Genomic DNA, 67,107 nt, shown 5'->3' with positions numbered 1-67,107 from the left:
TTCATTATGTTTGACTTCCACCACAGCACCCCTGAAGCTACTCAATTTGCACTCTTGGGAAGTAAAAAATGAAGATCTGTGCCAGCAGTTAGAGATAAGGCGGGTGGACATAATAGTTGACACAGAAAAGATCCAAGGGAGATGGAAGGAATATATATAGAAGTGTATAGTAAAGAACTTAGACCAACAAAGTTAGACATAGAAAAGGAACATGACGTAGAGGATGACAGCTTAGGTCCAGGCATACTCGACGATGAGATAGAAAGGGCATTAAGGGAGATGAAACTAAATAAGCGGAAACGTGGACATTGAAGCAGGAGGATAGACGTACACTGGAGGCTTTGGAAATGTGGGTGTGAAGAAGAATGGAGAAGGTGAAATGGACAGAGAAGAAAATAAATGAGGAAGTACTTGGTATGGTGGGCAAAGAGAGGGGTTGGTTGGGAGAAATCCTATGGAGGCAGGAAAAGTGGATGAAGGGGGTATTGACCGGCAGTGGGATGTTGAAGACTGTAATAGGGGGGAGAATGTTAGGCAAACGAGGAAAGGGAAGGAACAGGATAGGGATGCTGGACGGGATGAAGAAAATACTCGGAGATGAAGAGGGACCTGATTTGGAGTAGGAGACTGGATTTTGTGCTTTTTTAGGAGTCCCAAAATATATATTTGTGTCCATCCAAAAACCTACCTTAACCGGTTTCAAATGCCTGGCTTCTATTGCTTTGTGGGGAAATACTGAAATGGTTAGGAAAATGTGGGAGGAAGAGGCAATAAGGGCTGATTTGTAGTATCTATGAGGAAGGAATGTGGCCGGAAGATTTTGTGAGATCAGTGTTCCTATTCCAAAAAATGTAAAGGCTACATCATGTGATGACTACAGAACAAGTTTGATATCCCATGTAGCTAAAGTTGTTCTCAGGATCATCAACAAAACGATAGAGAGTAGGGCAAATGATTACTTAGGGGATTATCAGTTTGGGTTAAGGAAGGGGAGAGGTACGCGTGATGCCATTGCAGTAATGAGATCACTAATCGAGAGGAGTATAGAATACAATCAGGACCTATTTGCATGTTTTTTAGATTTCGGAAAAGCATTTGATAGAGTGTATTGGGAAAAACTAATGAGTATATTGAAGAAAATAGGAATAGATTGGAGGGAAAGGAGGCTAATCCGCAACCTGTACATGTCTCAGACTGTTCAGGTGCTAGTGCGGAACGGGGAGTCCGGATGGGCAGTGTTAGGAAGAGATGTAAGGCAGCTTTGCCCATTATCACCGTTGCTGTTCAACCTGTATGCAGAGGAAATGATTAAAGAGGCATGGGAAGAACTGGAGGTAGGAATGAAGGTGGGCGGGGAATTCGTAAAATCTGTTAGGTTTGCTGATGACCAAGCTTTAGTTTGTCAGTCAGCCAAGGGGTTGCAAGCATTGCTAAGTGAATTGGAAATTAAGGGTGGCAGATATGGGATGAGAATCAATATTAATAAAACAAAGGTAATGCAATTTTCCAGAAAGAAAAAGGCTAAGCTAAACATTAAAATAGGAGGGCAAAAACTAGAGCAGGTAGAACAGTTTACGTATCTGGGAAGTGTTTTGGACCAACACGGTCAAAGTAGTAGGGACGTAAGGAGAAGAATTGCACTAGGCAAAGAGGCTTTCATAAGGAGAAGGGAGTTGACGACAGGGATGTTGAGTAAGGATATTCAGAAAAGACTTATAATAACTTTGATATGGAGCGTAGCTATGTACGGTGTGGGAACGTGTTCATTGAAGCAGGAGGATAGCCGTAAATTGGAGGCTTTTGAAATGTGGATGTGGAGAAGAATGTAGTAGGTGAAATGGACCGAAAGGAAAATGAATGAGGAAGTGCTTGGTATGGTGGGTGAGGAGAGGGGTTTTTTGGGAAAAATTCTATGGAGGCAGGAAAAATGGATGAAAAGCATATTGACTGGCAGTGGGATGCTGAAAACTGTAATAGAGGGAAGAATGTTAGGCAAACGAGGAAAGGGCATGAACAGGATAAGGATGTTGGACAGGATGAAGGAAGTACTCGGAGATGAAGAGGGACCTGATGAAGAGTAGGTTGCTGGATTTTGTGTATTATTAGGAGTCACAAAATATTTATTTGGTAGTTGTTCCCATCCAATACCTACCTTAACCAGTAGATTACCTTACGATAATTTGTTTAAGGAAAGTCTCACGAATGTGAATAATAACTTAAACTGAGAGTGTAATTAAAAAAATGTGAAATCAAATTCCGCATAATTTATGTGGCATATGATATAAGCATTTGTAATAGCTGGGTGGAATTGAGGTAGCAAACTAATAGGAAAGGAAATAAAAACTGAACTTTATTCCATATCCTACACTACCCATAGTGCTGATATATTTAATGGGCGATGTATGCCACATTCTTAAAAATAGAAGATGCTTTTTTGCCTCAACAATTTGGAGGAAATGTTTACCTAGAAGCAATTGAGAAATTAACGGAGCTAAAGAAAAACCAGAGAATCGAAATTTCTGTTCCATCATTGTGAAGCATTCTAAGGGTCATATTGCAATATGACCTATGCCTAACTAGAACCAGATGTAAGCTGGAAAGGTGAGGAGTATGATAGCATGTTCCTTTTCACTAGAAAATCCTTGTGGCCCATCCTAATTTTTGTTGTAGCCCTTGGCAGTTCAATACCAACTTGTATGCTGTCCATTCTTTTATTTTCTAGCAGGCTGGGTCATCTTCTTGCCATTTTTTAATTTTGCTAATTCATATGCTCTTGTTAGTTGAAGGGCTTTTCTGGACTATTCGGAACCTGTATGGGAACTTCTCTTTTCAATACATATTCCTTTCATTTCTCTTACCAGACAGAATGTCTTGATTGAGTATCAGCTGTCTGTTTTCCTCTGGTCATGGTGAACATTAAAATGATAGCATGCCAACAATGACCATTGAACAATTGTTGACGTTGTGGTTGACACCGAAGCAAATAGGTACTAGCATGAAATATTGACAGATAGTTGCATGTTGAAGGCCATGGTAGAAGGGAAAATGTTAGGCAAGCAAAGAAGGGAAAATGTTAGGCAAGCAAGCTAGAGAAGAAAAGACTATTTATAAAAATGGCACGAAAGGAGATGGAAGTCATGAGGATGAATAAGTAAATAATCTTTTCAAATAAGAGGAAGTTTATGCACCTTATAGAAGATAATTGCAGCTCCACCCAAGCTTTGTGATTTTTTGGGTACCAGGTTTTCCTGGGAAGCCATAACCGGCACAGGGAAAGGAACTGGCCCCCCTACTATGATGTGAGAATTCCACACGCCTTATAGGGCTTAGTACTGGGTGAACTCTACCATCACCTACCAAACCGACCTTCGTCGATCGATTACTGAGTTTATGAGTTTTTTTAATGGTCCTAAAGAACCAACCAAATCCTAGTTTTAATAAGTAGAATTTATCATTCTACAAATTACAGGGTTGAGGCGAATAAAATTAATTTTTTGTCTCAAAAAGTTGATCCTGGAAACGATAGATATTTTTCAGTGGTATCCAGATCCCTATTTGAGGTGCTTTGTGGAGAGCAGTCAGTGATTACGCTGTCTGTCGGATGGGACGTTAAGCTTGGACCGGAGCAGACCACATGGGTGCCATTAAGAGTAGGCTTATGCCGTGATTCTCTTCACCCTTCCTTCTTTCCAATCCATCGCCAATGACCTTAGCTCTCTCTCGCTTCCCCTAAAACTACTACTGGAGGTTTCACGTTAATTTCCGACATCTTGTGAAATAGAAAACCTAATTAATCAAATTTTTATAATCATATTAATATCACAAAGAGGCATTTGAGGGTAAAAACGGAAATATTTATCCAATGGTTTTAATTTATTTGCAAAAAAATATGACAATTCAATGCAAATAGTTCAAATATAGCATTAAAAATTAAACCAATGATCCAGGGTACGTACTCAAAGTCATGCGAGTATTAAATATCTGCATTATTTTTCATTAAGGGTACAGAAAAATGTTCTCATCAAGCTATGTACAATTTCTTTTGAGACATGCATAGCTTGTCGTTTTCTAGAGACATTTTAACCCCTATTGTGACACTTTATGAAACAGCTAAAATAATTATGAATTATTCCACTTCAATAAAATGTATCATATATATTCTTTAACTGGATCTTACTTACATAGCCAACGCAACTGTCGTTTAAATAGAAGTCTGTCCATTCAAATGTGATCCTAAGACAACGGTATTCAACTTGAAAAAGATGAAAAATGTTTTGCGCAGAGCTTCCGGCCACCAATTACAATTTTCCCGCCACTTTTTAGGTATCTTAACAGCCGTGGTTTGACCGTACTCCTGTGTAAGGTGCGACTCCTCTCATTATTCAACATGTTTGTGAAAGTCAGGTGGGTGGGTAGCAATTCGAAGGATTATTGCTTCGACATCTCCAAATTAACGACGGTCGAGTCGTTCAAAGTTATTATATATCACGAAACAGGAGTTGAGCCAGAAAGGCAGCGTCTTTTATATAAAGGCAAACAGGTATATATTTTTCTAATTAACTGTAATATATTTGTGTGTAACAAAATAAGCATTTTAGTAACTGGTTATTTATGTTGTCATTGAATTAATGTTTAAAGATTACCTTCGTGAACATTTACAACCGAAAATCATTTACTTATTCTAATCAATTCCATACATATTTTGTAAAAGCTCATTCCATAGTTAATACGGCAGATCATTGATTTGCTCCCGCAATAAAAATTTATGCTAAATCATGGGGTTCTCGCACGTTGAGGAATTCAGAATCAATTATGGCATGTCGGGCCAGCATGAATCTTTTGAAATAACACGTCTGGTCCGAAAGAAATTACGAAAAATTTAAGTGAAATCACTTCAGTTAACTGCTCATCCAAGTTCATGAAATATCATCTCTCTTATTACCCCGGCCACCCCCAAAATTGTCATTACTCTTATCCAGTTGACTGTCAGGAAGTCGAAAAAATTGAGAATTCCCTTACTACTACTTATTCTGGGAGCGTGGTGACATATTCAACTAAGCTGCGACTCATCACTTTGCCTCACCCGTGTCTAGTTTTATCAGTGCATCATTTGGCTAAGACCATTTTCCGTCGCGCCAATATTCGAAAAGGTTTAATCGCCAGGTAATTAATTTTCTGGACACCATGGCCAATGGAATAACTCCGCATGGTTTAGGATAACTCCACGTATACGGCGAATTCGCATTATTTAATAGTATATACCTCACCCCATCCAATCCAATTTGTTGGCGTATACCATGGATAAAATACGTGTCCGATGTAACTTGTTTAATTACATATGTCTGAGATCATACAGGGATAGCCATGTGAGCGTAGTAATTTAATTTCATTGCGGATACCACCAACCAATCAAGGGAGAAACCCACGTGTACGTCGTAATTTTAATTATTTCATTGCGTATGCCATCAACCATCCATGAATAAAACCACGGGTAATGCGTAACTTGCAATATTTAATCACTCGTGGCGGGCATCACCTAGGGGTAAAGCCAAATATACGGTGTGTTTTCAATTATTTAAAGGCATATAGCAGGTGCTTAATAAAACCCAGTTACGAATATATTTGGCGTTTCCTTCGCTTTTACCAAGGTCTTCGGCAGTGTTGACAATGATATTCTGATTCATAAACTGATGTACTTGGCTTTTCCTGGAAGCCCGTTAAAATGGTTTGCCCCGTTTTTATCAAAACATGAAGGAAATTAAGTTCACTGATAAATCCAAATGGCCTCGTCAACGTTAGGTCTGCTACCTGTGTGGTGAAATGTGATGTACCCCAAGGTTTTGTTCTAGGCGCTCGAATATGCATAACACAAATGCCTGGCTTCCCCCAATACTTACCTGGTAGCATAGTCAGACGATGATGAGCTGGTGATGTATCATATTTTGATGCCTTGCTAACCAATTGACGTATGCATTGAAATGATTGTTTGAAAAGGGCAATTCTTGTACAGTATACATCAGCAAGACGCCCTCTCTGTTTTTTCATTCAAAATGACCACAGCTATTATTTAGCTCACTGATAATGTTACATTGTAAGACTAAAGTGCGACATTGCCAAACCAAATTTCTAGTCCTGTATTAATGCGAGAACTTGAATGGCATAGATAACATTAATTGATGTATTGTAAAGTTGCTACTGGCATTTTAATATTGCATAGGTAATGTAAGAAGGTATCCACTGACACACCTATCTTTTGTGCCATAGGCCATTCTCACCAATTCTTTGCAGTTAAGTTATGGGCAAATAACAGTTATTCTGTAAATGTGTTTTTCTTCCAGAAATATTCCTTATAACTGATTTGCTGAGTTTCATATAACATGCCTGATAGACAATTTTTTAATCTTATGAGGGTATTTCTTTGCTTTGTGTTCATATTCTAAATTCATTATGCTTGTGTACAATACCCTCTTATTTCATTAATCAATTAAATATCCTCGATGACAACTTTGCTTTTCTCCTCTAGAATAGAAGAAAAAAATGTTCCCTTAAATGATAATAATTGTAACATCACACCCTGTATATTTTGTGTATGCTTAGTTATGATGAATAAGACTCCTTAATAATTCAACTAAGTCAAATCATACCATTACTCTCATTATCTTGAACTTTTTCAGTTGGAAGGTGAATACAACTTGTTTGATTATAATGTTGTGTTCAATGACATTATCCAACTCATGGAAAGACCGGAGGATCAATCTACAGGAGAGAAAGAAGACAAAGGGTCTGTTGAAAACGGAGATAAATCAAAGCAGTGCAAAAGGGTAAAATTTCCTTTGGGAAATAAGGTGCATTTCTACATTCAATTTTGAATCTGTTTTCAACAGATTTAAATTTAGTGCTCTCATGCTTTCAAAATCATCAGTAAGAACAACAATTATCTTCTGAAATCATTGATTCGTTTATTTTCTTGGAATTAATTTTCTCTAGGATGACAGCACAACTGGGCTGGGCAGCAGAAACAAAAAATGCTGCGGTTCACATATAAGATCAATACCATCCAGTTTATATTTCAAGGTAATTTGTCCTAAGTACATATGATTATGAGCTGGAAAACTATATGCAGACCATTCAGTATTGCTGGCTGAGAAGTTAGCAGATATTTGGAAGTATTGGACAACTTTTGGGACTTAATATTGGGGAGGAAATTGAGTATAAATGTGTCTTAACCAGAAGTAAAGTGTATTTGATAAATAAAGTGGTATTAATGATTAACTGGGGAGTGAAAACTTGAAAATTTGTCAAGTAGGTAGGTACTTAAGTAGTAGTAGTTTTGAGGGGAGGCGACCGACAGCTAAGGTCATTTGCGCCATAGGGGAAGGACAGGAAAGGATGAAGGGTGGAGAGAAACCCGGCGTCGGCATTAGCCTACTCTTTACGAAAGGCGCCAAGGGGTCCGCGGCTTAACGTCCCATCCGACGGACGGCGTACTCACTCAAAGTGCCCTCCACAAAGCACCTCAAGTAGGGATCGAGATACCTCTGAAAAATATTCAACACCGCCGGGATTTGAACCCGCGCCCTCAGGGTGGGAAGCCAGTACGTTAGCCCCCGCACCATCTCGATCCCCGGTAGGTACTTAAATGTGGCCACATACTCATGAATATGATATGATAGTTGAGGAGCCGGGAAGGAGTATAAATGCTGGTTGAAAGGTTGTTACTGGTTTGCGACATTCCTATGAATATGAATTTTTGTCTTGGACTGGGAATATGGCTTGTAGAATTATGTGACTCTTCACATTTGTGTGTGGAGGTGAAATGCCAGATCAAGCATAAATGTTGACCTCATGTAGTGGGGATGGGGCTCTTGGTGTTGTAATTTTCAGATAAAGCCGGGAATGCAGTGGCTCATTTGACTTAGAATTTATTTTGATTGTGGTCATGTATATATGTAATGTCATTTATGGCATGTTAACTGCCCAATAAATGACTTGCATTGTCGACCTGTAATAATTCTAAAATTTTAGAGTTATCACCTAATCATATCCCCAGTATATATCATTGAAATGATTTTTGGCACTACGTATGCAATGAAACATGTCAATGTGTGGGCAGTAATTTGAGCAGGTTATGAAATTATCAGACATGTTGCAAATTCCCTGGGGTTATCACAAGTAACAAAAATTACATATTTTTGTAATTCATTAGGCGATAGTTGTAATATGTTCTCTGATATTTGTCACAGCTTTCCATAAAATTCTGAAATGTGGTTATTTGGCTATAGTTTCTGGGCAGGTATGCCCTAAAGAAATGTACAGATTGTATCATAATTTCCGGTATAAAATATAAGCAGTTTTTACTTATCTATTTTAGTCTGGAGATCATGTTGATGTGAAAGTGGAGTCCTTGGGGGTGTGGTACGAAGGAAAAATAGTGGACATCTGTATGAATTTTGTCTGCGATTCCTGTATTTATAACGGTGTTGCTAATAATAATGCAGGAACTTTTGTTGGTGATGAACCGCAGTTGCAAGGAGATATTTTATATTTTGTCTCCCTTGACAGGTAAGTTTGTTAAACTATTGCAGAATTTCTATAGGTGAGAAACTACAAGATTCAGTGGACTGTATCTTGCGGTTAATGAAGCATTTCATATATGTTTGTGAAAATTTTGCTCATGTTTAATAATTGATGCATCATCCATCTTAAGGGTATGCCATTATTTTAGATTTACTGCTTGAAGTAGTGATATGAATCTCATTCTTTGAGTTCTTAAATTTTGCATGGATGTATTTATTGCTAATTGGTAAGAAGCATATCTTAATGTTCGAGGGTGTTTCAGTAAGAGTGACCATACATTTTTAATTCACATGCTTTAATATGAAAAAAATTGATTTTATGTTATAGTGATAATTTAATTCAAAAAAATGTAGTACAAGTTTTAATGGTTGACTCTCAAATTACACCTGAAGCAGCTGTAGTAAATTTCTGACATCTTCAGTGTGAGGACAGCAAATGTGGGTGTAACTTGCAGTGTTGTATGAAAAATTTGCTTTCACTTGAACCAATCGTCAGTTGAGGTTTGTGAAATACTAGGATTCCAGTCAGAGCTCTTATGTTGGTAAATGTTAACACCACTGCTACCATTGTGAGTAGATGGTCTAATGGCATTAAGAGTATCTGAAATGATAGAAATATATTTGGGTCCCGTCCATCATAAAAATGACGCACGAGATGTGTATAGGGTTTTCCGCCAACTCTTGTTTTATATTAATCAAAATGAAGTTCGTTCCTCATCCTTGCCCTAATTGTGACATAACCAATATGAATTGATGGATTCTCTGCCAGTTTGTAAAAGAAACTCCTTTGTGGAAAGCATTATCATCAGAAAAAGCAGATGTAGGTGAACTGGACGTTTCAATTTACAGCATCAAATGCCACTGTCAAAATAATTAGTCAAATCAATGAAACTTGTGCCACCTATGCATAGCACAAAGAGGTAACAATCAAACATTGAATTAAATTTTTCTCAAATCATTCAATTTAAAAGTGTATGATAACATTTTACTGAGCAACCCTTATCATGCTGACTCTGGCTCATATTACTGACAATATTTGTGGCCATATTTTTATCAGGAATCCCAAGGAAGTTTTGGAAACCAAATGGCAAATGATACGCCCCCGATCTAGAATTCTTTGTGATGTGACTCAGTTGAAAGCAGGAGATGTTGTGTTGGTGAACTACAACTTAGAAGTACCAAGTGGAAGGGGGTTGTGGTATGATTTCAGGGTAGATAGAGTAACAAAGACTGGAAAAAGTATTTTCGGTGACCTACTTTTAGCTGGCTCTAGTTCCTATGCACAAGATTTGAAGGTAAGAATTGTGAACGAAGTAATGAAGATTGAGGAAGTGATTGAAGTAAAAGAAAGGGATTTGGAGTATGAAGAAAAGATGAAGGATCCCTCAGCAGGTAATTTTCATGAATGAAATTTGTGATAAAATTTGTTTCCAATTTCAAGTGAAATGTAACAATTAGCCTGGCTTAGAGCCTGTTGTACATTTCTAGTTGAAATACATGATACCTTGTTGATTCAGTATTCCTTCAGAACTGAGAAATAAGAGTTACTAAAAAAATTCATGAAGGGTGAGAAAAAAATGTTACAGCAGTGTAAGCCGTTCATGAATTCCTTTTTCTCCATGATGTGCACCAAATTCAGTGAGGAAACTACATGTGTGTGGGTATTAGATAGTAAAAAGTAGTGTTAGGAGTAATTTTTCTAGTCGTTCATTGTTACTGTTAGGTTTCATTAATAATATAACTTCAGGTTTTATTCATGATTTTTATGGAAGGATGATCTGGTTTTTGTGGCAACCCTCTCATTTTTCTTAAACTAAAGATTGCCATGTATTTAATGCAACTTTGAGACAACTTAATGACCATGGAGGGTGCACTTTGAAGACAATCTGTTGTTAGCCAAGGTAGTAGTAGCGGAGAGCAGGAGTTTGGTCATAACCATTCTTGAAATCGGGGCAGCGATCCATTAATTAGTGCTATTTTTTTGTAGAGAGTCCCATTTATTTGGGCCTACATTTATTGAAATGTTACTAATTTCTTTTGAAAACCTACTTTCAAAGGAAATTCAATTTCTCAACTCCTGCCTACCCTTTTTGGCGACATTTTGAGAGCACTTCAAGGTGTCTGGTGACAGCAAGTAGTTTCCAAAGCATTATTCGTTGTTATGCCACAGTCTCATTCTATTAATTTAATTCCATGTTTATAATGTGTGTTTTGAGGGTCACAAGGGACAAAGAAAGTTGAAAATGTGTGCTTACGAAATTCATTTCAGTTTGGAATTTTTCTTTACTCAATTCAGAATATAACTTCTTCATGTGAAACATAGCACAAAGCTTTCAGTACACATTTTTCATATTCTGGTTGTCCTGGTATATTTTATTGATAATTACAGGACTGATTTCATTTGAACTTTCAGTATATCTAGCTTGGTCAGGTTTAAATTTAATTCAGATTATCATTGGAAAGGGGTTATTTTAGTAGTACATTGTTGCTGAGTGGGACTGAAAGGGTCTTTTGAATCATGATCAATAATGATGAAAATTATCATGTGTTAGCTCTGTATTCAATTCGGCAGCTATTTTAAACATTAAACAAACAAAAATTAAACCATCATTTAATTAATTGGTAGCATGCTTAGTTACGTCATTGTTAAGAAGTGTGGTGCTTCTCAATATACAATTACAGTGTCCCATGATTTCCACATCACATTCAGCCTGCTCTTCTGGACTTAGCACTTCTTGAAGGCTTGTGGAATTTATGAATGGTTAGTAAGTATGGGTTTAATTTTCAAATTGCCTCTAGCATTGGCGCAAAATTACAGTGTGAGATGGTATTTCTTTGGCTGGTGGCTGGGCAATACATTCTCTGCTGTTATATAAATATGCTTTGACATCTTTTTCCAGAAGAGACCTGTCTCGTCACAATGGAAAACATTTTGTGGCAGGTAACTCTCAGCATCTATGAGCTTCTTGAAGTCACTGATGAAGTCCTCTGTGGCCTTTTGAGTCAAAGATCGCTGCTTCACCATGGCTCACAATGTTGTGGATGCTGCTACTTCTCTTAAACTTCTCAAACCACCCATGGCTTCCTCTCAAATACTTCTTATTCGCCCATTAATTATCCTAGCAGCTTTTTAACAAAGTCATCGAAAAATCATTAATAGTGCCACCTTGCGATTAATTTTTTTCATCCATTTGGGAAGCTACCTTTCAACGTAGTTGATAGTATGTAACTGTTGCTACTTAACACTTTCCACTCCCTTTGAACCTACTATCTCCCTAATTTTATCCTTATACTTCAGGATAGTGCAAATTATTATTATTACTTTTTATTTGCCCAGAGATCATAGTACAAAAATACCAGGTGGGTAGTGTATGTACATGATATAAGGCAGGCCAAAAAGGAGCAAAGACGCAGGCTCAATTAAGATACATAGAAGAAATGATGCTCACTGTTACATAATGTTTGGCACCAACCCATGAACATTGGCTGTAACATCCACATGAAATATCAATTTAGAAAAATAATTGATCGCCAACATGAATCAGACCATGACCATAGCTTTAAACTAAAAGTACAGGTATGAACTTACTGGTCGGGAATATTGTTGAGATATTGTCAACCGAGTAGAACATATTACACTGTAGATATCTTTTTAATTTATGCCTGAATGCGGCAGTACCCTTTGTGTCCCTGATACTTTTGGGTAGTTTGTTATATAATCTGATGCCCATTTCATTGGGTCCTAATATAAATGCTTTAGTTCTTATATTCCCATAATGGATGTTGTTCCTTCCTCTGGTGTGATGATGATAGGCAGAGTTAAGAGAATAGTTGCCAATATTATTTGTTATATATAGAATTAAAAACATCATGTAGATGCACAGGAGTGGTAGCAAATTTAATTCATGGAAAATAGGCCTTGATAGAGCATTGTGAGGTTTCCTGGTGATGATTCTAATAGCTTTCTATTGCATTTTAAAGATGCTTTGAGAAATAGCAGCTGATCCCCACAATATTATACTGTAGATTATATTTAAATAAATTTCCCCATAGTATACATTGAGTAGTACAGTTTTACTTATAGTTTCATACGTGCGTCTTAATCAGTAGCAAGTTTAACTGAGCTTGTGTTGAAGGGCTTTTACACGTGTATCCCAAGAAATATTTGCACACAGAGAAATACCTAGAAATTTACATTCCGTCACATGCGCAATTGATTGGTCATTAATTTTTAGCAGCAGATCATGTTGACACGTTATTATTGCGTGTAAAGTATACTAGTTTACTTTTATTTAAATTTAAGTCTAGAAGCTTGTCTGTACTCCATTTGTTAATTGCAAGTGTGGCAGACTTTGAATTTTCCACTAGGCTGGGATATGTTTGTGTTGATATTATTACATCAGTGTCGTCAGTATACAACACTGGTATTATTCCTTCTTTATTCTGTAAGCAGTTAGGTAGGTCATTGATGTATATCAGAAAAAGGAGTGGCCCGAGGATTGAGCCTTGTGGAACGCCTTTGTTAACTTGGTATGCTTCAGATGAATATTTTGACCATCAACTGATAACACTACTTTCTGAGTGCGTTTATGAATATAGGACTTCATCCAATTAAGAGGGATTCCTCTAATTCCTATTCTATTGAGTTTAATTAGTAGTCTATTGTGGTTAACATTATCAAAAGCTTGTGACAAGTTAAAAAACATTCCAAGAGTTTTGCGTTTAGCATCCAATGAATTAAGTATGCTGTCGATTGCCTGACGTATGGCAGTTGTGTTAGACCTTTCAGATCTAAATCCATGCTGAGAATTTGAAAGTAGGAAGTTTTTTCGAGATAAGATGATATTTGCATATACAAGGCTTTTTCGAATATTTTAGCAAATGTATTTTGGATTGCTATTGGTCTGCAGTTCAAATCATTAACACAGCCATGGTTTTTATATATGGGCACTACTTTTGATTCTTTTAATTGGGATGGGAAAATCCATTGTATCAAAGATTCATTAATTTAAAATAAAAGTGTTGCTTTTATGGCTTCAAAACAATGATGAAAACCTTTACCAGGAATTTCATCTGGGCCAGTACTGGATTTGTTCTTTTATGTGGACAGATTAATTATCTGTGGGTGCTTGATCGGCCATGTTCACATCTCGTTCTCACTTTTCAATGAATTAACTTTTCACTTCTATTGTTATTTTTGTTCTCTAAATGTTGTCTTCATGCATCTCTTTCTTCTGAGACATTTTCAAGGTTAACTGAAGCAGTGGCCATGCAATTTTCTGGTAATCCGCATCTCCTCGTCACTCATTTAAAATGTTGCTTGTTAAAGGAGTTGTTTAAAAAATAATTATTGCTTGTTATACAAATATTGCCATGCGATGTGCTCATTAAGTGAGGATTTACTGTATTATTAAATACCATTTGTAATATTTACTGATTAGTTTTGAATACATTTTCAGCTAAACAAACTGTTGAGTGCACAACCTGTCAAGATAATGATGGTAAAGTCTGCCATGAGTGTGGATGTTGTGTGTGCGGGGGTAAGCAGGAGCCTGCTAAGCAACTGATATGCGATGAATGTGAATACTCTTATCATCTTGGGTGTATTAATCCCCCTTTACATTCACTTCCCGAAGAAGAAGAATGGTGAGACAGTTTTGCTTATTGGGTCATCTTGTGCATGTACTTATGTAGTTTATGTCCAACTTGATTGACATACTGTTTGATGATATGTGCTAAGATCTATATGAAGTGTGTGCATAGATAATTGTTTTTATCTTACATGAAAGTTTAATGTAATGAAGCATGATGACAATTTTGAATGTTTCCATGTAATGCAATAATAATGCATATCATGAACGCAGGCCACTTTCCTGTAACCAGTTGGAACAAAGTTCATTGTTGCTTAAATGAATTCCTCATGCTAGGCATTCAGTTCATTCAGCACATTTTTATTACATGATTAAAATAATTGTTTTGGTATTATTATTCATGGGATTGGTTTGATGTAGGACTTCATTCAATTACCATATTTTTTGGCATATAGGATGTTTGCACTCCCCCCTCAAAATTTGGCTAAAATGTGAGTCTTATATGCCAGTAATCAAAATTGAGTTGAAATTTCTTTTTTGTAAAAATAAGCTGCATGATATATGTTTTGCTTCTATCTGGAAGAGGTAGGAATCAATTAAAATGAGTTCAGATCCATTGACATTTGAAGTTACTACTTCTCCAGTGAGCGCATGTATATGTTATTTGGTCTGGGGTAAGCTGTTGATTTTTATATTGAGATTTAGTGGCAGAGCATTGCTCAAGTTCAATGCTATAATATTGCATCAAGCTATCAGTTATTACATATGCAGAAGAACACAGAAGCAGCATCAGATGAATTTTGTTTCACAGCCGACCGACTAGATAAGAATTTTGCGTAGACAGGATGAGGAACTACAGAAAGCTATTCATAGTTAACACAACCTGCAGGATTTAAGTACAAATTGGCCAGAACTAGAAGAAGAATTACAAACTTTGATATTATACTACTGAAGTTCCGGGATTATCAGTTTCTACACAAATGACAATTCAACAAGGAAGAGTGGTTTCTACTAACAGAGACATAAATATCATGGTGATCTGTAGGACAGAGCAGCTTTATCAGATGACCTTAATGCTATAAACGTGGGTGCAGCACTTGGCAATTAAATTAAACTTAAAAAAGTGCATAGTGATTAATTTTTGATGAAAGAGCAATTTCCTCCAGAACGCATACTGCTTTGGGAGCACCGAAATGGAATGTGTAGGCTTGATTTGATACTTGGGGCTTACCCTCACTCACGGCCACTCATGGATGGAACACACACGGGGAATATGTGGACAAGCTAACAAAAAATTAGGGCTTATTAGAAGAGGACTTGGTAAATGCGATGAAAAGGTCAAAGGGGGGGAGATATTATCATTTGCTGTTTGGGCCTCATTTTAAATATGCTGCTAGTATATGGGATCCTTATGAATTTGGATTGATTGCCAAATTGCATCGCATGCAGCGTAGAGGAGTTAGGTTTGTAAAACATTGTAATGATAAACTTAGTTGTGTATCCAAAATATCGGAGGAGCTAGCCTGGGAGTCACTCACAGAGCATAGGTTAAGTTACACATTAAGTCTGTTGCATAAATTGGAAGGATGCCCTTTAGCAGTGATGTTGAAAATGTATTATTACCCTGATCGTACTATGGTAGGAGAGGTCATAGCTATAAAATTAGAGAGATTAAGTGTAGGACAGATAGATTTAAGATGTCATTTTTTCATAAGTAAGGTATCAGACTGCAGTAGGGCCATATTCACATATGATGTGTGGCAGGGTGTATTCACACCCTGCCATACACCTTAGTGGTGGCTTTCAGGGTACTAACATGTCAAATATTGATGTAAATAAAAATAAAATGAGTACCATTAATAGTTTAGGAAATTAATGGAAAATGCTGAAATATTTTTCCCGGAAGCATGTGTAAAAATGTAGTGCATTAAATTCTGGGAAATATGTTATTTGATATTTGTCACATATTTGTGCACGCCTCTGACACCTTGAAAGACATGTTGCTCCCCTGATATCAGAATGAGACTACCAATTGTTTCTTGTTTTTTTCTGACACCTGCAATCAATAATTATTACCACAAGAGTAATATTTGTTCAAAAATGCCTTCACTTTGGGGTGAAGAATTGGCTGATAAACTGAAAATGTTCTCTTAATCTTGATATGCTACTCAGTTCAGGCCAACATTTTACAAATCCAGCTCCTCTACTTTGCTTTCTAATTTTTTTATTAATATATACTCTTTAGGTTTAAATTCTAAACCAAGTTCTATGTTTTCAGGTTTTGCGCAGACTGTAGAACGGATGCATCAGAAATTGTGATGCCTGGAGGGAAGCTAAAAAAGGGTAAGAAGAAAGCCAGACCTTCATCCTCCAAAAGTGGGGTTAAGAGAGACTGGGGTCATGGAATGGCATGTGCTGGGAGAACAAAAGAGTGTACAATTGTACCATCTAATCATTTTGGACCCATCCCTGGTGTTGAAGTTGGAACAACATGGATGTTCCGGGTTCAGGCAAGTCTCATCCCATGCCTTATATTTTCACTTTCAAGAAAATTAACCCTTTCACTCTCATGCCATTTGTAATTTTCAAATAGTTGTTGTTTTACTGTTTTTAGGTCAAGGATTTTGAAATTTTAACTAATAATGGGACACATATTTTAGTTTCTATTAAAAATTTACTTGCTGTGTAGTTATAAAAAGTAATTTTATGAAAAACATTTAGCACAAAATTTTTTTATGTAACCCACGATTTTTGTTACAAATTATTACAAACTCTACATTTATTGAAAATTAGAGCATACATTACAAATTTTAATATGTCATTTAGCACGTCCAAATTTCACGCCAATATTCCTATCCTACGCAGTGGAAGTTATATGATGTGTTATTTATTTTCTCAAAATGTACAAGATGACTAATTTCCAATGATTCATGTTTCTAACTTTTCCAGTATTGCATCATTTAATTTTTTTAATTTATTGTTTGTGCTTTTATTTTGTGTGTGTGCACTCGGAACAAGTTCCTTTATATTCTCAATCAGGCTGACATGGACTGGTACCATCATTAGCTGTGGGTACACCAAAGTGTACTCCTAACTCAGTCATTATTCAAAAGGGTATAATTCTGTAGAAGTGGTTCCCATTAACCAGAACTAATGGAAAAATTTAGCTTTTTAGTGTTTTATCTACTGTTGTAGAGATTTGCTTTGACTCACTATTTTTTGTAATAAATTGCCACGTAATGCCTTAGTATTTGACTGCCAAAAAATCCTTTCCTCAAATAACTTGCACTTTTGCCTTAAGATATGATTTTTTCACCAGAGGTTTGGATTCTGTATGTAATTTTGATATATACCTGTATAGCCAATGACTTTCATTACTAAGCTGCAAGATATAGACCATTTACAATGGTTTATTGTGCTTAATTAAATTGTATAATATTATTTTAAAGTACATGCATGTGAAAATTAGCTTGAATTTGTTGCTGTAGCATATTGACATGGTGATAATTTAGAATGTTCAAAATTGTAGATGGATTTCAAATTTATATCCTTAATTTTGTTAGTATTAAATCTATGGGAATCTATCAAATATGACAAATTGTTTATATAAAGCTGCTGGTACCCATTAAAAAATACAATGTGAAATTGCAGAAAGTAAGTTGCCAAGTACAGTAAATTTTTGATTATCCATGCTAGTGGATGCATGATGAATCATAGGTAAATGGAAAACGCAGATAAATACCAAAGAAAATAATTCAGTGTAGGCAGTGTAGGCAATTAATGACTTATTTGTTGCAGAGTAAAGCTATTTATTTGCTCACGTTAAATGAGAACAAGGAATTCTCAGGCCTAATGAATATGAGAGAAATGATAGTGGGAAAGTATTGATAGTGCTAAAATGTCTAAATTAAAACATTGAATACAATTGTCAACTTTTGTTTTTGTGAAATTAGAATCTGTTAATAAAACCCTATCTCTTAAAAGATATAAAGTATATTGAAGTTTCAACGCGTTTAATTATTTTCAGCATGGATAATCCGCAAAACTGATAATTCATTCACAAGATATTATTCATAAATTTTGCAAAAATATACTGTATAGGGAAAACCCGAGCCTTAGGCCCTGAGTTCCACAAGGGAATAGGGAGAGTGGGCATGGAAGGAGTAGAAAAAGACAAGGGAATTCGGGGAGTTAAGGGCGAGTAATCTCCATAGGTACCAACCCAAAAAAAATCCTTGTTGGTGGGCCATGTACTCATTCGCTCTCTCAATTGGGGGCTCTCAACCCTGTCCTAACTCTTATAATGCTAAGCAACAATTTCAAGTTGGCCATGGGGGATCTTTGTTTGAGAAAGCCATGAGAATGCACAAAAAACTCCCTCCCTCATTTAAGTGCCTTTTAGGGTTTTTTCATGGACAGCTTAATTCCTAAACTAAGATTTACTCTGCAAGGGGGCCCCTCAGCTTAAGCTTGGGGTGCAAGTTGTGTCATTTACATGCAAAAAGATATTATAAGCACAGTTATGTTAACATAGGAACCCTTGTGAATACAGCCAAATCAGTATCTGCAAAGTGTGACTTTTTGTGAAACTGTTCTTTGTCAACACAAAAAAGAATGGAATTCTGATTCATTCTAATTGAAAGGAAATCGTTTAGGAGAGAACAGTGAAACCAAAATGTGGAATCAGTTTTTCATAGAAGTCTTAAGATGCATAACTCCGTGCTGGTAGAAACTCAATGTGAGGTATATTAATTCAAACAATTTCATATGCCAATAATAGGTTTCTGAGTCAGGTGTTCACCGACCTCCAGTTGCTGGTATTCATGGGAGAGCAATAGAAGGTGCTTACAGCATTGTCCTTAGTTATGGCTATGAAGATGACTTAGACAATGGAGTTGAATTTTTGTACACTGGATCAGGTGGGAGGGATTTGTCAAGAAATAAAAGAACCTCATCGCAAAGTCAACATCAACAGCTGGAAAGGAGCAATAAGTAAGTGCTTAAGTTTATTATATTCCTTTCAACATTGGGTTTAACAACTTGTAAACACACGGACACATTTTTTATCGGTGATCTTTCGGTTGAGTTAGGTTTTGGATGAACACAGTCTATACAATGGCGCATTATTCCATTTATTTGCCGCTTCTAATGAATGCAACCTGGCATCCAACACTACAAGGAGCCCTTCTTCGATTCCTCATAATTCTTACCTCCCTTCATTCCATCAAACGTGCTTATCCTATTACTTGATTGCCTAATGTTCTTACCTCTTATCACATTCTTCAGCATCCCGCTGCTGGTCAAAATGCTCTGCATCCAATCCTCCTGCCTCCAGATTTTTCCAACAATCCCGTCTTACCCCACCGTTGCAAGTACTTCATTCCTTTTCCTTTCTGTCCCTCTCACATTTTCCATCTTTTTCCATCTCCCACCACTCCCATATTTCAAAAGCCTTCATTGGTGATATCTTAGTGTTTCAACAAAGTTATTGCACCATACAAAACCATGCTCCTGTCAAAGTTTTATCTATATTTTCTAAATATTACTCAACGTTCTTGACATCATTTCTCTCCTGGTGGAAGCTCCTTTGCCTAACAAAATTCTTCTTATGTCCTTGCAACTAAACCATTTTGGTCCAAAAAAAATTGTGAGATAGGTAAAATTTTCCACCTGTTGAAGTTGATGTGCCATTATTTTGATGTGTATTTTAGCTTTTCTTTTCCTTGAAAATGTCATAACTTCTGTTTTGCATGTTTGATTCTTATTCCTCGCCTATTGCACTGACTTTCAAGGGGGTGGGGATGGTGCGGCGGCTAACGTACTGGCTTCCTTTTGTGTTGGCCGAGGTTCGAATCCTGGAGACGACAGATATTTGTCAGTGGTGTCCTGTTCCCCACTTAAAGGTGCTTTGCGGAGAGCACTTTGAGTGAGTATGACGTCCGTTGGATGGGATGTTAAACTGCTGACCCCAAGGCACCTTTCGATAAGAGTACCCTTTCTTACCCATCCATCCCTAATGTCACAAATGACCTTGGCTGTCAGTCGCCTCCCTTAAAACTGCTACCGACCTTCAATGATTTTTACGCTTTCAAATTGTTGCATTGCGATTGACATAAGTTGATGATTCTCTGACAAGTTACTGTGGTAGCATCTCTCGCAGTTCCTTTGAATTTGTTTCAAAATATATTGGGAAGCATGGGTGTTAATGGACACTCCTGGCTTTATTTCTCTTCCTAGCACTATCCATCCTGACTCTCCACCTGTCACTTGCACCTGAGCAGTCTGAGATATGTCGAGGTTATGGGTAGGAATGTGTGTGCATGCATGTGTTTATAGTATGAGGGGGAGTCAAATGAAAACCTAATGGATGAGCACACTAGACCAGTCCACTCACCAACACACCAACAAGGACATAACCAAACCACTGTGTGCATCTGAGTTGTCACTATGCAGTTCTCCTACCACAGCAATGACAGTATCGATGCATAACAACATTGTCAACTTTCACACAGACTGTGTTATGTTCGGTTTTCTTTTGACTCCGTAATGTATAGAAACATAAAATACAAAGGTATATACATATATGATAATTATTTTGAAAATCTCCTTATTTCTTTAGGGCTCTGGCCAGAAACTGTAATGCTCCTGTTGATGAGATAAATGGTGCCAAAGCTAGAAACTGGAGAAAAGGAAAGCCTGTGAGAGTTGTAAGGAGTTACAAGTTGAGACCTCATTCAGAATATGCACCTGAGAAAGGAAATAGGTTGGATGAATTACATTGTTGGATTGAATTTTTAGTGCCTTTTAAAATATGGATTGATATTGTAATCTAGCAAGGAGATGGATGCATTTTTTCCTCCTGGTTATATTCCATAGGGAAAACCTTGCCTAAAGAAACACCTCACTAAATTTTTGCTGGGTAAATACGAAGGGGTGTTGTAAACTTGTAAGTATTGCTAAAGAATAATAGGGATGGAAACATGTTTTTTTTTAATCTCAAAGACTTGTGTACATAGTCTCCATCCAGAGTTATACTTTTTTCTGTGTTTCTTGACCTTTCAAAGGTCATCCTTGTAGTACTTGGCAGATAGCATCAAAAACCATTGTTCCACGACTTGAATGAAATTATTTGTGTTGTCAAATCTCGAACCCCACAGTGGTTTTTTGAGTTCGAGATAAAGAAAAAGTTGCTTGGGTCAAGATTGGGAGAATGAGATGGATGTGGCAAAATTTTGTAGCCACATCTCTTTTATTCCTCAACTCCACCTTCGAGATGAGAGAGCAGGTGCATTGCTGGCAAGAGGGCAGATGCCTTTGGTGATCATACTGCACCGTTTCTTTTTCCGAGCATCATGGAATTCTGCTTAGATGATTAATTAAGATGATAGTAACAGTCCCAAAAACAGACAGCATACAAGGTCTGTCCCAAAAGTAGTAGGAGCTGATTAAAAAAATTCATTGCCAGAATTGTTATGTATACTCAAATGTCTTTGAAGTAGCACCTTATTGGGTCCACTCAATGCTGCCAGGGAGTTTCCATGCCTCTAATGCCTCCTGAAAGGTGGCGCCTGGAATGCTGCTAAGCTCCTTCGTCACAGCCTGTTGTAACGCTTCCACCAAGCCGTGGTGATGTTTTTTCAGCACAGATTTGAGGGAGGGGCATTAATAAGATATCAGGTCTAAAAAATTTGGATCCTCACTCGCACTGTCAATAAGCTCTTGTGAGAACTGCGTGTGAATTTCCCTTTGTTTGTCAAAGAGCACTCATGGCACCAACTCTGCACACAAATTTCTCATGTCAATGTTTTTGCTCACAAGTCTATGTGCATCCCTTTTAAGGATACCAAGTTCATCAGGAACCATTCAAACAATCAGTGATTCTTTTCGAACAAAAACTTCTCTCTTGCTAGATTTTCGTCACTTTTGTTGCCAATAGCAAAGTCACATTGAGTATGACTTTGCTGTTTGATGATAGGGTAAATATTTTATGTTTATGGAAATGACAGGTTTTCATTGGGTGAGGAAATAAATGAGATAATGGGAGCACTTATATCTAGTGTGTAAAAGAAGCCTTGAATAAGATGATTCAAACATTGAAATCTGTTTGTTTCTGATTTATCATATTTTTTAATATAAAAAACTGAAATTCATTTATCGGCACATAGTGTACATCATTTTGCTTATTGTTGCTCAGTTGATTTCAATACAGTGTAACCTCATTATATCAGCTTAATCCATTTTACATTCTTTCTCATAAAGCGAAATGCTCGTTTAGTGTATCAACTATTTGCATATAAATTAATTTATAAAATGATAATGAGTTCCATGCAGAAAAAATAATTCTGTACAATGTTTATTCAAAGAAAATTATGCATACATTGTATAGGATCGTGGATCACGTTCCCTTTTCTTCTATGGTGGAATGAAGCAACGGTGAATGTGAACTTGATTTGTAAAAGCAAAAAAGAATCCAAATAAAATATTTAGTTCTCTGTGCATATATTTACCCTTCTTTTGCAGGTACGATGGGGTGTATAAGGTAGTTGAGTATTGGAAGGAAAGGAGGAAGTCTGGTTTTTATGTATGGCGCTATCGCCTACGCCGAGACGATAAATCTCCTGCCCCTTGGACAGCGGCTGGCAAGAAACTAATTGAAGATTTGGGGTTAAGAGTGATCGTAAGTTGTTAGAATTGTTTTCTTGGATGCTTAAGATTTAATAAGATAAGTGTTAAAGAGGGGATTACAATGTATTTATGGAATGAGGCTGATATTAATATACTTTTCAATATTGGGAAATACTAATACATAAATAATCAACTAATATAGTTGTCTGTGACCCAGGTGCTACAGGCCTGGAACCCTGGCCAGATGAATGAATATCTGATGTGGCAGAAAGCATTTAAAAATAACTTCAGGTTTGTACATTGGATGAAAATATTTGTTTTCGTATCATCATTATTATGATGGAATGAAAACAAAATATTGATCTGGTGCTTTCGCGGTGTATTTGCTTGATGAAGTTTTCTCGGGTCTTCCACCGGGTCAGGGGTTCCATGTTGGCTGACGTTTCGATGCCCGACCGTGCATCGTCCTCAGGGATGATGATTGCCCCTCGTTTTCAGTTTCAGTTTAATAGGTCTTTATTTCCGTATAGAGACAGCGTACAAGAAATGCATAAAATATATAATTGAAACATAACAGAACAATACAGAAACCCCGTTTTAGGATAAACTCCTCTTCGGGGGATTGCCCCTCGGTTTTTGGCCGTCTTATATACATGCGCGCCCGGGTTCAGGTGACTTCTGATTGGTCCAACGCAGGGGAGCTTCCTGATTGGTCGCCGGGTCGCTGTGTTTTGCTCCTTTCTCTTCTCACCTCCATTGGCACAGGTTTCCATGTGTGGCTGAGGGAATAGCCAGAATCCCTGTTGAAATTCTGTCCTGCCATTCTAATTTGGAAAGATTCCTTGATGATGCGGTCCCAGTAACCACCGGCGTGGGTAAGTAGCTTGGTCCCGTTGAAATCAATTGAGTGATCCATCCCGATGCTGCGTTCGGCGATGGCTGATTTTTCCACCTGCCCTAGTCATAAATGTCTTTTACACCTCCTGGATGCCAAGTTCGACGCTGCCACGGTGATGCTATTTCGCCACGTCTTGACCTCCACAGTCTTCCTGTATGATGGGCAATACTTCGAGCAAGCAGATGGAGTGGAAATGGGGTCTCCACTCTCCCCCGCCATAGCAAACTTCTTCATGGAAGACTTTGAAGAAAAGGCACTAAAATCAGCCCCGCTCCGCCCTAAACATTTTTTTTCTGGTATGTAGACGACATCTTTGTGATTTGGCCACATGGGAAGGATGCACTTAATGAATTCCTGGGGCACATGAATCGCCAGCAGCCCAATATATCCTTCACCATGGAATTGGAAATCAACAGCAAGCTCCCTTTCCTCGATATCCTGGTTCAACGTAAGAGCAATGGCACACTCGGACATAGTGTGTATCGGAAGCCGACGCACACTGGGCTGTACCTCAATGGAAACAGCCACCACCACCCATCCCAAAGGCGAGCAGTGCTGAACACACTCTTCCAACAAGCCAGGGTCATCGCCGACAAAAATAGCTTGTCGGAGGAGATTAACCACCTGAAAACCACCTTCCTCCAGGATGGGCATAGTGGACGCAAAATCTCCTTGTCCCTAAAAAGGTCTTTCGACCCGCAACCATGCACAGTGCAGGAAAAAGAAAAACCATTAGCCAGAGCCTGCTTGCTGTACATCGCCTCGATCTCCGGGAAAATATCCAGGATACTGGCGAGGCATAAAATCGAGGAAATCCATAAACCGCCAGGGAAAATTAGAAACTTGCTGGTCAGAGCGAAGGACCCTATCGGCCTAACGACCCCGGGAATATACCAAGTCCCGTGTACCTGCGGGGATGTCTACATTGGAGAGACAGGGTGGACCATCGAGGCGAGGTTAAAGGAGCATAAAAGACATTTACGACTAGGGCTAGTGGAAAAATCAGTCATCGCCGAACACAGCATCGGGATGAATCACTCAATTGATTTCAACGGGACCAAGCTACTTGCCTGCGCCGGTGGTTACTGGGACCGCATCATCAAGGAATCTTTCGAAATTTGGATGGCAGGATGGAATTTCAACAGGGATTCCAGCTATTCCCTCAGCCACACATGGAAACCTGTGCAAATGGAGGTGAGAAGAGAAAGGAGCAAAGCACAGCGACCCGGCGACCAATCAGGAAGCTCCCCCGCGTAGGACCAATCAGAAGTCAACCTGAACCCAAGCGCGCATGTATATAAGACGGCCAAAAACCGAGTGGCAATCATCATCCCTGAGGACGATGCACGAGTCGGGCATAGAAACATCGGCCAACATGGGACACTGGACCCGGTGGAAGACCCGAGAAAACTTCATCAAACAAAATATTGATTTAATTGAGAGGTTATCTAAATCTTTGTGTTGTTACTATCCTAAGGATTCCACTGAAAAATTTGTATTGTTCTCCCTCTGGTGAAAAAAGACCAAATAAAGTGTTTGCAGTTAAAGTGAGTACATATGTACGAGGGTCATCCGGAAAGTAGTACCCGTTCGTGAAATAAAGAGACAAAAGTAAATATTAACAAACATAAAAAATTTTATTTGAAAGAGGATACTTTAAACTACTTCTCAACATAATCTCCAAGCAAATTAAGGCATTTGTCATAACGTGTGACAAGTTTCTGTATTCCTGCTGCATAGTCCTTCGCCGCCAGCTCATTGAGATACGCGAGGGACCCATCTTGCACAAATTTTTGCATAATGCAGATGGTGTTTAACAATTTCATGAACAATTGTTCGAGAAACATTGGGAAAATGCTCACAGATGTCATCAATTGTGACGCGCCGATCGTTCCTCACGAATTCGTCAACTGAGCTCACCAGTTGGTCTGTAATGACAGACGGTCTCTCCGAACGCTCATCGTCGTGTGTGTTCCCCCTCCCCATGTTGAAGTTGCGACACCACCGCCGAACAGACGACTCGTCCATTACATTGTCTCCATACACCTCCTTTAATTGGCGATGAATATCACATGGGCGAACGTTTCTTGCATTGAGGAATTTAATCACTGCCCTCACTTCACAACTGGCGGCGTTCTCAATTTTTTTAAACATTGTAAACAATCACAGAAACAACACAGGCAATGCTAGCGTCACGCAACTTGGCTCAGAGAAGGCAGACAAGCCACTGAAGCTATCTGACCTCGTCCAGCGGCTACTCGCGTCGTCAGCACTTCATGCGGCACGAACGGGTACTACTTTCCGGATGACCCTCGTAATCTTGTTTTTCTAATAATTTAAGTATCCTGATGGATATGAGGCAGCACTTGAGGAAGGTGAATGTTCAACATCAGGTGTCCAAAATGAGATGACCTCTCCACATTCGAGTGAATCAAAAAGGTTAAGGGTGGAACCTTACCAACTCCCTTTGCAAGTGCGGAATTGGATAAATAAGGATGTGAATGAGAAGCTTTGGGAAGAATGCCTAGCAACATTGGCAAGTGGAAAAGCTGTAAGTTACCTCATTCTGGGTCTTTTGTTTTACTTGCATAGAATAGTACAGAGAATGTACGTTATAATATGTAGAAAACTGTCAATTTGGTATTGTTTCCATTTTAGCTAAGATTAGCTTTAATGAGCCAATACTGGTACACTTTCTCACATCAGGCCTCAGTGGCAGTGGGGTAACGTCCTCACCTACCAACCCAGAGGTCATGGGTTCGATTCCCGCCTAGGTGGATTTCCCTCCATCTAGGGCTTGGTTGTATGTGATTGTCGTCAAATGTCTGTAATGTAGGGTTAGGTGGAAGAAGGGACTATTAGTCCCAACCTCGCCCAATTAAGTCGATAAATAAATAAATCAGTTATGCATCTGTATGTGAAGTTTTGATGTCATAAGTTGGCGTTTCCTAATTTTTCTTAACATGTAATATGTAATACTCATTTATCCATAACTTTACTCATTGTGGTATGGGAATTAGATTCATATTTTTTAGCAGTTAACATATCTTAGAAGAGTTTTTGACCAAGATTATATAAAATCGAGTAGGGTTGTAGATGATCAAGAATTAGATTGCCAAGCAGTTGCAAGCATTTCTGTGCACAATGGATAGCTAGTGCAATAGGTATGGGATGAGAATCAATGTGAACAAATGAAGGTTTTGAGATTTTCCAGAAAAAGGAAATCTGAATTGAATATTACTATATAAGTTCAAAAACTAGAGCAGGTGGAAGTTAACCTGTCATGGAGATGTTTTGCCCCAAAATGTTCAAAGGAGGGACATAGATGGAGGATTGTGTTAGGCAAAGAAGTTTTCACAAGAAGATGGGAATTGATGACAGGAATGTTGATTAAGGATGTTAAGAAACAGCTGGTCAAAATTTTGATTTGGAGCGTGGTTTTGTACTGTGTGGAAACACGGTAACTCTAGCGGGATGGTAGACAAAGATAGGAGGTTTTTAAAATGTGGTTGTAGAGAAGGATTGAAGAGGCGAAGTGGGTAGAAAAGAAAACAAATGAGGAAGTGCTGAGTGTGGTGGGGCAGGACAGGGGATTGTTGGAAGACATCCAAAGGAGCTGGGATACATGGATTCAGAGCATTTTGATTGACAATGGGATGTTGAAGACTGATCAAGGGGAGATGGGGATGTTTGATGGAGGGAAGGGTGGAAGGAAGTGTGGGATTATTGTTGTTTTGGATGTTAGGTTGTGTGTTGTTGGGAGAGGCAAGGAAATTGCCAATACCATTTGGTAGTTTGTGTCCTTGAAAAATCTTCAGAACTTGTTGATTACTAATAATTATAATTTCTAAATTTCAATGTTAATCATCAAATCAAGGCCACTTATTAATTTGTAAATTAAGTTTTATCATTTCTGTTCATGGTAATGTGACTCCTATTTTGAAGTCTTAGTATTTCTGGCTGCTTGTGTGTAGCAAAAATTCCCTTGTTTTCTTATTGAAACCGGATTGTTAATAGTTTGATTATTTTGATTACAATTCTAACCCTGCAAATGTATTCCTGTTGTATTAGCAATGTTGCAATTTATTTCATGTAAATCTCTAGCACACAAAATGAGCAATACTACCACGTCCAATAAAAACGCAAACTGAGGCCATTAAAACTTTATTTTGCAAAATTTATTCTACATCGATTTTGTCCCCTTCAAAGTACTCTCCATTCCTTGCTATGCATTTATGCCATCTTCTTTTCCACTGTTTAAAGCAACTTTGGAAGTCCTCGGCAGTTAGGCTTTTTAGTTTTCTCATCGTTTCTTGCTTTTGTGTGTTCACATCTTCCCAGTGATGTCCCCTCATCACATATTTCCATTTTGAGAATAGGAAAAAGTCGCAGGTGGGAAAGATCTGGCGAATAAAGAGGATGATCAAGGATGGTGATTGAATTTTTTTGCCAGCAACTAGTGGACAATCATTGCTGAATGTGCAGGTGCATTGTCAAGGTGAAGGGTCCATTGATCACGTTCGGTTAAAATACTGTGCACTATTGATTTTCCTGAATTCAGTTCATCAGCTATCATTCGGATGGTTTTTTGACAATTCGTAAGGACAAGGGACTGCACACTATCAATGTTGTCATCAAAACAGGTGGCTGAAGGTCGTCCCGACCTTGCATTATCCCTGGCATCTTGTCGGCCATCTTTAAAACACTTAATCCACTTGAAAACATGTTTTCTTCAGAGCATTTTCACTGTAAACAGCTGTCAACATTTCAGTAATATCTAGGTAACTTTTATTGCACTTCATCTAAAAACTTGATGTTGATCCATTGCTCCATGATTTTGTCAATTATCATTTTCGACAAACAGTAAAAACAAGGACTACAGAAAATAACATGACTGGCATCTTAAAACACAGCACGACAATCCTCCAAACACAGACGGCTCATTGGGTCATAGGCAACTAGCGGCGCTGTGGGTGGGGCTATAGTCTTGAGTCATGGCCACCAGATTGCACCAGTTAGTGCATTTATTGCACAGGCCACGTATATTTATATATGCAAGAAACCATTTTGCTGCTACCATGATGACTTTAGGCTTTAGTTAATTTTTTAAGGTAATAAAAAGGGCAATGAGGATTGCCTCAGGGAAGCCATATTTGCCAATTTTCAAGGGATAATTAAAAGATAAAGCCCAGAGGCAACTTTAGTTACATTGAAGGTTTTTCATTCGATAAATAAGAAGTGATAATTAAATGAAATAATATTTGTAGTCCTGTCACTTATTGTGAAAACTCCTTTTAGAAGGAAGGGATACCCTCAAAAATACCTGAACTGGATGCTTTTGCTTACATCTTGTGGGGAGTATGAATGTTTTGCTGGCCATGCAGCTTAATTTTCCCTTTTGCTCTCATGTGGTTTTGTAAATGTTGGCTAACAGTTACCTTTATAAGTGCTTAGATGTACACTGAAGTCTGATTCTTTGATTTTTTCTATTTTGAAAGTGTTCGGGTTTGAAAAAAAGGAAGTTATTTTCCGCACCCTGTAGAAAGGAACAATATACGTTTTCACTGATTTTCCTTAATATTACCCTTTTACTATTTGCAAAAAGATTGTATTAATAGTAAAATTTCTGTGGAAAATAGCATCATTCCTTTATATGTTGTAGACATTTTGTTTCACTAATAAAGGGAATATGATTATTCTTCCAGGCTTTCCTAGCCAAGGTGATAGAAATTTTCACCTGTATATGTTGCAAAGAGCTACTCTATGAACCAATTACTACAGAATGCCTGCATACTTTTTGCAAGGTAAGTTGAAATTATGACTAAAATGTTTCCTACTGCATAAGAGGGTGCACAGTTATATTAGATAATGAAATATGGATAAAGATTAATTTTGGGTTTACTTCAGTTTTGTTAAATGTCAGCTATGGAGTCATACAATATAATTTTGATTATCCCATGACTATGTAGTGATCATAGAGAGTTAGGAAATATCCCCATAAGTGCTTAAATCTATTGTTCTGTCGGTAGAACCCTTATTTCCTGCATGTAAAATTACCTAAGTGTCAAATGGTCTATTTCAGTCAGCCAGTATGCAGTACCAACTTGGTAAAATTGGGAATTATTTTCTTTTATATGTTCCATTTTAGTTCCAGAATATTAGAAGGATCATTTGCTGTATGACTTATTACCTCTCCACATTGCCAAAATGAACTTTAAGTAAAAGGAAGCTCTCAAGTTAATGAAGCTTTGCCTTAATTCTCTAAAACCTTTTTCTGTTTATTAGAAATAAAAATGGACTACATTTATTTAAGGGAAATTTTAGCTATTTTTATCTGAAGGTTTCATGACAAAATAAAATTAAAGCATTTAAATAAAAAATCTCTTGGTATGCCATGCATTGAATTGAATCATTCTGATTTTAGCAACTGGCATTCAGTTAAAAATTAATGCTAGATTAAAATCTTGATTTGAAATTGATTGAATTGGTTCTTTTTGAAAATGTAATTATCCATCTTGACTTAATTTTAGGGCACTAAATGCTATATCCCCTGGATGTTCATCCTTTCCCGATTAAGATCAAGAGATTTTGTGATTTGGGAGGGGTAAGGTTTACCAATTCTTGATTTAGAAAGTGTTATCATGACATTCAAATGCACCCAGTTTCCAAGTGAAAACTGTGTTCCACGTAGAAAGCTATCATTATAATTAAAGAATGCCATATGGACTCCAAAATACACCATGACATTATAGGAGGAGATGGATTGAGAGGTTAAAACTCAGACAGGACTTAATGTACTTGGACGATGCTCTTATATTTAATTCCATCACAGAAGAGCATGCCCTCTGTTTGCAAATAATTAGAGATGTTAAAGGAGACCAAACTAACTTAAGTTTGAGAAATGTTTATTTGCACAGAAAGAAGTTGATTATTTAGGGAATATTATTGGAGAGAGCAGTTTTTGTCCTGAGACTGGGAAAACTGGTCCCGCGAAAAGCTTTCCCACTCCCGATTAAAAGGAAAGATTCGCAGTCATTTTGTGGCTTGGCTAATTATTATGAAATGTTTATTAAAAATTATGCAGTAACGTTAAGACCACTAATAAGGCTATTACAGAAGAGAGCAGATTTTGTATGGAATCTAGGGAGTGGAAAGACCAGGACTCACCAAAAAACACCCTAGTCAGGTGTTATGTCGTGATGTAAGGAATTTCTCTGTGGGAGCAAATTGTTGCTCGAAGAAAATTGGTTAGGGCTTCCCATCAGATGAGCATTGACACGGCTACATGCTGCTGAAGTGAACTGCTCTACTACAGAGGGGTTGGCTGCTGTGGTATGGGGTGAACCATATATGGTACTATTGTCAGGGGATAAAATTTATAATATTTATAGGTCATCCGGTCCTAAAATGGATGTTTAGCAGAAATGACTTCTGTATCTGTAATTGGGGAGTTGGATATAGATGTGATACTTAAGTCTGGGAAGCTACATCAATATGCAAATTGATATGAGTCCTGGCCTACCACTTGGAGTGCAGTTGCTGTGATGAACATGTGGTATTCTTGTTTTAAAAAACATTTTTTCTAAGTAATCGGAATGGAGCAAGAATTTTATTTCCTAAGATTGTATGAAATGGGATAATCTAAAAATTGTGTAATCATCCTCTCTCAGAGCACTTGGGGAACCAGTCCATGTATCATGTTCAGAATTCCTATTGTTTGCCTGGGATGTTGAAAGAAAAAGGAGCGGCCATTAAAGCATATATTTATTTATTTTTATTTATTTATTCAGTATAAGTCCGAAAACAGCACATTTTGGCCTTTACATCAAACTATTAACAACGATAACAATGGACACATTTACAAACACCCAAGCCCTAGATGGAGGGAAACTCACCCAGGCGGGAATCGAACCCGCGACCCTTGGAATGGCAGACGAGGACGTTACCCCGCCGCCACCGGGGTCGGCATTTCGTGCTAACAAAGAAGTCCATATGGTAAAAGGCAACTCAATTCTTCTTGTCTTCCCACCAAGGACAGACCTTTTATTTTGTGGACATTGTATGACCATTCCACAAAACCAGAAGGGGTTACTATGTATAGCATCCATACATAATTATTTCTCAAGATATGTAACATATGTACCAATGGAGGACTAGATGTTTGCAGTAGTATTACTAAAGAAAAGGATTATAAAATTTAGTCCAGCCACAGAAATCGCTGAATCTCCAAAGAAGTAATTTTATCTCCGAAGTTATTCTCATTGTCTCTATGCTCCTTAATATCGAAAAGCTGAGTACATCTCTTTTCCATCCTATTTAACAGCAGCTCATAGGAAGAATGAGCAGTTCTTGAGTCATTTATGTGAACAGTGAAATGACGATTCATGTGTGAATGCATGTCATATGCCATTGCAGCCTGTAATACTGTGGAACATCACTTACCAAACACCTTACACAGCAAGTAATTTGCATAGCAAGGAAAGTATTAGTGCCAAAAACGACTTGCTGAAAGAGTGACTTGTTGCATAGTAAGTGATGAGAAGAGGGTTATTCCCAGATTATTGCACTTCTGCTACTGCAGTTTTTCTCTACCACTCATTCCACTGGGATCTTAGCCTTGCTAGTAATCTCACATTTTTCCAAACTTGTGTTCAAACATTTTTAGTGATTTTTTTTGTAGAAAGTTTAAAAATATTTTATTCTTAGTTTTAAAATTGACCCTGAAGAAAATCAAGAATAAAGCTACTAGAGAATAAATATTTAAAATGATAGTAGCAATGAAAAGTAAAAATCTTTGAAAATCGGGAACAAGGTGTGGGCGTGGCTGATCTAGTATGCACATCAACAATCAGTTAACATAAAGGATTGGCCTTTTCTTCAAGAATGTGGAGAAGACTAAAGAGATAGATGCTTCAAATATAGTGACAAGAATCATGCAATGCAATGTCAATGCAAGGAATTACATATTCTCAATGATGTTGAAAGATTGCTTCTCATATGCATTAATGAAAAGCAATTGCAATGCAACACCATTAACGAGAATATAATTTGTGAGAAGGGGAAAGTGATTTAACTGATCTCGTTAATAACGTCAGGGCCATCAATGGCCGAACAAGTATTTAAGGGGAGCCGTACATGGTTTCAGAAGTTAATGAGAAGAATCATCATGTACGGCATAGTGAAACAGCAAGCTCTAAGTCAAAGGCAGCAGGGAACTTCATCGGTGACTACAAAAAGCTCAGATTCTGAGGGTTACCGGCCCGAAAAGGTTTTTAATTCTGATGAGATGGGTCTCTTTGGGAAGATGATGATAAAGCGAACTTATATTTGTGCAAATGATAGTAGAAGAGAATGCATTGCCTGACTACAATGCAATGAAAGGCCATCTCGTGTTGCTTTTGAACACATGCGAGTGGCAACTTGAAAATCAAACTTTGATTTAAAATTGCCAATTTTTATTTAATCATGGTATTATGCCTGAAACATCTCTTTTTATGATGATCAAACCCTTGTTTAAAAGATTTGGTGTTTTCCCGGCGTATCAGCTGCGTAAATTCCTCTCGGGTCCTCCACCGGGTTATATCGTCCATATTGGCCGACGTTTCAATGTCCGACTCAGTCATCGTCTTCAGGGCTTCAAAGCCCTGAAGACGATGACAGAGTCGGATAGGGCTTTGAAGCCCTGAAGACGATGACCAAGTCGGACATCGAAACGTCGGCCAATATGGACGATATAACCCGGTGGAGGACCCGAGAGGAATTTACGCAAACCCTTGTTTGTTAACCAACGAGAAACTCAACGAGCCTTCCAGAAATGTTGAGTCCAAAACAGCAGGCTAAATGAGATCTGGATGTCAAGGGAAACTTTTGCACCTTGCCATGCAAATAAGGGATTGCCTTAATATGAAGGCTGTGGCGATGCACACCATAAATTAATTAAACCATCATTCTTAGTTGCATTTTTACCAAATTTTGAAGCGTGTCATAAATAGTTAGCAATTTATTTGATTTGCTTTTACAAATAGAGTTCGCATTCCCAGTTGCATCATTCCGCGATAGAAGAAAAGGTGAACGTGATCCATGATCCTAAACAATGTGTACATAATTTTCTTTGAATAAACTGTGCATAACTTTTTTTTGGCATGGAATGCATTATCATATTTTATAGTAATTTATTTGGAAAAATTCATTTCACTAAAAAAGTGTTTTGTTTTACGAGAAAGATTATGAAATAGGTTATGCTTGTATTATGATGTTCTAATATAGTAGCTTACACAGGAGCACAAACTGTCATCTGCTTTAAGTTGTGCTTGGTTACAGTATGAACTTTGAATGCATGGATAGAGATTTAAATATCCTGGATATATGCTTTGTAGCAGCATTAAGATGATGTGGGCAAAGTTGCGAGAAAGCAGTAAAAGAGTGAGTGGCAAACAAGTGAAATTACTGTCATGGACACACAGTTATTGTGAATGCAATTTAGAAACTCCTTTTTTTTTTTGAAACTTCAAGGGTAGGCTGTACTGAGTGCAGTCAGTCAATTTTCAATTTTAATTTTGAAGTCAATTGTCACATGTAGAGGATGTGATTTGTACCCAAATTAGCATCACATATGTACTGAACAGTCATAACCTCAAAATGGTCACAATGCTGAGAACAAGTGCGAAGTATAACCAAAGAGCCGTGATTGTTTAAAGTGGACACGTTGGTCGCTCAGTTACAGATATTATTTGATTCATTGGTCGCTCGTAGGCAGAAATTGTTTTTATGGTGCCTCAGATCATCGTTATATAATGTTATCACCAAGTGTAATGAGTCTGATAAGTCTGAAAATGGATTTACAACCCTAGTGAGGAATCTCACTAGAAAGAGCACGTTGTCAGGACGTCCGACGTCATCCAAAGGACTCAGGAGCTCATTTTTGAGGATACAGGGCAATCGATCCATAAATTGTCATCTGTTGTTAGTGTGAGTGAAAAGATTATGCATACAGGAAGGCTCTACAAGTCTTCAAGTCTTACACCATAAAAATAAGACAAGTTATCCAAAGCTGTGAGTGCAAAGTCAGTCGAACATAGCAACCTGCTTTTTTGTGCCTTAAAAAAACTGCTGCTGGATGATTAATTTTTTTCTTATGAAAGAGTTCTTACTGTGGATGTTAAAACCAGCTGTGGGAATGACTGCTGGCTAGCACATGACTCTGAAGATGTCCCCTTTGTTTCCATAAAGAAATTTCTGGCGCATGTTCACGTGCAAGGAGCTGTGTTCAGTGAGGTTGATGTCATGCCTCAACATTTTTTTGACGAAGAGGAAAAGTTGATTTGTGTGTTCTGACAAATGCAGTGAAGCCGTGGATTTAAACTGTGTCATCTGGAGGGCTGTATGTTTTCCAGCAGGATGGTGCGTCAGCCCATACAAGTCATTTGGTGCAAAATTGGTTGTTGGCAACGTTGATATGTTTTGGTCCAAAGAAATCTGGCCTCCCAACAGCCCAGATTTAAATCTGTCAGGCTCTTAGTGTGGAGCTTGATGGAAAGGGTCACCAACAAGTCCAGACATCTGAACGTTGTGTCCTTAAGAGCTATTATTGAAATGAAATTCTCCAATATGGACCCTGGTGGTTTAAAACATGCCTGCAAATGCTTCAGACCAAGAATGGAGGCTGTCGTTCAAGCCTCCAAAAAATGTTGTGAACATTTTCATATTTGTAGTAAAAAATGTTGAGAAAAATTGTTTAATTTGTTTGGATATTTGGACTGTACCCTGTGCATCAAAATGTGATTTATTAGGAGTAACTGAAATGGAGGAAGAGAAAAAAACTTGAAAAGAATAGCTAAGGGAATGTGGCCACACTATTGTAAGCGCGTATGTCAAACCTCATTATGCAAGGTTCTCGTTAAGCTAGGTTCCACTGTAAAGAGAATGCCTTTGATTATTATGTATGACTCATGCATTCATTTCCCGTGTATTTCAAAATCTTGGAGACCCATTGAGAATGAGTCTCACTCCTTCCCTTTTATTCAGTTTTAATAAAAACCATTTTGTGGCATTGGAGGGCAGTGATTTTTTTTAAATATTTGAACATGAACTGCTGATTCTGCATACAACAGGATTTATGTTGCTTCAAGGTAATCTTGCTCCTGTGAATATGATGTGCTCATGACTAGTAATTTTACAGTGTGCCACAAGAATATTATGAGGTCTGTTCAAAATGTTTCCAAACTTTATTACAAAAAAATACTTCTCTAACAAAGTATTGGTCGGGGCCTGTTTCAAAGTAGTGTCCTCCCCAATGTGTACACTTATCCCAATGGTGTTTCCACTCCTTGAAACAGTCCTGGGATGCTTCTTCCGGAATGCTCAGAAGCTCCTCCGTTGAATTTTTCTCTATCTATGGAATGGTGGCAAGTATTTTTGCTTTGAGCAGGGTTTTTAGTTGGGGGAATAGGAAGAAGTCACATGGGGCCAGATGTGGTGAGTAGGGTAGGTTGGGAAGTACAGTGGTCTTTTTTTTTTTTGCTAAAACCTCAAGAATTCTGAGAGGCAAATGAGCCAGCGCATTGTCGTGGTGGAAAAACCATTCGCTGCTCCTCCAAAGTGAAGGCCGTTTTCGCCTGATTCTCTCTTAGGTGTTTCAAAATCCCCAGGTAGTGCTCCGTGTTGACAAGCTGGCCATTAGGTAGGTGTTCGTGATGCACAAGTCCCTTTGCACAAAAAATGGTCAATATCACCTTGATATTCAAGCTAACTTTTCAAGGTTTATTGGGGCAGGGGGTGTTTCACCAATCCATTGTGAAGTTGCACTTCTGTGCCAATATCATATCCATAAGCCTATGACTCATCACCTGTTAAGATCCTGGACAAGAAGGTTTCAGCTTCTTTAGCTCGATCAAACTGCAGAGTTGAACCAAGATGCCATACTCTTCTGCAAGATCTCTGACAGTCGTAGGTTGATTTGCTATGACAAGATTGTTCACTTTCTTGATGTGGGGGGTCATCAGTCGACATTGTCTTCAGGATCGCTCGTAGTCTTCTCCTGACTGCCACCCCTTTTTGATCCAGGTAAACCACTTGTAACACTTGGTACGTTTCATAGCGTCATCATCATAAGCCTTGGTATTCAACTCAAAAGTTTTTTTTTAAGGATTTGCAGTTTCATGAATTCCACAGAACAATTCTGATTTTATCTAAGAACTCAATTCTGCAGATTGATTTTTTTGGCACACTCCACTAACAAGCCTGTGCATAAACCGTCATAACTGTTCAATAAAACAAAATCTCAACAAAGTGATTGAAGAACGTTATTATGGAAGTTTTGGGGACACAACTCATAGCAGATTGAAAAATAATCCTTTGGAAGTGCGCCATTCAAAAGGTTCGGGAACTCTTTGAACAGGCCTTTTATGCTCTCAAATGGCTATTTTGGAATAAAATTGGCCAGAAGTTGCTCATTTAGCTGCTAATGCCTTCATAAATTACCTTCCTGTGTCTGAGGGAGTCTGACCAGTCACAATGAAATTAAGTGGAAGTGATTTGATAGCAAATGCAAATTACTGCAGTATATCTGGAAATTTTAATGCCTCACAATAGACTTCTTTGACATAAAGCAGCACTAAGCTTTGGAACAGTTGCATTCTGTTAATTTTAGTAATTTGAAAGTGTTAAGGGGAGATAACAAGAGCCTTAAATTCAGCAGAGGAAAGATGTTGTTATTCTGTATTGGTTTGTATTAATTATGTAAAGCGTTTTTGTTGCCCTAAATTCTTCCATGATTGATGTGACATGTACATGTCATGTTACCTTCTGAAGAGGGCTGGCATATATTAGTTTATGGTTGGAAGTCTTTTGGATTACTAGTCTAGATAATTATTGTTTTAGTATCGGCGATTCTTCAAGCATCTTAAAAGGAAGTAATTTTTTCGGTCTCATGTCTCCTTCACCTTTTGCTGCTGATATTGTGGACTTTGATTTTTTCTCGCCCTATGAGGATGCCTCTTTTGAACCCTTATCCCAAGTACCCCCTCCCCACCTACCCAGTAAGTACCTTTCCATCCAAGACACATGGAGAACTCACAGCAAGTATTCTGCCAATGCTGGGAGAAAGAGGAAGTCGGAGAGAGAGGAGGGAGAACATGGAGATGGGCCTTGGGTTGGAGTTGAGCAGGTAGCGACAGTGAAGTGGTGTTTTTCGGTAGATAATAGAGATTTTTTCATTTTCCTTTGCTTCATGTTCCGAATGCTTGCCAAATACCTAACCAAACTTGGGGCTTAACACACACTAGGTGAAGTTGAAGCAAAGTAAGGATTAATAAAATTAAGTTAAAAAATATTAACCTTAGTAGTAAAAGTTTTTTATTACTCCATTTTTCTCTTGGTATAACCTTTATTTCCTGCATGTACTATTACCTTAAATAGCCATGATATTCAATGGTCTTTTTCATCCTAGTGTATTTTACCACCACCATTTAATTGGGGATCCTATGCTTTCACATGCTTCATTTTATTTCCAGTGTTGCATACAAAGATCCTATAAGGCTAAGATTTATACCTGTCCGCAGTGCCGAAAGGTTCTACAAGTCCTACAAAATTACGAAGTAAATCAAGTATTGTCATCTGTACTTCTGAAACTTTTTCCAGGGTATGAGGAAGGAAGATAAAAAGTTCCTTCATTCAATTGAACTTAAAAAGGAAGTAATGATTAACATTACAGTGAAGATCATTGTTATGATTTTAACATCTGAAGTAAAGATGATTTTATTGTAACTTGAGTTATACAAGATCATTCTCTCTTTGTTTTTTATTTATATTATTCACGGAAACAAATTTACAGTAAAGAAGATAAAAATTATAACTTTATTTAAAAAAGATTGTATTTTTTGTTTTTTATTGATATTATTCATTGAAAGAGTTATTGCTTTTAGTCTTTATGAATGGTTAAGTAGTAGTTCAAAGAGCTAATGCAGGCTACCCACCATTACTGTCATTCCTATGCCTTATTTGTTAATGTTATTTTTTGTATGCCTTTTTAATTAATTTATATTAATGTGTTCTATGAAGGAAAATAAACACATGAACCCTAATTTATATGAAGTTTTTCTTAACACATTCAACCAATGCATGCCCTGATGGTGGCAGGGTGCCACAAACATATTCCCTATCTGGTGGTGTTCAAAAATGTAAAAAAAATAATTTTTTACTCTTTCTTTATTTTATTCTATTCCATGTTATTGTTTTTATAAATATTAAATTTTTATATCAACAATCCATGAGTATGTGGTATATAAAAATTGAATTTTTATATACCACGTACTCATGGATTACTAATGAAGCCTGGGAGCCAAGACTTCCCCATCTGGCGGCAAGACTGAATGATGAAAGGCAGCATGATGAATGTTAATTTTTCCTAGTCAACTATACATTGAGGGGGATCAAGTGACAGCCAAACATTAATTCTTAATTCAGACACACTGAAAATAATAGATATTGCGATTCTTAGCATTAAAATGAATACTATTTACACTCAAGCCTGTATCATTCACTGCTATTTCTGGTTGTCCCTCAAATCCAAATGAACACATCAATCGTCTTATGTTGTTGTTCTTGGTGAATTGGAGTGGAAATGCACTAACTCCAAATGAAAATGGAACTAGGTAAAAGACTGGGACAATGAATAACAAATTTGGCATGCCAAGAATCTGTTAGAAGAAGCAAACAATTAAAGGTAAGGACAAATTTATTTAAATGTCAAGCATTAGTATATTTTGAAAGAAGATTTTCATTTAAGAACTTCAACTCTGGCACTATTAAGATCAAGTGTATCTACGGATCATGGGAGTAGAGTTCCTTCTTGTGTATTATTGTATAATCAAATAGCTAAAATAAATCAATTTATTCCAATATTTAAGTGTGCTAACTCATTTTTTAGGGTTTTGAACATTAGCAGTTAAACTGATGTAAATGATTTGCGGTGAAACCTAAAGGTATGTAGCATGCCCATCTTTCAGCATTGTCAGGTAACCTACCTTGAACTGATGTAACTAGCATTGCCACTTAGTGAGTTATTCACTGTGAGAGATTTCCAATTGAGACATTGGAAATTCCAGGAGAATCCTGGAGGTCCTCCTTTGATTAATAAAATTTGTAATATAAGCAATATATATTTATGTTGTTTTTTATTTTTGAGCAAGCTATATGTATAAATGTGCATTCTGATTTCTTATGGTGGAGTATTTCAGTCTACATTCTTGCTGAATTTCAATGAGGTTAAATCTGGAAAGGAATTGATAAACAGAGAATTATTATAACAAAGTTATTGTATTATTGGATATTTTTCAGATATTGAAAAATTTACCAGAATTAATGAAACTTTTGAACAATAAACTAAGCATAGTTTAACATCGATTAAAATGATATAATAGTTAAATGTTAGATATCTTCGAGAGAGAAGACACTCTTATTTATTGTATATACGTTTGTACTTTGAATTGATTCTTGTGACCTTCAAAAGTGTTGGTCATGGCAAAATATGCATTGAAGTCTATGAGAAAGATAACATTTTGAACATAAATACAATTCAACCTTAACATGGTCGGCACTTAATTTGTTTGTATTTTAAATCATATTTCAAAAGTGATGTGAAAATTTGTTCAAAAAATTCATAGTACTATAGAATACTGGCCTTTGTGGTGGCGGAGTAATATCCCCGTCTGCCAATCTAAGGGTTACAGGTTCGATTTTTACCTGGGTTGGTTTTCCTCCACCTAGGACTTGGGTGTTGTAATCATCTCCATTGATTTCACTGTTAATAGTGCGAAGTAAAGGCCAAAAAGTGTTGTTTTTGGACCAAGGCTAAATAAATTGATGATACATTTTCTAATTGTACACCTAATTTTTTATTGAACTTTTAAAAAATTAACCATCTTAATATAACCCTTTTGGTAAGTGCCGGCAACTTATCGAAGGGCACAGAATATCCATAAGCCTCCACAGAGTTTGTCTGCATTGAATTCTAATTTCAATGTATTTTTAAATCTCCAGGTTCACCTTATGCCATTTCTTTCTCCATTGACAATGAACTTGTGTTTTGGGATGTAGACTTCTCAATCAGCATTGGAGAAAAATAGCTATATCTAGAGGAAATGACGACCTATCAACTTTTTATGCAGTTCAATAAATTAAATGTTTTTTACCCATAAAATTTGGGTGATAGTATTTCTAATTTTGATTTACTGGAGTATACCCATCATCATAAAAAATGATTCCAGCAGCTACAGCCCACTGTAAAACATAGGCATAGAAATGATGTCCTTGTATTAATTTCTCGGTGGTTTATTATTCTGCATAATCTTTGATTTTTAGCATGGGAAAGTATCATATTTTCAATTATTTTTTCTTGAAATATTTAAATTGAAGGAGAAATTATTAGCTGAAATTGAAACCTGGTAGCAAATGGTCCTGTATGAAATGTTCATTGAGAAAATGAAAATTGAACTCAGAAGTGCTATGACATTGTTACACCACCAGGGTCATACCTACAACTTGAACAATATTTCCCATTGTGAGATAAACATCTTATTATAAAACATATATTACGAATAGTTCCTGCAAATGCTGTGATAGCAATACAATTATCCTCTCACATTAATACTGCAATGCCCTTCAAAATACACTCCTAGCTCTAGCTCCCACCATCAAGCATACATGCATGTTGAAAATCAAGGATGATTAGAAACAAACCTGTCTCACCCCATGACTATTGCTTCCCATTCTGATTCTCCATTAATTAATTACATTTTTATGGGTTTGGTTTGAATCACATATCCATCCAATCTACTCATACCTTCTGTAAAATGTTCATTTATTGTGCTCAATTGACCTCATCAAATGCCTTCAAGTTCTAATTTTGGAATCACTAAGTTCAACAGAAAACAACTTTTGGCTATGCTATTGACTATTGTAACAGTGATGGCGTTTAAGTCAATAATAAGTCCATGTCACTTTATCTGCAGTTACTAAATTTTGTATTCCTACTTTTTTTTCTCTCAAGAAAACTGGATAATGGCTGAGACTTAATTTTTTGTTTCATAGCTCCCTTATTTACCACAATTTCTAAATTAATATTTAATGCTCTTTATATTTCATGTTTAATAGATTCCTATCTTGCATAATCTGCATTCAGCATTGATTCCCTTCACAGGCCAACTTTCCAACTCTGGATTAATTTGTCTTTAAACTTAATGGAATATTTATTAGCCTTGACTAATAACCTTTATTCCTCCAGGGGTTTGTTTCTGAGCCCTTCTTCTTCTTTAGTATTCAGGGGATGGTTTATAATTATGAAAGGAAAAAGTATTTCAGCAACGTTCACCCTGAAAAGTAATTTGTTAAATAAAATATCTTATATTTAGTATTTAATAATCTTATTACCAATGCCTTAAATGCCATTGAATGCAGAAAATTGGTGTATCATATTGAAGTATTAATTAAGTTCATGCATAGAAATAAGCCCTAAAGGAACAGAAAAATATAGGATAAGTGCAGAAAGTGTCAACTAACTGAGGTGTGGTATTACAAAATCGATACTTTAAAAAAAAACTTGCTTTGGCCCCAAGGTATCATTGACTTCACATTAGACAATAATCATGTGATACCAGCTCACAGTGCCATTTCGGGCTCATTTCTATCTGGAGATTGTCCATATTGTAAAACTATTTAGGTTGTTTCAAGTGCTCCAGCTCTATTGAACCCATCAAATCATCATCGTCAGTATTTCAATCCCAGCATTGGTTTACTGCAGCCCTCCTTTCTACTCTATTTAATGTCAATTCCCTCAACCCTTGATACCTTCTCTGTTTTATGTCCGTCTTGATTTGTCCTATGTACATGATTCTTGTCCTTACTCATGGAATCTTCTCTTCTATTTCTCCTTCTATTATATTCCTAATCAATCCATTGTGCCTCAATATGTGTCCAATCCATCCATTCCTTCTTTGCTGTAGAGTTCTCCACTTATTCCTATCCTCTTTTGCTCCTCTATTTACTTCCTCGTTTGTTACTTTATCTGTCCATTTAATCTTCAGCATTGTCCTCTAGCACCATGTTTCAAAGGCTTCTATTCTCTGCTGGTCCACTTTTCCAATGTTCCAAGTCTCGGAACTATAGAGCGCCATGCTCCACGCAAAATTCTTGGAGAATTGCTTCCTTGTTTCCAGTCTTAGGTTCTTTGAACATAGTAATTGTCTCTTCTTCATGATCGCATTCTTAGCTTGGGGTATTCTTCGCTTGATGTCGGTCAAACTTCTTCCATCCCACGTTATGCTGCTGCCCAGGTAGATGAAAGATTCCACTTGCTTTAGTTTCACCTCTCGAATTGCTATACCTACATTCAGCTTCTCTCTTCCACACACAAGGATTTTAGTTTTCTTCTTGTTGATGTTCATTTTATATTCCCCCAGTACTTGATCCACAGCCCTTAGAGTTGCTTGCAGGTCATCTCATGTTTCCGCCACTACTATGATGTCAACTGCAAACCGGAGCAGGTTGATTTCTTCCCCATTAACCTCTACTCCTTTGATACCCAATTCTTTTATTGCCTCTTCCAGGTATACATTTAATATTAATGGCAAGAAGTTGCATCCTTGTCTTACTCCTTTGTTTATTTTGGCTTCTATTTTTCTTCCATTTTCCATTTGCATTGTTGTAACCTGATTCTTGTAGAGGTTATGGATAATTCTTCTGTCATTGTAGTCCAATCCAAGCGCCTCTAATATCTTGAAAATCTTGTCCCATTCAACGTTGTCGAAGGCCTTCTCCAAGTCAACGAATGCCCCATATATTGGTTTATTTACAATATCATTTTTTCGGCTAGAACTCTCAGGCTGAGAATTGCCTCTCTTGCTCCTCAGTTTTTCATGAATCCGAAATGGTTTTCTGAGAGGTTTCCTTCTGTCCTTCAATTAATTATCTGAGTAAGGATTTTTGATGCTTGAGTCACCAGGCTCAATGTTCTGTGTTCTTCACATTTATCTGTTTTTGGTTTCTTTGATATTGAAATCATTATACTTTTCTCAAAGTCTTCTGGTATCTTTCCACTGTGGTAGCTATCTTTGATTATTCCATAGAGGGCATCCTTCACTTTGACCCTGCATGCCTTGATAATTTCTCCATTTATTTTGTCAGCTCTTGGTGCCTTGTTGTTTCTCAGGTCTGCCATGGCTCTCTCGAATTTGCTTCTTTATATCTGCGGACCCCAATCCTCTTTACTTATCAGGCTTTCATCTTTAATTTAGCCGTCTTCTAATGGTTTGGGAGCTTTGTAGAGTACTTCAATGTATTCTTTCCATCTATTCCTAATATCGTCATCATCTGTTAGTATTTTTCCATTAGCATTAGATCTTCCCTTAAGTAATCATTATCCCTCTTCTCCATCCTTTTATGTTTAATTTGAAGTACATACTACCTTTACTGTAGGTGATGCCAAACTTATGGTTTGTGTTAAAATCCATACTACTGCTTCTCAATGTTTGTGGGGTGAAAATTGATGGGAATGAAAGACTAAATAAAATAAACTCATGAAAATACTTCCTTCCATGTTTCAATACAACTTGTTAAAGTTGTACATAAATGTTTCCTACCCACAGAATCTTTTTGCTTATTTTCTTAAGACTAGTACTGTATTTTCCCATCGATAACGCGCACGCAGAACTTGGTAGTTATCATAAATTGAATAGACACCGCGCATATATATATATATATATATATATATATATATATATATATATATATATATATATATATATATATATATGCGCGGTATCTATTCAATTCATGATAACTACCAAGTTATGCATATATATATATATATATATATATATATATATATGCTCGTAAAAATCATGTGTAGTGTGTGTAAAAATACGTTTATATCGGATGTGTGATTCCAATTGCTTGGACTAGTAGGAGTCGTTTACAATTAAAAGCTAACCTAAATTCGCGTACAGTAAGATTTTTGCGACCCAAAATATTAGCCAGGGAAATTTCACTGTAAGTAAAGAGAGAAAATCTCACCTTCTTTGAAATTTCCCCTGAAAAATTGAATTCATGTTAAAAAATAAAATGACATCGTGTTTTTAACTTAATTTATTTTTGGGCTTTAACAAGTACTTTATATTTTATTTTTTAAGCATTTCAATTTATGCAAAGAGAAATTTTTAAAATTTTAATCCTGCCATATTTGAAAAGATTCTGAAGCGGATTATTTCATGATTCTTTCAGTCTGCCGGATTTTAAAAATGTTGATATGCCCTCCAATGAAGCAAATACGGACTTAAATTCGCCGTCGAGATTAGGTAAGGGTAAAAGAGTATTTCAGAAAGAATCTGTTGATGAGCATGCTTGAAAAATTGTACTTTCCTGCGATGGATTGAAACACTTAACCTGAGCGTTCGTATCCCGCCAAATTGCCGTAGGGGCGTATGGGGTTGTAGGTACCTTAGCAACCTGTTGTTGCGGCCGGTAAGAAAAAAAGTGCGAGACGAAGGATTACGGTAAGACCCATTAAGTTCCAATCGTTTAAACTCTCCAATTTATTCGGTAATGAAAACTCTCATTATAAATAGTTCATTACCCCTGAAGGATAATTTTAAATTGCAACAAGGGAAATCACTGCATTCTGAAAGTGATTTTATTCCTACTCTCAACCGACTGACCGAAAGCATTCATCGAAGTAGATTAACGTAGGACGCAGCTCTGTACTATATTCTCTATTTCCCCAGCCTCTCCATGTCTTATTTTTCTTTGAATAAACGTCTACCATTATTTCGTAGATGCCCATATCTCCGATGCTCTTCCGCAGTGTTTATACTGTTTCAGTTTCCTACCAAAATTGTTTTCAATCAACCCTCGTGTATCAATACATGTCTCATGAAATTATTCCTTCTTCTTTTCATTTTGCTCTTTAGACTTCATTTATTACTTAAAGTGCCCCTTGGACGTTAAAAAATATTCTTTAATAACATCTAATCATTACTTTTCGGCAGCACTCACCTCATTTTTTCCTCATCCAGGTCACTAATAAAGTATGTTTCAATTTTACTCGCGCATTCAATAAGCGTATTATAGTTTTGACGCTAGAGTTTTGTGCTGAGGGTGTTCTCCTTGTAGAAAGGTTCCTTAGGTTTGTTATTGTGCTAATTATGCCCATGTTCCTGCTTCCAAATATTTTTTCCACACAGCTGGAAATATCAGCACTTCCACTTTTAACTTTCAGCTGTAATTTTATGCTAATGCCGTTAACTGTCTGCAGACATTTATTCTGCTTCGATAGATTAGAATAAGCGTCGCCTCATTTTAATTGTAAATGCTAGGTACACATTTGATACAAATGCATCAAGGCAGGTAAGCACATTCCTTATCATGCATTGCCTGCATTTTACCAGTAGTTATGATTCCCAAATAACACAACTTTAGTTTTACTGGGGAAGCCTAAAGGTATAACCCAGATATGTAAATATTCCTCCTCCCAATTGTCTATCCTGCCATTTCTTATCTTTAGGTTGCTCATCTGATTTTATATTGAAATTATGATATAATTTTTCACTCATGGCTGAACTTGTAAGCCAAGTGCATCCACCAGGTTGTAAATAATATAGGAAATTCTAGGTGTAGAAGCTATGTCTGAAATGACCAAGGTCACCCAATGAATAAGCATTATGAACCATGAAAAGAAGCAGTCAGAAGGTATTGGGACCCATCCTTTGGTAAGTTGCACTAAATACTTTACAAAATCTATATAACCATAACGCGTTAGTGTCTTCAGTCAATTACTCAGAGCAGCCCTCCTTCATACCAGATCACAGTAGTTGGTTAGAAGCAATACTCATGTTACTAAAGGCTTGATAAGAAATACATTTATGGTTGCTCTTATATGTAGGAGTCAACAGGAACATGGAAAACATCACATTAACATGCCAAAGAACGGCAGTTTACTATTCCTTCCTTTTCCTTTGATTGATTTTAGTAAAATGTTATAGAAAACTCTGGAAAAAAATTCTGTTGAGGTAAATTTGTCTCCCATTTGGATCTCGAGATAGGGACTACTGAAGAAATTGGGCTAATCACTGCAAAATGTCAATCATTTTAGGATTGGAACTTAAAATGTTCCCTCACTCTGAACATGCATGAGGCTGGATAATGTAAAGGAAGAGATGCATGGAATGCAAGATCTTAGGCATAAGCAGAAAGAACTGACCTGATAAAGGAGACTTTAGGAATTGTAATTACATGATCATTCAAACATTCTGTGAATAGTAAATGGGAGTAGACCTAACATTCTAAAAGAGTGCAGCATTAGGATTGAAGACCTTACTGAAATGTAATGAAAGAATCATGCTGAAGATAGTAATGCACCCTACAGATGGTACAAGGTTACCTTATGAAAACATAATATCATGGTGATGAAGTGGAGGATGAATATGGATTACAATAAAAAATTTTAAATGCTAGTAAATAAAGTTATATAAATGTATAGGGAAAAGAAAATCAAAATACACTTGGAGGCTGTAATGCAATCTTTGGAGAAGGCCAAGGAGGAAAAAAATAGGAAATTGTACGATAATTAAATGAAATGAAAAAGCAAATAGTGTTTGGAATTCAACCAATTGTATAAATTATTTGGAAAATACACCCTTTCTAAGTAAAAAATATGTTATGGTTGGCTGATTTCAGATGTAAAGTGATAAAAACTGTCAGTATCATTGTGAAATAAAACGTTAACGGGCAAATGAAAGGTTAAAAACTCTTCAGGGGAGGGTATCAACAGAGACTACAGTTTACTGTGAGTGAAGTGCTATCTCAAATTCAATCGGCTAAGGAAAAGAATGGAAGTTGGACCATGTGACGGATGAATTTCCAAAGGGAAATAGAGACTAAATTGATTACAAAATCTGATTATTTGAAGTTGGTTGGATTACCTTACATTTTTACAAATGTTGAATGCTTTTACAACCTTAGGAAAATTATAAGGAAGGAATTTATTTATAGGAATTCAATGGCATCATAAAAAATATTGAAAGTTGTTAAGAAAGCTATGGAAGAACTCTGGGAAGTATGTACTGAAACATATAACATAAGCTAAGTCAGGGAGATGAAAATGCAAATGGTAAACAATTGACTGAATTTTGGTCCTTATGGGCTTGACTTTGCACGTTGGCATCCTGAGCAACCACTGACATTGCCCTTATGATAGATTTGTCTTTGGTCTCACTGCATCATTGAAGTAATTTTACCTTCAAATATATTTCCCTGCTTTTGGAATAGTTATTTTTATAAGAAAAAGACTAACAAACTGTAGAAATTTAGTTATACAGTTATTTCTGCAGCTTTACTTCTACTTTGGTACAATATTTCCCGGACCTTAAGATGACTGTGGTGCATAAGACGCACTGTAGTTTTTCTGATTAGAATTTATGAAAAATACTTGGATCAGATGGAAAAGGATCAAAGCATTTAAATGCCAGTACTTAATACAAAGAAAATGGAATTGTTAAATTAAAAAATAGTGGCTATAACAACATTTATTCATTGTAGAACCCCAGAAATTGGCCATTACTGCTGCTAAATTATTCTTACATCTACTTTTCCTGTGGTTGTCTCTTTCCCCATACACAATGCATCTTTACTTCTATATAGCACATTGCTTTTTCATATTTCCACATTTTTAAAAAGACATGAAAAAGCCTCGCTTTGAAATTTTTGTTGGGACTTCACAAACACAAGAAACTTTCTCGACAACTTATTCTTTCTATTGGTGACGTCATGACATTTCTTTCATATTCAAGTGGCAGTATTTGTGCTATTGTAGCTCTGGTACATATGCACCAACCATTTCTCTTAATTAATCTCTTGCACCATGATGCCCTAGAAAAAGCAGCATTAGACATTGCTAATGTTCTTGCTTCAATTATAATGATATATGATGGAACAGTAATCCTGTTCTTAATGTGGTTTATTACCCTATTCTTAGCGTATTCCTTAAGCTTAAGCCATTTAGGAGCCCATGAATGTAAAGTTTTTACTCATATCTTCATTTACTAAATCAATCTTCTGCTTCTTCTATTCTTGTAGCAACTTCTCAGTCGGAGGTGGACTAAAATACCTTTTGACTACCCAACTTCTGTGATCTCAAGCATAATTCAAAACTTCATGTTTTAATGAAATGCTGTATGATAATATTCTCTCTTTAGATGCCAAGAGGTTATTCCAATTTTAACATTTTATGCAATACTTATTTTCTCTTATTATTTTGAAAATATTGCACTTTGCATTAAAGGAAACCATTTTCTAAGTATTTAAAATATTCTTATACTACTAAGGCCTAGTTCCTGTAGAGTCTAAGTTTATTTGGAGAAATGCAATGTATTAGCAGAGGGGCGATATATGCGTTAGCCCAATGCATACAAGTTTCTCAGCAGAGCCAGGCGTGAGATGTAACTATATATGCTATTTACTATACATTGACGATTTATTTGGGAATATTTAGGAGGTATGTTTCAGGTGATATTAAAACTTCACCATTTCTTGCTACTGGCTAAAACCAGTGATATTATCACAACTTGTAATACAGGCAACCATTTTCTAAGGGAAAAAAATACCTAATAATATGTATTTTTTCCAATGAACTGGCTTGCATCTTATATGGTACATTGAAGTTATACCCGTATATCCTCGGCCCTAAATATGCAGGCTGATATCAGAGCACAAATTTTAGTTAAAAAAGTGTGACTCATGGGGCAAGAAATGCGGTACTTAATGGCACTACCCTAATACATACATTATCACCCTCAAGTACATTCTAGTTTGCCCTTCTGAGCAGGACATTGTCACATGGAAGCTGCTGATGCCTCATCTTCACCAGATGCATGGCGCCACCGACGTCGCCGGGAGGAGGTCACAGTTGGGCCATCACAGCCTCCTCACCGTACTCGCCTCCCCATGCACCGTGACCCCCTGGACTTTAGCATCCGTGGTCCAGTGGCTGTGTCCCTTGATGATGAGCAGCTTACCAGCCCTGGCTGCTCTGTCATTGATCTCCTCTTTCCCACACCCACACATGTAAGTCCGTCACGTTCCAGGCCAAATAGCATCCTCCCATTTAAGCAGTAGGTGAGTCATCATTAGAGACAGAATTGACTTTTTGTTATGTCTCCTTGTCACTAGTGGAAGCCTTGGCTGCCTGTTGTTTTGATAGTGCTTAGTAGTTGAGGACAAAGTGTATTCCATGGGTTGGGCATCTTTTGGCAGCTGTTAGGAGTTTCCTGATCTCCTGAAGATATGGACACTCAATCATTTCATGTATTTCACAGAGTATAATGTAAACTTGCTGCATTTGAATTTGTTTCCTCAATTGTGTTGAATGGAATGTTGTCAATTTCTTCCACATCAACCTGCATAATATTCTGCCATTCACTTAGGCTTAGGCATGGCTATGCAACCAGGAAATACTAGAGGTGTACATTGGGTTTGAAAAATCAAAGAATTCTCATGAAATCATCTGGAGGTTTTAGGAATGAAGGAAGTCATGATAGAAAGGTAGTTTTATTCTCAGTGCCACTGTAATACAGATAAATAAAAGGCAAATTGGAAATGCCAAATTATATCTACCTGAGAATATTTAATTTTTAACAATTGGTTTATTCTACCGCTAGATACTGATCACTAAGGTTTCCATTCATTGGCAAATGATTCAAAAGGTTTTAACCAAGAATCAGTAAACAATGTTACTTTAATTTATTCTTTTTTGCTTAATAGTGATGTTGGTTGTTAGTTTGAAACTTATAGATCAGTTCGTTAGCTGAGTTTGTGGTAGTAGTTTTTATGGGAGGCGACCGACAGCTAAGGTCATTTGTGCCATAAAGGATGGATGGGAAAGGAAGGGTGGAGGGAAACCCTGCGTCGGCATTAGCCAACTCTTGTCAAAAGGGGCCAAGGGGTCCACAGTTTAACGTCCCATCTGACGGACGTCACACTCACTCAAAGTGCTCTCCACAAAGCACCTCAAGTAGCGATCTGGATACCTCTGAAAAATATTTAATGTCTCCAGGATTTGAACCCTCTCGGTGTGAAGCCTGTAGGTTAGCCACTCTACCATCCCAAACCCCCTTGTTAGCTGAAGTCTGGTCGCACTAGATTGCAAAAAATTGGCTGATGGGATTCCCCCTGGTATATTCTATGAGAAGTTGCTGACAAGAAACTGCCCAATTACTTTTGACTCATTTCCTTCTATGTTAGCTGAAATCCCTTTGATCAATGTTTCTAAACCCCTCTTTGCCAATTGTGCACATGGAGGAGTATATACACAGCAATGCAAAACATTTTTCAAATATTCATATCGGTGGGTGAAACATTAAAATTAGCTTACCAATTTGCATCATTGCACGAGTTCTGAGGTTTGTATTTTGAATGTTGAGCCACTTGGATGTGAATTTCGGTGAATCAATCATCTCTTTATTTCAGGTTGGGGAGTTGGTTTTCCGCAACTACTACACTGGCTGGATATCTGTGCTAGTGCGCCCAGTTTGCATGACATCTTCTGAGAGTTTGGATGAGGTCCGGTCAGACCGTACCAAGCATGCCACCTCCCCTTGGTCTGTGTCCATTGGACGCAAAACACTCATGGCTCAGCCTCACCAGGAGGTTGGAAGCCATGACCTCATATCTGTGGTTGCTACGGAGGTGAGGAATCTCTTGTATCTAACAATATTTGACTTTTCCAAAATTAATTTCCCTAAAGTTTCTTACTTTCCCCGTAAGTATAAAGGTTATTCTTCATTTTAACATATTTGAAGGCTTACTCCAGTATTATTTCATAGCAATAGATGCCCAATAATTATTTCATGCTGCTATTGTCTCTGTCTTGTCAAATGGCTACAAACTTGCCAATACCGATTATAATAGTAAAATTTGCATGTAGCTAAGGGTAAGAGTAGTGTTAGAAGAGGATCTGAAGAATGACTGAGTAACCAGCATTTTGCCATAAGTGATGAACTGATGATTATGTGGTGAATTTAATGAACCAAGTTATTAATTATGCAAAAAAATGTCCTGCTGCATGTATTTTTGCTTGTTGTGGAATATTTTTTCCATTTCCTTCTATTCTTCTCACCAATATGGTCTTTGGAAAGTTTACTTGGATATCCATGTTTTCAAGCAAAGGTGGTGAATATGGGCACTACCATCTGGTGGGTATTTTTGATTGTCAATTTTATACAATGTAACCTAAATAGTTTCAAGTTGAGGCAACAAAGTCTTAGCAAGGGTTAGAGAAGGAGGGAGTGTTACTTGAGCAAGAAAATAGACCTCTATAGCCACTGAACAATGGGACCATTATTACAGAAGATCTACAGAGTAAATACTTGTTTTGCCTCCATAACCACCAGAGATTATATGGCTAAAGCAAAAACTGAGCCATTCTTACTTTGAAGTTAATTTTTAAATCCATTGATTACAATGGAATTTGGCATAATGAGAAATGATGGGAAGAGAGAGTAAGGTTGAAGGGGAAAAACCAAAATGTAAATCATTTTTATTTTTTTCCTCACACCCATGCTCTAGATCACAGGTGCAGCAATGTGACAGTTGGATCTCTCACTGACTGTATGTATGTTAACATGTTCCCTCTCTTCATTTCCCTTGGTTCTCAAATTCAATTAATTATTCCCTTCACCTAACCCAGGATATCCTTGAATAGTTTTGAGGGTAAGCCTCGAATGTCTTCAATATGTACAACCTACTCCATTATTAATTCGTAGTTTGCCATTTAGTATCGGTTTTCAATGATCTCATACAAAACGATATGCAACCTTTCATAGCTTTTTCAAACAAGACACGACCTGAAAACCCACTCTACAGTAAGCTGACTACAATTCTGCATACCTTTTACTTTCCTTGATTCAGTCCGACATGGCAATCCTTTTCATCCCCCTACTTTTCCTGCATAACATTCTCCCATATCACAGTCTTCAACATTCCATCCCAAATTAAAATCCTCTGCATCCAACTTTCCTGCCTCTGAATTTCAACCAGCAATTTTCTATCCTCCCACATTATATCGAGGGCTTTGTTGTTTGCTTTCTTATCTGTCCATTTCAAATTTTCCAGCCTTTTTCACACACTACTGAACGGAGGGTCCCAGTTTTGATTCCTGGGAAAGTCTCTGGGCACCTGCAGCTCCACCCAAGCTATGTGATTTTTCGGGTACCAGATCTTCCTGGGAAACTGTAACCGGCACAGGGAAAGGAACTGACCCCCCTACCCTGATGTGTGAATCTCACACGCCGTCTGGCTTAGTACTGGGTGAACTCTACCATCACCTACCAAACCGACCTTCGGGTTGATTACTGTGTTTATGGTTTATATGCCTTTTATCTAATGAAATGACCATGATTTCACGCTGTACAAAAGCATGGTCCATATAAAAGTTTGAAAGTCTTTTCTTATCATCCTAACTCAAAGTTCCTGATGTCTGTTACCTCCTTTGCCTAATGCAATTCTTGTTATTTTGGCCTTACAACAATGGCACTCTTTACTAATTAAAAATTGGAAATTTTCCTCTAAATAAAATTTAATGCAACTGGTTTCAATTTAACTACATCATCATCAGGTAACAGTCATCACTCAGAGTCCAGTATATATGCTGAAAAGCAAGTAAGGGGAAGGTAGTGGAAAAGAGTGGAAGGGGGAGGAAAGGTTAAAGGCAGCATGGGTAACTATGTATGTGAGTGGGGAGGGGAAGAGGCTGGGGAAGGCAAAGCAAAGACCTTCAAAGTCCGGAGAGAATATTGTAGCTGGGTGGAGGGGGATTTCCCTTTGGGGTGGGTCCCACAGTGCGGCGCCATACTCCTAGGGCCAGGGAGAACGCAGGTGAAGTCGGGGGTTATCCCCCCGTGGTCGTTGACTGGGCGCATGGTATCAATGCACAAAGGAGCACAGTGCACAAAGGGTAAAAACTAGTGATTAGATCACCTTTCCTCCCTCTTCCCCTCTTTTCCAATACCCTCCCCTTACTTGCTTTTCAGCATACATACTGGACTCTGAATGATGACTGTTACCTGATGATGATGTAGTTACATTGAAACCGGTTGGGTTAAACATCATTTTGTGGAAAATTGCCAATTTTTAATTAATCATGATATTTCACCATATAATGCCTGAAATGTCTCTTTTCAATTGCACTCTTGGTCCTAATAGTTGCCACGATAGCTAAATTGCTGTTTCATGTGTGCTAATTTTTGCCTTCAAATTTTTATGTTGAACTCAGCCTTGCTGCTTCTCAAAAACCTCACAACTTAGGTTTATCCTTATTGATTCTCATCCCATACCTTTGTCATTGATTTTCCAATGTGCTCAGCAATAGTTGTAACCTCTCTGCTAACTGGCTAACCAAATCTTGATCATCTGCCAACCTAACTAATTTATGAAATCTCCACTGACTTTCATTCCTATTTCCAGTTCTTCCCATACCACATTTTAATAATTCCTCATGCATTCGTATAAAAGCATAGGTGATAATTAACACCCCTATGTTACTCCTCTTCTTAATACTGCTCTTATTTACTTACTTGAGCAGGCACAGACATGTAGAGAATGCATGTAGATTTCCTTTCCTTCTAACCTACTCCTAAAATATTCATTTGGGCTACCAAATTCAACCTATCAAACACCTTCAAATCTATGAAACAAGCTAATTCTTGTTGTATTCTATATTCCTTTCTATTCATGACCTCACAACTACTATAGCACAGTCACCCCTGTCCCTTTTGTGGAACCAAACTGATCAGACACAAAGTAATCACTTGATCTCCTCTCAATCCTCTTACTGCATAGATGATGGCTATTACCACCTTAGCTTAATACAAAATCAAACTTATCCTTCTATGTTCCTCATATGGTTATCTTTTAAATTTTTAAGATGGCTACTAACACTGATCTTACAAAACTGTCTGGCCAAATTCTTCCATAATAAATACTACAAGTAAGCTCTTAAAAATCTTCATTCTGTCTTTTCCTAGACCCTAACTACTGGTTGAATCAGAATAGCTTCCCTAGTTTTAAAAAATCATTGAAGAGGGGGCAGGTAAAGTAGCGGAGGGGGAGTAGTGGCATTAGCTGAGGAAAACAATGCCATTTTTAGTAATTACCTTGCAGTGGTCTGGTAAGCATCAAGGCTTTGTCGTAGAAACATTCTTCAAGAAAAATGATAGTATGGTGGCGACTCAGAGGGCGCTGTGATCTAGCCATGAAGTATGTACATTTTCACCTCTTTGGCTCAGTGAATAAGCAAAATTTTTGTTACTGGGCGACTGACAACCCTCGCGAACTTCACCAAAGACCTCTTCATAGCCCCAAAGTGACAGGTAGGTGCACTGTATCCTCTGTAGTCATTATTTGACCTTACTTTTTTGAATCTCGAAGTTCAACTGTTACTGTGAGCTCTGTGCATTATTTTGAGATTCTGGAGAAATTTTGCTTGCCAAAATGGAAGTGTGTGGTGAGGAATATGGCACAGAAGCTTTTTGGTTTCAATAGGATGGTGTCAGAGCTCATACCGCACGCTGTTCGGGCAAAATCCTGCAAGAACAATTTCCTGGGGGCCTGATCTCCTTACGAGGGAATTTTCCATGGCCCCCTTGCTCCTCAGATTGTGCCTCTCTCTTTAAATTATATTTAATACTGTGATACAGTATAATGTTAAGTTCACAAATTCAATTCAACTCTTTAAGATTAATGAAGTCCAAACCATTAAATTATGTATGTCACTTCCTTTATTTCCCTTATCTATTATGTCTCACCCTTCTCCTGGCGGTAGATTCCCTTTCTTGACAATTATACAACTCATTTTATTATGCGAACATTCCTGTATGTAACTGGCTGCCAACTCAGTTGAAATCAGACTGTACCCCAAATTTCAAGGATTTGGTATATACCTTGTTACTTGCTGACCTATTTTATTCAATTGATGACTTTTTATATGAAAATCTTCTTCACAGCTAAGAATTTATGTTGCTTATATATTAAGTACTGTTTATCTTGATAATGTTTGATATGGTGGCACCATTTATCAAAATTAATAAAATATATTATTATTGTTACTATGCTCTCCATTTCTTCTCCCCTCCCTCCTCTGAAATCTTTCCCTTCTTCTCTCCAACTCTGTAACATTTTCCTCCCCTCCCACCCATGCTTATTACACTGTTTTTAATCTCTCTCACACTTTTCCTCTTGTGATTGCTCTGGGAGTATTTCTTTGACCATCACTGCTTAACCACTTTCCTGCCTTGCCCAACAAGTTATTTTATGTGTGTTCCTCACTCTATACAGAGTGTGGCTCCATGGATTGGGCTGTCAGCCATGCGACTCGTGTTAAGACAGCCCTCACCATCATGGCGGACATTTTTGGTGGAGGAAGTGGCAGTGTACAGAGACCTGCCAAGGAGACTCCCTCGCCCAACTGCACCTCTTCCTGTAAGTTCCATGCATTCTAATCACCCTTAGGTGAATTCTCCAGTTGGATGAATTTATCATGGAATGAATGAAATTTTCATCCAAAGGGATTTCAAAAGTGAATTATTTTACCTTTAAGGTGGTTGTTCCACCCTATAAAATGCATATCTTGTTACAGCTGCACAGGAAACATGAGAGAATAATGTGTTGTGCCACTAAAAAACAGAAAGAGTTTTCTCACCAATTATTGTTGAACATGAATTTCCTGTTATAAATTGCATGATTAGGTGAAAACGAAACATTCAGAAAGTGAGAGTGATTTATCTTGGTAGCTGTGCAATGAGTAATATAGCTATAGACTGGTTCATAATGAGTGATATCTCAGTTATCAGCTTTGTGACTGTTTATGGTGATGCTTAAGTGTTTTTAATTATTCAAAACTTTCAGTAATCCTACCATGTGCAACACATGTAACTATGATTAAGTACCTACATATACTGTAGAAGATGAAAAAGTATTCATCCAACTTTGGAATATAGATACATATTTATGCCTTCAGAAGGCGATTAGTGGATTGATAAAATTATCTCTTATACACTTTAAAATTCAATTACTGCAACCTTGAAATGTTGCTCAATGCAGGAGCTCAGCATGTCCATCTCACATAAAGTAATATTTTGGAGATACAGTTAGATAGATATATCACCATTATTTTTTATTTTTTGTATGCCTGTACAAGAGTATCCATATGTTTGGTCATGGTAAATGATACTACTTGTCTTTTTGCCTATCTCTTTTGCTCTAACTGCTGGCAGGTGGGCACTGATGGCTCTAAGAGTTCAGATTTGGCATCAGGTCCCAAGGAGTGCATGACCCGGCCAAAGGCCACCACTGATGCTGGCAAAGGAAAGCGAAGTGAAGCTCGGGTGGTACTTCTTCAGCGACAACATGATGGCCATGCGGCAGTGACGCAGACACGCACAGCACTAGTCTGGTCCCCTGGTAGTGGACGAGGTTACTCACATCCTGTGAGGGGTGGCACACACCCAAAGACCATGGTGAGATTGTTTCTCCCACTTCCCTTCCTCCTTCCAAGCTGCAAGGCATCAGACATGGGTTGAATCAGAATATTTATAGAAAAATTAACAAGACATCAATAAGAAAGCAATAAATATATGTGATGAATATGATAAATGACTGATTGTAAGCTGATCTTTTTCATTCCTGCAGCTTTTCTTCAAAACACAAAAAAAGCTGCAGAATTGTTATAAAGGTGGCTGAGTATGATTTTTAGATTTTAATTCCTTGGAAGCCCCTGAGATAGTCAAGGTTTAACTCAAGATTGATGTCCATTTGCGATATATTATTTATGGCAAGCGGGGATCGAGATGGTGCGGGGGCTAACGTACTGGCTTCCGACCCAGAGGGCCTGGGTTCAAATCCCGGTGGTGTTGAATATTTTTCAGTGGTGTCTCAAATCCCTACTTGAGTTGCTTTGTGGAGGGCACTTTGAGTGAGTACGCCGTCCGTTGGATGGGACTTTAAGCTGCGGACCCCTTGGCGCCTTTCGCAAAGAGTAGGCTAATGGCGATGCCGGGTTTCTCTCCACCCTTCATCCTTTCCTGTCCATCCCCTATGGTGCAAATGGCCTCAGCTGTCCGTCCCCTCCCCCTAAATACTACTACTACTATTTATGGCAACTTAAAATGTTAACATTTTACAAATTAATAATGAGAGCCACTCAAAAATGCATTGAATTGAGTGCAAATGAAATTAATAATTATATATCACTATATTGAATTATATGGGGAATGAGATTCTAAAATTGAAAGTGAAAATTTCAGAATTCAGGAGTGCCACTAGGATTTTTCAGTTCCTTCCTTTTTATGAAAACTTTACGTAAAATCTTGGATTATGTAAAAATGAACTTTTTTGATCTAAAGAATACAATTATCATTGGAATACAGTAAACTTTCGATTATCCATGTGCAGATTATCGGTGCTATTATCTTCCTGTCACCTCAAAATGGAAATAAAATTACCATCTTAAAGGTAATTAAATGCTTTAAAATTTCATCATACTTTCTCGAAAATACAAGGTTGAAATACTTTGGCTTTTTAAAAGTTATAAATCTCTCAAAATAAAACGTTGGTAACAGTATTTAATATTTTAATTTCAACAAGTTTGCATTATCTGTACTTTACCGTTGTCATTTCCCTCACATTCATTAGGCATTCCCTTGCATTCTGAGACTTCCATATTCTCGTTTAAGAGGAAATAAATAGCTTAACTCTGCAACAAATGTGTCATTAGATACCTACCCTCCAATATTTTATTTGGTATTATATGATAAATATGAATCCACTCAGCAATACTTTTTTTAAATTCACCTTTCCTTGGCCAGTTATTTGTTTTTCCTGGCTGCAAAATTAGTTTAGTTTTTCGAGGGAAATATATTACGCTTTTCACTTCGCGATAGTTTTGTGCTCTTGTAAAACTGTAATTCCACCCTTAAAAAATGGCTGAAAAATGGAAAAATTGGACTTAATATCGGTAAAAACATGAATTAATAACAAGGAATTAAAAATGACAGTCTCCATTTATGCAATGACCCTCCCTCCCCATGGACATGATAGTGTCCCCATGGACATGGATCTTGGCATGATGGAAGGGCTGGTGTTTTCTGATGACCTCTAGAGCTATGCTGGTGGGAGCAATCTTTGCTCTTGGTAAGGTCACCCATGCCATATAGATCAAAAGGTAGCAGCCAATGGAAAGATAGTCCATGCAGCATCTATTCTTCAGTGGGCTGGCAGCAAAGGCATCTAACCCCAATTGGGTGGCCACTGAGTGATGGTGTCATGGTTAAAACCACTATTGAGGGAGGTAATGGGAAACCTAGTAGGGTAATTTGAAAAGTTCTCCAAATGGAATAGAAATAAACAACTTACCTCAGTGAAACTTTTTTATTTTTCAATGTAGCTTCCCTGTGCACTAATGCACTTGGTCCAATGATGTTCCAAATCTTGATCCCATCTTGAAAATCAGATTCCCACAGGCATGAAAAATACCTGTCTACTTTGGTTGTTAGTTCTTTGTTTGAATAGAATTTCTGTCCACCGAGGAAAATTATGAACTTGGGAAAGAGATGGAAATCTGATGGAGCCAAATCAGGTGAATAATGTGGGTGTGGGAACAGTTTTTATCTTAGTTCACATATTTTTGCTATGGCAATGGCACTTGTGTGTGGGCATGCATTGTCTTGATAAAAGTTGACTTTCTTCCTTGCCAAACCTGGCATTTTTCCATGTATCTTTTTCTGTAGTTGGTCCAGGGGGTTAGCATAGAATTGTCCAGTAATTGTTTGACCTGTGGGAAGAAAATCTGTTTGGCAGAATCCCTTCCCCATCCCAGAAAACTGAAGCCATCACCTTTCCGGCCGACTGTATTGCCTCTGCTTTCTTTGATGGTGGTGAATCAACATGTTTCCAATGCTGTTTTGTCTCTGGGGTAAAGTAGTGGACCTAAGTTTCATCTGTGGTCACAAACTGGCGCAGAAAATCTTATTGATTGCTCTTAAAACGGGTCAAACAGTGTTTGGAACTTTCCATTCTGATGTGTTTGTGATCCAGCGTCAAGAGTTACGGCCCCCATCTAGTAGATAATTTTCTCATATCCCATTCCACTGTTAAAATGTGATATGGCCATTCAGACAACATTTCTACAGCTTCAGAAATTTGTCACACTTTCAGTTGGTGATCCTCCATGATAATTTTATGCACTTTTGCAATAATTTCTGGGATAGTGGCACATTTTGGCCAACCACTACATGGATCATCATCTAAGCTGTCCCAATCAAACTTAAACTTGTTTGTCCACTTGGCAACAGTTGAAAATGAAGGAGCAGAGTGTTCTGAAAGTTGGCACAAATTTCCTTTGCTTTAATACCTTTCTTTATGAAGTATTCAATCACTGCTTGAATCTCAATTTTCTCTATCTTCACAAGTCACCACATGGGAACAACAACAGAGAGGCGTCTGCACCACAGATCTCTTCCCAGATCACTGACGCATTACGTGTTTACTCATAAAGGATTGCCTATTACTATCCAGGAAACTCATTATGCTAGCCCTGACATCTGTTGGTTATTACGAGAACCTTTCAAAATACCCTCATATTCATCCGAAGAATGCCATGATGGATAACATTTAGAAAATAAGTCGTGGCAACTATGGGACTCGACCCAATCAGGCGTGTGTCATGCCCAGCAGTGGGGAGGCATGGCTCCTGCAGTCATTATCTCATGAAATCCTTGCAAAGCAGGAGTGACAGTAGCAGGAGGAATGAATGATTTAGATTAGTAACTTGAAATGTTAGGACAATGTTGATGTCAGGAAAGAAAGAGAATATAAAGTGAGAAATAGAAAGAGGAAATAAGATGTTTTATGGCTGTATGAGGTGAGATGAAAACATGGTGGGAATTACAGAAGTGATAATGATAGAGAAGTATACAGCGGAGGGGAAGAGAGCCAGTAAGGGATGGCAATAATACTGAATATAAAGTAGGATGAAGCATTGTTAACAAAGAGTAAGCAATGGTTAGAATATTTTTAGTTGAGGTAAAAGCGGAACCAAAAAACTTATCATTGTTCAGGTATACATGCCACCAAGTAATCATAGGGAGGAAGTTCATGGGGTGTACGATCAATTAGAAGATATAAATCATGGGTGTTCCTGGAGGGAAACATTTGATAGTGATAGGGCATTAGAATGCAATGGTAGGTGAAGGAAGAGATGATAGAGAAGGGGAGGACTATGGATTAAGAACAAGGATTAACTATAGGAAGAAAGCAATAGAATTATGCAAGAGACAGAGGTTAATCATCATGAATACATGGTTTTTCCCCCGCAAAAGGCACAGATGCACATGGAAAATGCCTGAGGATTAACTGGAATTACAAGAAAGGAGTATCCACAGGCTTTAGAGAAAATTATGAGTGAGGAATGGGAGAAATTGATACAATACAAGGAAAGTGGGGCCCTGCTTTGATGGGATATTGAAAGCCACAGACCAAAACAGGAATAGTAAATAGGAATATGACAGGAAGACCATAGATAACAGGGAGTTGTGTACTATAGAGGAAAAATAGGAGAAAATAAGAAAAGGGAATTTGAAAGCTGAAAATGGGACTATAGGAACAGTAAACAGGAAAACACTAAGGAAACCATGGATTATGGTAGTAGTAGTATTTAGGGGAGGCGACCGACAGCTGAGGTCATTTGCACCTTAGGGGATGGACAGGAAAGGATGAAGGGTGGAGAGAAACCCGGCGTAGGCATTAGCCTACTTTTTACGAAAGGCACCACGGGGTTCGCAGCTTAACGTCCCATCCGACAGATGGCGTACTCACTCAAAGTGCCCTCCACAAAGCACCTCAAGTAGGGATTCGAGACACCACTGAAAAATATTCAACACCACCGGGATTTGAACCTGGGCCCTCTGGGTGGGAAGCCAGTACGCTAGCCACCGCAACATCTCGATCCCCACCTTGGATTATGGACAAGATGAATAGAAAGATAGATGAAAGAAGGAAATGGAAGAACGTAAATACTGAGTTAGGTAAAAGGAAGTACGAAGAAATAAATATTAAACTGGTGTGCTAAAAGGAAGGTTGAAATCCTGTCAGGAAGTAAGAAGGGAAAATTATTCAATCAAAGATAGTAATAGCTGAACCAGAAAAGATCCAAGAGATAGATAGAGGTCTTTATTTGGGCGAAATTGAGACCAATTCTTCCATTTAACCCAAGAGAGGTATGGTAAAAGCAAAGGCTAACAAGGTTAGACATTGAAAGAGAATAAGACATAGATGAAGATAAATTAGGTTCAGGCTTTCTCAAAATAGAATGGGTACTAATGAATTTGAAGTCAAATGATGCCATGGGGGTGGACAACATTTCTGCAGGACTACTTAAAGGGTTAGGAAAAGGTGGGAAGAAGAGTTTTTATGGACTAATTTGTAGCCTTTATGAGGGAGGAATTTGGTCAGAGACTTCCTCGGATCAGTTTTAATTCCTATTCCAAAAAGAGGGAAAGGCAGCAATATGTGAGGATTACAGAACAATAAGTCTGATTGTGTACGCAGCAAAGAGCAATTTGAGCAGCAAGCAGTTTGAGCAAATATCATGTAGATAGTGGAAAGGGAAGAGAAAGTGTTGATCTGAAGGCTGCTACCATGACCATGCACCATAAAAAGCCAGCCACCACCACTGTTGGTAGACAGTGCTTCAATTTTACAATGAGCTTAGGCATTAAGAATTAATACTCGAGTTCTCTTGTCTAACTGAGGTAAACTACGCTCTAATGACCAAACAGACGAACTGGTGAAAAAGAGAAATGGGCTCCAATGCAGGTTAATTGGTCTATATCCTCTGCATAATTTGTGATCATTACAAATCTTAGGCTAAGTACTGCAATGAAAACCTGTCATCTACCATTTCTTTTATGGATTCATCACTTTCGCTTGCATTTACGTAGTAAAAGCTGGCATCCGAAAACCCTCTGCTACATGGACCCATGTAAACTCACAGGGGAAAATTTAAATGTATTAGAGAGTAATATATGCATTATACATTCAGAAATTTAGAATATTTTTGAACTCAGAACTCCTCTGTTGATGCTGAATGATTCAGCAATCCTTGCAATGGATTATTATGTAAGAATCTTAGTTCATACATTCTTTCTACCATTTGACTAAATAGCTATTCTAGTTGGTCCCTCATAAAGTGTGACTTGCTTGCCAATGCTTTCTTAATTTGTAAATTTTTGTATCGGTAATTTATAACATCAAACCAGGAAGCCAAGGTGATATTTTTTCCCAAAGTTTCTCATATAAGTAAATTAATATGGAAACTTTGAGTGCGATCGGCCTTGATTTTGAAAAATCAAGGCCGATTGCACTCAAGGCCAAGGCTGAAAAAAATAGCCTCATGAGTTCTTGACACAGCCCTTAGGAGCCAATTGGTGATTTGATGTACTTATGAGTAAAAGTTCAATGTACTTGGAGTGATACAGAGTAATCTCTTGGCTCTCATTGGCTGCCTGATGGCCTTCTATTATCATGGGGTTATGGAACATGTTTGTGAAAGCTCACCTTTCAGCAAAATTCAGCAGTGTCAAAAAATATGAAAATAACCTTCTGAATAAGAACAATTTTTGTTTCAGGGGAGCTCTGGGTATGAAATCGTCGGCTTACCTCAATTATCACACCCTTTTCCCTAGGCACTGTGAGGACTAAGGAACAGATGATTATGACCCATGGCTGAGTACAGTACCCCTGTTAACCTGCACCTGCACAATACTCCTTGGCAAGGGTGTTTGGCAGGTATTGTTAGGACATCGAAATACAGAGAAAAGGGGAGTCATTCAATGTAATGTGTTGTGTTTTAGTCTCATGTATTTGGCCAGGAATTATGCAGAGGACACTAATCCCTGAATCCATCCTTTTCAACAACTTGTCTTTCTTATTTGGCCACTATTCTTTGGCCTCTTTTGTCTGAGGGACCCAAAATTTTTACAGAATAACCATGAAAAAGATTAGAACTTACATTATTTTTTCATCTCTGCCTTTTCAAAAATGTGTTTATCATTGGTTCACGACAGCTTCGCATAAACTGCATTTGTATTATCCCCAAGTTTTGATGTGATAATGTGTGATGGTGAAGCTCAGTGTATTCGTCAGCCTAGCTCTTTTGAATCAACTGAGTGTCTGAATGTAAGCTAGTCCATTGGATCTTCTTGTTAGAGTACCTATTGTAGAGAAATGCTTAGGTCTTGGGTAAATATCTCGTTTCCAACAAGTACGTCAGGATGACACACCATGAATAGGAATTATAAAAGAATTAATTAGAAAATATTAATAAAATAAATTGATAAGGTGCTTTTTATACATATCAGGGATATTTTTCCTGAAGAGTCATTAACTGTTGTTTATTGATACTATTTTTAGTGAGGTGTAACCCTTCTCAGCTGCTTAAATTCATTCTCCATTTTGCAAACTCAAACTAATTGTATTTTTGTAAAATTTTGAAAAATACTCTGTTTAAATAATACATCTTTTTGTTTGTTGAGTTGTAACCCTAGTCATTTCCATGAAAAAACTTAATTTCAAAGACTTAAAATCCTACCCCTTTTTAGTTGAACTTTATTACTTTTTCACATTAACTGGCAAAATTGAGCTGTCTGTGAGACAAAATGTTTTATTTTTCTCATAATCCATGTGTCATTAGGACAGGTGACTTTAATTGCAACATTTTGTCAACCTAAAGTGTAAGAATTTCTTTTATGTCTGTAATAAATTGTTTTAATATGTAAATAATAAACTACTTGCACATTGGCATCGCAACATGTTCTGAAAAATACATACTTGTAGATAATATTTTAGCATATCTTGAAAAATCATCTGGTAATAAAAATACTCACCTCTTCCTTATCTGATCACCATTAATTGTTCACAATCTTTAAATTAAGCCAAGTATATTACCCAACAACCACGCTAGAGAGAAATGATTCTCAAGAAAATAACCTTGATTTTGCAACAGGATTACAAAATGAGACTCGGGAGAATGTTTATAGATTAAATACCAATGAGGATGGTATAAAGGAATTATAGTTTTTTACCTTCTCTGGTCACAAATATGACTTGCCTCAATCTATTGATCATTTTTAGTCTTAGTGATCCGAGGTTGAGAATGACATCTTAGAAATACCAGCTTTTGAGGTCAGTTCTTAAGGGGTTGAAATGAGTCTCCCTGTATCAAAAATTTGGTCACTCGCATTACTACACTGACAGTAAGAAAAATCAGACATATCTTCTGCTTAGCCGTTATATACCGCTCCCTAATGAAACTAACTTGGATAATGTTGTAAATATAAAATGAACATTCCTATGGTCATGAGGTAATGAAAAACAGAATAGCTGAGACTGTAAACTTGATTGGTATTAGGTTTGTAAAGGGGGGAGCTAAAAACAAAGTTTCAAGTGAGCAGAAAGATAGGGAACACACACTAGATCCCTTGAGTGTGTTTGGGAAGCAGTGACCCTTGTCACACAAAAAAAACAAAATTAATGAAAAATAAAACAAACTTGCCACCACTTGATCACTAGGGTGTGCTAAGGAATAACGGTCATTCTTGTGAATCGCATTCACACACACACTCAGGGTTTACAAGGATATCTCCTATGCCAGGGACCCATTGTATTCACACAGGAATAAAAAACAATAAAAATCAAAAAGAAAAAGGCCCAAGTTCACATTCGCAATCACTCGGGTGTGTTAGACCTTTGTGAATCGCACTCACTCCCTCGTTCAGAGTTTACAAGACTTCCTCCAATGCCAGTGACCTGTTAATCACACAGATGAATACAAAATTATAAAATGCCTATATGCACGCTTTTGCTCATTCACTTGGTTGTGTTCAAAAACAGGGACCTTTGCGATTCAGGAGTACTCACTTGTTCAGGGTTTACAAGGATTCTTCCTATGCCAGGGACCCATCTGTGACACAAAAACAAATAAACCAGTTGGACACAAGTTCTCACTCATTCACTCAATCACTCAGGTGTGTTCAGAAACAGGGACCTTTGTGAATCACAGGTACTCACACTTACAAGGATTTCTCCAATGCCATTTACCTGTCAAACACACAGGAATAACAAAATGAAACAGAAAGGACTTAAGTAAACGTGCAATCACTCAATCACTCCAGTGTATTAGACCTTTGTGAATTGCACACACTCACTCATTCAGGGTTTTCAAGGAATCCTCCTATACCTGTATAACTGTACTACCTGTATAACCCTCATAGTAGTTTTCATCCATAGATGTGATTGGGGGACTATTTTACCTCCATAATATGCTACTGGTAGGAATGCCATCATGTCATGTTCTCAAGTGATACATCATCTATGGAATTTGATGTGTAGTTTTCCTGTTGTGGCCAAATATATGAACTTCACTTAGGAATGATTGTAATCCATTGGATGACAGGTTAATCTGCCAAACGCACATCAGTAGTCAGAAACATGTACAGGCTATGGATATGTTGCTGATCCACTCCTATTTTCTGTAATACATGAATTAATCTCATTTAATTCACTCTATTGAACACCTGTGCATCTAAAAAACAAAAAAAAAATTCTCATTGCATTATATGTTCCTTTCTTTTCTCAAACCGAGCGGTATTAGGGTTAACCATGTGAAATTTATCCATGATGGAAAGGAAACAAACTATGCAAATTTCACTTGAATAGAGATTTATTCACGACCCGGGTTTCAAAGACTTAATGTCATCTTCAGGTGACTATAGAGATGGAAAGGAAACAAACTATGCAAATTTCACTTGAATAGAGATTTATTCACGACCCGGGTTTCAAAGACTTAATGTCATCTTCAGGTGACTATAGAGATAGTCACCTGAAGATGACATTAAGTGTTTGAAACCCGGGTCGTGAATAAATCTCTATTCAAGTGAAATTTGCATAGTTTGTTTCCTTTCCAACCTTTCTTTTCTATCAGTGACCTCATCATAACTCATACATACCTCTCCCATTCCTAAAATCAAACTGTACATTCTCTAAGTAATCATTTTCTTTATTCCTTTATTGATGATTCTAAGTACTCCTTTAGCTGCATGTGATATCAAACTTAGTGTTCTATAGTCCTCACATTCAGTTGCCTTTCCCTTTTTAGGGTTTGGAACTAACATTGATCTGATGAAGTCTTCTGGCAAAATTCCTCCCTCAAATACTATGAATTATTCCATAAAAACTCTTGCTTCCATCTGCATGACCTTATTTGATTTCAATTCCCATAATACCCTTTCTATCTCGGCATCAAGCATACCTGGTTAAAAGCTATTAT

At 37.4% G+C, this 67,107-nt stretch overlaps 2 protein-coding genes across 2 annotated transcripts; both read left to right on the top strand.

The window, feature by feature from the left end:
* Positions 1–6,377: 6,377 nt before the first annotated feature.
* LOC139685834 (E3 ubiquitin-protein ligase UHRF1-like) lies at positions 6,378–27,484 on the top strand. Its single transcript, XM_071582951.1, has 11 exons — positions 6,378–6,410; positions 6,675–6,821; positions 8,372–8,562; positions 9,634–9,968; positions 14,036–14,222; positions 16,446–16,677; positions 18,948–19,159; positions 20,787–20,930; positions 22,688–22,844; positions 26,032–26,241; positions 27,206–27,484. Exons 1-11 carry the CDS (start codon positions 6,378–6,380, stop codon positions 27,482–27,484), a joined length of 2,127 nt encoding a protein of 708 aa, XP_071439052.1.
* An 18,915-nt stretch (positions 27,485–46,399) lies between these two features.
* On the top strand, positions 46,400–59,956 carry LOC139685833 (uncharacterized). The gene is made up of 6 exons (XM_071582950.1): positions 46,400–46,427; positions 49,561–49,799; positions 51,201–51,419; positions 56,064–56,207; positions 57,002–57,244; positions 59,900–59,956. The coding sequence occupies exons 1-6, from the start codon at positions 46,400–46,402 to the stop codon at positions 59,954–59,956; spliced, it is 930 nt and encodes a 309-aa protein (XP_071439051.1).
* Positions 59,957–67,107: the final 7,151 nt, after the last annotated feature.

This window comes from Hetaerina americana, unplaced genomic scaffold, assembly GCF_022747635.1.
Source record: "Hetaerina americana unplaced genomic scaffold, ioHetAmer1.1.p SCAF_12, whole genome shotgun sequence".
Classification (NCBI taxonomy): domain Eukaryota; kingdom Metazoa; phylum Arthropoda; class Insecta; order Odonata; family Calopterygidae; genus Hetaerina; species Hetaerina americana.
This window is presented reverse-complemented; position numbering and strand designations above follow the sequence as displayed.

Excerpts from the sequence above, each read along its gene's own strand:
- LOC139685834 (XM_071582951.1), top strand. The coding sequence starts at position 6,378 with ATGCCTGATAGACAATTTTTTAATCTTATGAGG. Across the intron at positions 6,822-8,371 it reads AATCAAAGCAGTGCAAAAGG|TCTGGAGATCATGTTGATGT; the intron begins GTAAAATTTCCT and ends TATCTATTTTAG. Across the intron at positions 9,969-14,035 it reads GATGAAGGATCCCTCAGCAG|CTAAACAAACTGTTGAGTGC; the intron begins GTAATTTTCATG and ends ATACATTTTCAG.
- LOC139685833 (XM_071582950.1), top strand. The coding sequence starts at position 46,400 with ATGAACCATGAAAAGAAGCAGTCAGAAG. Across the intron at positions 46,428-49,560 it reads TGAAAAGAAGCAGTCAGAAG|GACATTGTCACATGGAAGCT; the intron begins GTATTGGGACCC and ends CCTTCTGAGCAG. Across the intron at positions 51,420-56,063 it reads TATCTGTGGTTGCTACGGAG|AGTGTGGCTCCATGGATTGG; the intron begins GTGAGGAATCTC and ends CACTCTATACAG.